The following is a 72089-nucleotide window of genomic DNA, read 5'->3' on the forward strand; positions in this document are numbered from 1 at the left end:
TGCCTGGGATGCAGAGTAAAAACAAACATACAGAAATACACTGGTGACGTTGGGGAAGACTCAGTTTAGGCTGACCGTCAGAACTTCCTAACCCACCGGTGTCGAAGACGAGGACGTTCTTTGCAGTTAATCACCCGTCTTCCCTGCAGGGGATAGGAGCACGGGGCGCTATGGACGGCGTGCTCTGAGGCAGGCGCACTGTCGCATGCGGCGACATTGATCTTGGTAAGAGCGACAGCGGCACCGTGAGCTCGCGAGCTCAGTACGGTCCCCACGCTGTCTCGAAGTGGAGGTCTTTGTTGAAACATATTCCTGGGAAACAATGTTCTTTATTTTCTTCTCACGATGGATCAAAGCAAGTTACAGAAACTTTGGAGGAAATATGGAAAATTATCTGGAATGCAGCAATTTGGCTGACTTCCTCTGGGAAGAGGTTTTTGTTCACAAACCTTTATTGAAAAGGCATCAATATTAATGTGTGTTTTCACAGAGCTAGGAGACGCTCCGAGAGAATTTTGCAGCTTTTTTTTTTCAAGCCCCGTAGTGTCTCTCTCTCCCAGCTTTTGATGTGGAAACAGAAGTTCTCATTTATACTGCAGGATTCTTTCATGAGCTTCACGCGTTTCCCTAATGCAGACTTTGGAACCAGAAGGGGCTGACAATTACACACCAGGTATTTCCCTCCCAGACCTCTGCACTTGCAAGGTCCCGGGACTGGCAGGCTTAGTGCCCCCCACTAAGACTACCGGTCAGTCTTTTCTACGGGTTTGGAGACAACTGTCTGGGTCTCATTTTCAAGATCTCAGCTCTGATTGGATAGCCTCCTCTCTCTCCTGTCTGTCTGTCTCTCTCTGTTCCTCCTTCCGGTGTTCAATCATATGCACTTACGCATGTGTTCTCTTAGGCTTTTTCATGATTATCTCAGGCTAACTCTGCTCCGGAAGATGTGTCTCTGCTCAGCCCAGAGGACACTTCGCCAGCCGCACACATGACGCGTGGTTTGCACAGCAGAGGAAGGCCGCGTAACCAAACCACAAAATCAGAGTGAAGGAGAGAAGGATGCACACGGGTCAGCTCTGAGGGATGTGCGGCCGAGCTTGGACTTTCTGGTTGTCCTGTCTGGGGACCTGTACCGTCCCCAGCGATACACAGAAACTGCTGATGGCAGCTGCCTGGAACCCTGAGATGCCCATTCCCTGGAGGTGACGCGGCCACAGCCATGGGAGTCTCAGCGAGGGGCAACCAAGCCATAAAGGCTCCTTCTCTTTCTTGTCACATCCTTTAACTGCGCCCCCCACCCCATCACGCAGTATCGAATTGCGTTTGGTGAATCTACCAACGCGTACTTCCCTGATCTAGTGGGGATGACATCTGGGACTTTAGTTTTATTTCATCTCTGCTTTTGGATTTTGAACTTTATATCAAGATAGAGCTAGAAATAGATATAGATGTACAGGTGGTGCAGATACGGAACACCTCACTGTAGGTTTGGAGATGAAGCCGGTAAGGGCAGTGGGGAGAAGAGCACACTTAAAACCAGATACTAAAATATGATTTTCTAAAATGCACACAAGATTCACCCAAATACTTATATAAGAATGTTCACACTCGCCCCCAGGTGGAGAACACCCAAATGTCCATCAGTAGTAGAATGGGTAGGTCTATTCATAACACGAAATAGATACTATCCCTTAACAAGAATGAATAAACGGAAACGAGACCATGCCCAGCGATACGGACGAAGCTTCCACAAGTAGTGCTGGGCAGAAGAGCGCCACGCACGAGTGTTTAGTGCCCTTTAGTGCCCGAGTGTTTAGTGCCCTTTAGTGCCCGAGTGTTTAGTGCCCCACTCACGGGCAGTTCAAACACAGACAACACTGATCTCCGGTGTTGGGGTGCAAGGCGGGTGACCCTTGTGGGGAGGAGGACCATGCAGGAAAGGGACACACAGGTGGGGTCTGCAGTGCTGGCCCTGCTGTTGCTTGGACGGGCTTCTGGCTGCATGAATGTGTCCCGTTCGTGACAGTTCATGAAGCCGTGTGCTTATGATTTGTGATTTATGATTTATGTTCACTTTAATAAAAAGCTCAAAAAGTCTCTGTTCCCAGAGTCCAAAGAAAAAGAAAAAACTATTATTTTTCTAGCAGCCCCTTGCTGGGCACCTCTCAAGTCCTTCCCTTGTTTTCCCCGTCGTCTCTGCATCTCAGGCCGGCCCCTGCCCCCCAGCACTAACAAGGGAAGTCCCAGCGGCCCTCGCTGAGACTAAACCCTGGGACACAGTGACCTGACACCCTGGGGACCTCCAGGAGGACAGTCCGTGTTGGGTTTGGCCTTTGGAGTCTGGTTGCTCTGAAGTCTCTCCAGCCGCGCGAGGGCAAGACCCGTCCCCTCGGGCTTCCTTCCCTCTCCCACCTGCACGCAGGTGAGCTGGGAGCGACAGGAGCTGTATCATCTAAAAAAAAAAAAAATGCAAAGTCTTTTATTTTTTCCCTAAAGGCAGCATAATGCGCAACCATTTTCTCTCTCTGCATCTCATCCTCCTGCAATATTCAGAGCGCAGTCTCTGCAGTCAGACCAGTTCTGGAACACTCTGTGTGTATGAGACACTAGACACAGCACTTCACTGCCTGAGGCTCCAGTTCCTATAAAGTGGATGGGAGGCTGGGTCACCCTCGAAGGATGGAAGGAAGGCTGACTGGGGGGATTGAGCAAGGAGCAGAAGGCCTGGCCCTGGGCTCAGCACAACTGTCACCCTAGACCTTGCTCAGCAGAGCCGGTGTGCCCGGGGAGCACAGGGAGCAGCCCGGGAAGACACGCTGAAGGCGGCTGGGAAAAACCTGGAAGCAGCCGAGCAAAGCGTCTGCCTCCGGGTCCCCCGACTCCTCAGCAGTGGGCGTTCAGGAGCCTTTCTTATTTCCCTGTCCACGCAGCAGCTTGGATGATGAGGGAGCCCCGAGGCACCTGTCAGCCGTCTGGAACTTTTTGGGTCTTAGAACCATCGCCTGTTCATAGACTTTGGGAATGCCCCCAAAACTGGGCTCAGGCTGCCAACGTGCCCAGAAATCGGACCCGCCCCCCACGTACCTCCTTCCAAACCCAGATGCAGACACCTGTCCCCCCCAACCCCCTCCCCTGCCCATTGGTTTATGGCTTTGTTGCTACGTGTGCATTTAAGACGTCAGGTCCCTGAAAGCAAGAACCATACACCCCATTTCCTTTTGCTTCCTCTTTCTCTCCGTTGCCCTTTATGAACTGTTATAAATTGTAACCCAGTTGTCCCCCAGAAAAAGCCCTGCCATGTCTACCCCTTATTCTCCTTCCACCTGGGTCCCTTGGGGCTCAGCACAGACTCTCCGTTCTCTTGGAAACAGTCCCTGTCCCCCGACTGAGAGCTGTATTCGCCCAGCCCCCTGAACAGTCTCTGTGGCTGTTTGCAGTGTGCGATGACCTTCCCTTCCAGACTCCCGACCACTCACCCCCGCTGTCTCCCTGCTCATGGGTCCCGTGGGGCAGGGACGGCTCCCACCGTGTTTGCAATGCTCCAGAGACCAGCGTGGCCAGTGCATCAAGTCCTGTAAATGTTTGTCGAGTCACTTAATCCCTTTGTGACTGCTGCTTCATTGCAAAGTTAGGGGAGGGATACGGTAACAGATCAAGTAAGAAAGACCTGGAGAGCCTACCATCACTGAAAAAATAGATGTCCACCAGGAGGCCAGAGATGTGTAGTGAAAGGTGACCCCTTTGCCATTGTATGTACTTTTTTGCTTATGCAACTGTTGGCCTGCGTCCCGAGCCCCATGCCTGGCGGGCTGGCGTGGATGGAGTGGTGGCCAGGACCGGCCTGGCCTGGGGAGGGGCTTGCCTTCCAGGCCTCTCGCCCCAGAGGCTGCACGGGAGCCACTGACCGCCATCTCTGTGCCTTTATTACTCTAGTCGGGAAATTAGGTTCAGATAATTAACTTCTGGTGTTTCTTAAACCTGTCAGACGAGGGGTCATGTGAGCAAATCGAGGTTGCTTTTTCTGGCCTAGCACATTCAGAAAACCTCTCCTCTGGCCAACTTGGCAGGTGCTCTGGAACAGAAGTCTTGGCTGCTAAGTCACAAATAAAACTTCTTTGGGTATGGTACCGCCAACTGGCTCCCGTCCGGGCCGGGCCTCTACGGGAGGATGTCTGTCCTCTGGGGTGAGATCCGGTGAGGGTCCGGGTGGCAGCAACACCCCAAGAGCGTTCTGTCCGCGTCACCTCTCTGTAGCTTGTCCCTGTTCCTCTCGTCACCTTCTCTTCCGTTCACTACTTACCTGGAGTCCTCTTGGGTTAGAGGCTAAGATGGGTGTGTGCAGTCCAGTGGGTCAGGGGAACTGGTTACACTGGGAAGGATGCCCCTACCGTCCCTGCTCACGTGACCTGCTCCGAGCATGCCAGGGGAGACCTAAGCCAGCCGTCCACACTTTTTCACTGCCACCCCTGCTGGCGCCCAGCACAGACCCACAGGGGCCTGCCCCTCCCACTAGAGGGTCATTAGGACTGTAAACACGTGAGTGACCCCCCTGTACCCCAGAATAGTCAAAGGGACTGGTACACTTGAAACTGTCCTTGCACCTGGGGGAGGCAGAACTGTCTGCACCCTAACTCCTGGAACCTGTGAGTATGTCACCTTACCTTGGACAGGGGGTTTTGCATACGTGACTAAAGCCACATGCCTTGAGATGGGACATTCGCCTGCATTCCTGGGGAAAACCCAAGTCTCGGGGGGAGTAGGAGCGTCTGAGGTGCGACCACAGAAGTGGAGGTCAGAGTCACGTGTGTCCTGAGCCGGGGGACGGGCAGAGCCTCTAGAAGCTGCAAAAGGCAGGAAAGCAGATTGTCCCCTAGATCTTCCAGAAGGAACCCGATCTTGCCAACACCTAGATTTTGGACCAGTGAGAACCACGTTGGAATTCTGACGTCCAGAACCGCAGGATGGTTAAGCCCCTGAGTGTGTGGTAACTTGTTATGGCAGCGGTGGGAAACTCTTATAGCCACCTCGGGAAGCAGCGGGAGAGCTGATGAGCACCTGCCCCAGGCTAGGGGCCGTCCCCTTTCTACCTGCTCTCAGGGGCGGACGAACAAGGAAGTGGTGAGTCACACGAAGGGCCTTTCTGTTGCCACCAGTCTTTGAAGAGCCCAAGTCAGAAATTTGCCGCAACCCTCTGCAGCCCAATTCGGCAGATTCTAACCCAAGTCGGTGCCCCCCTCATGCCACCCTGTCCCTTCCTTTATTCTCTGCTCCCACATGCCCCCTGGGAAGGTCTCTGCATTCCAGTGCTTTGCTTAGCTGCATCTGCCCCCCTGGCTTCCGTGGAACTTCGGCTCTGGGCGAGTCCCATGCAGGTCTCGTTCCTGCTCGCTGCTGCAAGAAAGGGGGAAAACTTGCTCTTGCGGGCTCCCCAAGGCCTCATTTGGAACCACCGATCCATTCCTGTTCCCCTTCCTGCCTCTCACGTTCATGTCCACATCTTTGCGGAATCCTGGGCCACGGCCTATTGTCGCTTCTCTTCACTTTGGTACCAGCCCCTGGAACGCAGTCATTCTCGCTCTCAGTCAGGCAATTCTGTAGACCTTCTGCGGGATACTCCCTAGAGCCTGCTTCCTCCGAGGCTGGTTCCCCGGCATCGCATTCCCCCAGCCCTAGTAGAGTCCGAACAACCACCCACCTTCCCCCTCTGCTTTACGACGACGTGCCACCATTCGCTTTCCCTGCCACTTGCTTTGCCTGCACCAGGTTTAGCTATGGAGGGGATGCATCGGGCAAGCCCAATCCAAAGAAAAACCACATCCCTCATTTTAACAGAGAAAATTTACTATGAAGAATTGCTCATTAGTTACCAAAGAACTGAAAAGGCCAAAATAAAATACGCATGTCTTAAGAAGTAGCAACTACCATCCCTAAGGCTAGGGGGACAGAGGAAGGAAGTGTAAATTACCTCTGAGTTAAAGCAGATTTCTGTGAAGGGGGTACTGCCTGGCTGGGGCCAGTGTCTCTGAACTTGGAGGAGGGTCTGCGATGCCGGGACCCAGACTTCGGAGGAGGGGACACTGGCCAGTTGGTGGTGGCATCACTGAGGGTGTGAAATTGGCTGGTTCTACACGCAAGGGTTGGACAAACGGTCCAGCGAATTCAGCGGCTTCTCCTGGAGCACACTGCAGCGGCCGGGGCAAAGAAGAGTCTGAGGAGGAACACGAATTAATGCATCCTTTCCCTGAGGATTGTCAGATTTAGCAAATAAAAATACAGCATGCCCAAACTTAAAATGCAGATCGACGACACATCATTTTTTTAGGATACGTCAGGCAAGATCGGGGACATGCTTATAGTAACAATGACCTGTTATTGCGCTGAAATCAAAATGTATCTGGGTGTCTTGTATCTTACTTGTCAGCCTGCCCGCTCCTCCAGCCCGCCAGCCTCCCTCCAGCCCGCCAGCCTCCCCCCAGTCTCCCTTCAGCCTGCCAGCCTCCCCCCAACCTCCCTCCAGCACCCCTACTGCCAGACCCAGCAGGGAGCAGAAACATGGTCTGCAGAGGTCCCACTCCAGCATCTTGGAGACAAGCAGAACGGGCCAGGTTTGGCGCTGAGACATGAGAGGCCATAACCGGCATGGCAAATTATTATCACCTCAGCTGCTGCCTCCTACAAAGGCTCGTAGATACTTATTTGATTGCTTATACCGATACGAAAATTGTTGCTTGGATCATTAACCCTGGGAAATTCTAAGGATTCCAGAAACCGGAAACTACCAGTCCATGGGGGAGAGTAAACTACACATGACACACAGCCTCCCCCCTCCCAGCCTTCCCCCAAATGTAGCCTCCTTCCTGCGCCTTGGAAGGCGGACGTCCAAGGCCCTCGCTCTCCCGTGACGCTGCCTCCTCAGCTCTTCCTGCCTTGGCCGTGAGTAGCCATGAGCAAGACGAAGTGATGAGAAGTGTAGGAGGCACTGGGAGCACAGAAATGTGAGCAAGCATTAGTGCCCCTCATGCGATGGCACCAATGTCCCTGCTTGTCTTTTCTGTCCAGAACAAAAAAATATATATATATTATATATTTTAAATAATTTAATATAATATATATAATATAATATAAATAAATATATATAATATATTATACAAATAATATATATTATATATATTTATATATTTATTATATAAATATATATATTTTTTCAGGTACTCTGTCCCAGAATCAATAACATTCCGTAAACAAACATGAACAAATAGAACCTTAGCTTATGCGGCTGAGTTCGCAGATCTTGGCAGGTCTCTGGCTTTTCCAATGGCTATGCTCGCTCCCCCAGGACACTGTTGGAGTCGAGTCAAGACGCGTTGGGTCACTTGGCTCAGTGGTTTCATTCAATCCACGTCCCCTTTCCCCTTCAGCGTCCTTGCTTCTGTAGCTCTGTGTTCGAGGGTCTGATCACCTGACATCCACCCACTTTGACAATCTGACATTTCATTTCGGTGCTGGCCCCTCTCGGCCCCCTTCCAAAAGGCAAACACACCCTTGCCCAGACAGATAGGCCTGTTTATTTAGAAACGCAGACTTGGCAGTTCTCGTCTTCCCCCAATAACAGCTGAATGTGAGTAGACAGAAGTAAGCCCTCAAATGACCAGATAATTCTCCCTGAGATGTTATCAATGTACTTTTCATTTTCCAAAATGGAAACAGCTTCAGTGTTTCTGATTATACATGTGTATTGTAGAAAGCTGAAGAAAAAAAAACAACAGATCAAATTACAGCTATGAAAATAGATCACCCAGAGAAAGTCACAATTTAGAGTCTGGAATACAATTTTCCAGATATTTTACCAAGCACCCCGCACATTCCTTTTGTTGTGATTTTATTTAAAAAAATAGCATATTACTCATGTTAGCTAAGTTTTACTGCAGCAATATATTAACTCTGGATTCTCAGTGGCTTAATAAAACAAAGATTTATTCCTCATACTTTTCCAACACAGACTGGCAGGGGCTCCACTCGACTCAGCCACTCTGTGAGCCAAGCTAACAGAGACTCTTGTCTTGTGACCGCACGGTCTGGACCGCATGGCCTTCTCGGTGGCTGCCGGAGGGGAAAAGGGACTGGACATCCAGCATCAGCTTTTTACTGCCTCAGCCCAGAAATGAAACGAGTCACTTCTGCACACATTTTCTTGGCCAGAACGGGTCCTATGATTCCACTTAACTTCAATGAATCTGAAACATATGACGTTCTGCTCACCCCGAAAAGGAGGAAGACCACATATTGGTGAATACAGGCGACGTCCCCCACACAAGGGTTCATACTGTACATATTAATTTATAATCTACCACTTTCAGCCTATGATTTGTCACGGGTGTCTTTCCACGAGTCCTTGTCATTGTTAGTGACGGCATAGCATGTCATGGTAAGGTTACACCGTATTTTATTGACATGACCCCTTATTAATGGTGGATTATTAGGTTGGTTTAATTTCTCTCTGATAAAAACAATGTTTGAAGAACATTCTTCTACATAGCCTCTGTGCCTTTGCTGGATGCTTTTGCTAGTGTGAATTCTCCAGAATGAAAGTTCGTGGTTAAGAAATATGCACATTTTAAAATAATTTGTTACAGATTGACCAAGACTGCTTCAGAAAAGTTGAACTGATTAAGTCCCAAGAATAATGATCAAAGTGCTTATTTCCCCCAAATCGCTCCCAGGACCAAGAGTAAATTTCTCTGCTAATACAATCAACAAAAATAATATCTGATTTTAACTCTTCTGTTTCTTTGTTGCTAATGAGAAAGATATTCTTTCGTGTGTTCATTAGGCTTTTGAAAAACATATTTCGAGAATTAGCCCATTATCCGCTTAATCATGTGATTCTCCTTTTGCTTATTAATTACTGGGAGCTCCTTACATATTAACTATATTAGTAACCTTTTATAAAACATATTACAGGTATTTTCTCTATACTTTATTCTTGTCTTGTAACTTTTTTTGGGATTTAAAAATAATAAATAGTTATTACGTAATCTTTACCTCCATCCCCAATTTGAAATGCTACTTTTATCATTCATTGGATATTTATATATATATTTTGGACCAAATATGTATTTTCTGTTACCAACCTCACCCTGTTGCTTTATATTATTTTTTATAATTTTTACTTATTTATTTGAGAGAGAGAGAGTGGGGGGAGGTACAGAGGGAGAGAGAGAATCCCAAGCAGATTCTCCACTGAGCACAAAGCCCAACATGGGACTTGAGTCCAGGACCCTGAGATCATGACCGGAACCGAAATCAAGAGTTGGTGCTGAACCCAGTGAGCCAGTGAGCCACCCAGGTGCCCCGCTTTATATTATAATGCGGTTTAAAATCGCGAAGGGAAATTCCTCTTTCTCTCTCTTCCTTTCCAAAAATTGGACGATTCTAATGCATTTACTCTTCCAGATCAAAGGTTCTTGAATTTTTTGGTTTCCAGACTCCCTTGCATTTTTGAACATGATTGAGGACTTCAAAGAATTCTTGTTTGATGTCTGTTACACCCATTAATATTCACCTATTAGAAATTAAAACCGAGAACTATTTAAAATATTTATTTGCTAAATCATTTAAAAATAAATGCCAGGTGACCATCACATGTAATGTAAGTAATATAATTTTTATAAAAAGTGGCTACATTTTCCAAAACAAATTATTGGAAAGGAGAGAGGTATTGTGTTACATTTTTGCAAGGCTCTGTGTGTGTGTGTCTCTCTCTCTTTTTCTCTCTTTGGTGGTACAGCCCTGGTTACATAGTGGGGGCGGGGAAGAGGGTGTAGAACTCCTGTGATCCATCTGGGTTCCTCTAAGTGCTGCCTTGGCCAGTTGTGGCTGTGAACAAAACTGCAGCCGTCCAGCGTGAGAAGTGTGATTATCGAGAGCTCAGACTTCTCAGGAGCCGGGGTTTGGGTTGTTCCTCTTGGCAAGCCTTGGGGACCAGCAAAGGTGATATCTGGGGGCAGGGAGAATGGGAGTCTCCCAAGAAGTGAGGGAACAAACACGAATCATGGCTCTAAGGACGATTACTGCAAATCTCTCTAGCGTCCTGCTTGTTAGAACACCGTGTCACCCCTACATCTGACTCAGCATGCCGGCTACAGCCATATGCTGTCTTGGTTAAAGCCTATGAAGAAAACGTGACCCCACACAGGCAAGTACTTGGAAATGGGAGGAGTATTTTCATAGCTTTTTTTGGCAATCGTGGGTATTCCTCTTTGATACTGCACCAAAATTCAACAAGTGGAGTTTTCTCAAAGATCGTTTGCTGTGTGGAGTCTGAAATCACAGCAACAAACTTTTTGTCCTCTTTTATATTAAAACCTGTGGGTTTATCTTATTCTTTGAATGAATTGTTTACTCATGGCTTTGTAATATCATGTATGGTAATTTGGAAGATACTGGTTCATTGAGTTAGACAGCTTTCCCAAATGTGTTGACGTATTTCATTCTACAAAATTCTTAAAAATTGCGTTCTTTAATATCATGACTGATCTTATCAGAAAGTAGCATCACCATGATTTCTTTGGCTGACTTCCTCCAGCAGGCATTCAGCAATGTGGCTTAACGAGGCTTTATTAGTCGTCTCGTTAAGGAGTGCACTTCTCCAGCCCTGAAAGAGACTTCCCTGGCTATATCATTTCTAGTTTGAAAAGCTGTAAAACACATTTTTGGCTTTCAAAGAGCCCATCATGCCTATATTTAGACATTCAATGACTTTAAATACTGAATTATTAGTTTCAAATACTGAATTATTAGTTTCAAAATGACGTAGCAATTTAGCTGCATAATAAATACTATTCCACCATAACACCATTGACAGTATTTTGTGGCATAAAACACAGTAAGGTAAATTATTAACATGTAAGAAACCAAGGAAACAGGAATGCTTGCCATATTTTTGTTTCTTACTACGGTTTTCCCCAGTTTGTTTGACATAGATTCCTTTTTTTCATGAAGTCGATGAATTCTCTGGTAGGTCCACTTAACATTTCTTCAGGATCTAGGCTAGGGTGGTAAACTTGCGGATTAAGAAAGCTTGCCTTCTGATCTTCTCTAAGCCAATAATCTGTCCATAAATACAAGAAAAGTAAGTTATAAGTAAGGTTTCTTTTACTTTTGAGCAAAATATTAAATTCTTTTTTTATTATGATATGTTAGTCACCATACAGTACATCCTTAGTTTTTGGTGTAGTGTTCCATGATTCATTGCGTATAACACCCATGCTCCATGCAATACGTGCCCTCCTTACTACCCTTCACTGGCCTAGCCCATCCCCCACCCCTTCCCCTCTGAAACCCTCAGATTGTTTCCCGGAGTCCATAGTCTCTCATGGTTCATCTACCCCTCTGATTTCCCCCCCTTCATTTTTCCCTTTCTTCTCTTAATGTCCTCCATGCTATTTCTTATGTTCCACATATAAGTGAAACCATATGATAATTATCTTTCTCTGCTTGACTTATTTCACTTAGCATAATCCCCTCCAGTTCCATCCATGTCGATGTAAATGTTGGGTGATCATCCTTTCTGATGGCTGAGTAATATTCCATTGTGTATATGGACCACATCTTCTTTATCCATTCGTCTGTTGAAGGGCATCTCGGCTCCTTCCACAGTTTGGCTATTGTGGAAGCCAAATGCTGCTATGAACCTTGGGGTGCATATGGTCCTTCTCTTCACTACATCTGTGTCTTTGGGGTAAATACCCAGTAGTGCAATTGCTGGATCATAGGGTAGCTCTATTTTTAACTTTTGGGGGAACCTCCACACTGTTTTCCAGAGTGGCTGCACCAACTTGCATTCCCACCAACAATGTAGGAGGGATCCCCTTTCTCCACATCCTCTCCAGCAATTGTTGTTTCCTGCCTTGTTAAGTTTTGCCATTGTAACTTGTGTAAGGTGGTATCTCAAAATATTAAATTCTTAAATAAATTTTACATAAAAATGATCATAGATCAAGTTTTCAAAACATCTTAGTACTTTTGCAAAATCTGACAATAGGATGCACTATTTCTTGTTGGTTTCTGCATAGGTACGAGGAAAAGATTGGGATTTTAAAGTAATGCATTATAGGACCATAAATGGCATTACAAGGATTGTTGCAGGAAAGAGTAGGAGCCCAATGGGACACAGTAAAATCACAGAGAACAAACTGAACTCGATCCCCACGAAGTGTCCCATCACAGATTCTGCACTGTCTGGACGAAGCCAGGTTGCTTGCTGTGGCCCTCGAGGCCCCTTCACCAACCAGCCCCTCTTACCTCCTCTCCCCGACAACCGGAGCCCCAACATGTCAAACAGCTCAGACCCCACCAGTCTGTCCTTCATGGGTGCTCTCCTCAGCTCAACTGTTGCCCAGTCTTCAGATTTTCTTGACAACCCCAGCTCTGTATCTGTCCATTTCTCCAGACTGCAAGCTCTTGGGCCCACGCTCATTACTGTGATCCTCTCGCTGTCCCTAGTACCCGGCACCCAGTGGACCTTAATTGTTGAATGGATCCTTGAATTGAATGAATGAATGAACTAATGAATAAAACATTTGCATGCCGAACCTCCAAACTGAACCTCAAAAGTGTTGGAAAAATATCACACACATTTATGTAAGAAACTGCCCTAGGCATCCAGAGTCATTGCCCTGGAAGTCACTGAATTGCAAATGGTTCACAACCAGTCTTTTTATCCAACATCTCGTGCAGTTTCCTGTGGATGGATTACAACTTTGGAAAACACAGAACCAAGGTAAGTTTTAGAAAAACATGGTCTATAATCGATGCAGCAAAGGACCCTTTTGGGGTGGCTGGGTGGCCTGTGAGCACCCTTGTCCTCGGCCTGGTCATAAAAGTGGCCCGTGAGCACCCTTGTCCTCAGCCATAAAAAGTGCCCACTGATGGCTTTAGCTTTTTCAATCAGATTTTACCAGCCACTTAATCTCCGGATGGTGTTTGCATAGCACCTCGTGTGTTGTGGGAATGAGCTCTGCGCGGGGGAGCGGCCGCTGCAGGCTGGAGGCCTGGACCGACGGCGCGCAAGCTGGTCGGGGGCGCTTGGGTTCGCCCGGCTGGGACCTGCAGGAACACTGTGAGATGCTCTTGCATAACCCGCCGGGCCTTTGCGGAGCGATCTGCGGCCTGCACGTCCTCGCAGCGGGCACACCCCTTCACAGAGCTCCTTGCTGACCTTCCTATGTGATCAGACCTGCTTGTGTGATGTTTCCATTGGAAACCCCGTCTTAAGGAGGCCTTCACCTGGTTCCCCATCCCACGAAAGGCCTTCGCTTTCCCCAGGCCGTGCTCTCCGTCTTCCCGTCCATCGGCCTACGCCGTGAATGTGCAGTCTAGAATTTCTTCCCTTCACCTCCTGCCCCTTGAACCCTTCTGCACGCTGGTGCTGACCTGGCCATCTCTCCTGGAGTCAGATCTTACCAACATCAACCTTGGCACTCCCTTCGTCAGAAGGAATGGGCTTTTCTGTGTCCAAACTCAGGCAGCCAAAGGGCCACAAAGCAGGGATTACATTCTCGGGGCTGGGCGGTGGCTTCAGTGGGCCGGCCCCCTGGAGCCTACATGTAAGTGAGTGCCCAGAGCAGGCACAGGTAAATGACCGGGGCCCTGTGGGGGCAGGAGGGTGCGTCTAGTGCCCAGGGACCAGGAAATCGTGGCGTCACGGCGAGCGCACTGGGGCTTCGTTTAGAGACGGAATTTGGAAAGGGACACAAGAAATTCAGGTTTTGGAGCGAACGTTCAGGGGCTGAGCTCAGGAACCAAGCAAATAGAAATTAAATTGAATCTGGACAAGACCTGCGGAATCATTTTAGGTGGGAAACGGTCCACAGGGTCCCTGAGATTTTAGAGCCCGAATTCCTGAGGTACAACCCTTTGCTGTCTCCCTCCCATGTCCCTCTCTCCATGTTGGACAGTGACTGATGCCCACTCTGTGCAGGACACAGGTCTGTGCCAGACGGGCCGTCCAGCTCAGCACTGGGCACACCCCCCGGGCCTGCCAAAGCGCCTGCAGTGGGAAGGCCCAGCACCAAAGCAGGGTGTGGGTTCTGCCGAAAGTCTGCAAAGTTGCCAGGCTCTTTGAGGCTGACCCTTTTCTGTGCCTTGAGAGAGGGAAATTTAAAGCTCAGCAGCTTTTTCACGCGGTATCTGTGCAGAGCCGGAAGGGCCTGGGCTGTCACAGGCAATATGGCAGCCATGGGGATGGCCCCCCGTGATCAGCGTCCTGTGGGTGCTACCGCAAATTAATACAATCTCAGCGGCTTTAAACTACACGCACTTTTTATGTTACAGTTCTGGATATCAGAAGTCTACAAAGGGTATGCAGGGATGGGTTCTTTGTGGAGGCTTTGCAAGTGGACAGAATCCATGTCCTTGTCTTTCCCAGTTTCTAGAAGCTCCCGGCTTTCTTTGGCTCGTGGTCCCTTCTTCCATCTTCAAAGGCACCAAAACGCCGCAGCATCCTTCTCTCTCTCTTTCTGTCTCTCTCTTTCTGACCTCTGCTTCCACCATCACACCTTCTTTGCCTCCGACCCTCCAGTCTCCCTCGTATAAGGAGTCTTGTGACTACATGCGGCCACTGAGTCATCCAAGATAAGGTCCCTATCTCAAGTTCCTTCACTTAGCTTTGCAAAGTCCCGTTCTGCATGTAAAGGAGCACATTCACTGGGGATTAGGACGTGCCCTTCTTTCAGGGTGCGAGGGGGAGCATTATTCCCCCTCCAGGAAAGGAGCTGGTGTGGGCGGGGATTGTGTCAGACCCCAACACGCCTCAGATTTTCCTGGCCCAGCCCCACTTCTCTCATAGGGCAACCCCTAGCCAGAAGTCATGCCACCTCCCCAAAATGTCTGCTTTCTGGAGGACCCAAAATGTCACAGCTGACACTAGCTCAGATGGCCCTGCGGTGTGAATAAGCCATTGCAAGCCCACATAGTAAGCTCGCATTCCACTAATTTACCTCTAACGTTGGGCCATGGAGGTGGAGCGTGTCCCACGTAGCTTCCCCTCTGCGTCGCCTTGGGGACCAGCGGGGAGCCTCTCCAAAGTCTCTCAATGGGGGAGAAGAGAATGGCATAGGGCAAGCAACGCCTTTAGTATGCGAGAAAAGCTATCCCAGGAGAACCGAGGGTCTCCGTCCTTTCCTTTGTCGTTGGTTTTGATTTGTCGCGTTCCCGGCAGGGGACACATCTATTACGTAGACACAGCGACCTCGGGTTTGCCAACCATGTCCGCACCCATGCCTCCCCGATTGCCCCGCTCAACCCTTTTCTGTCATCCACACTTGACTGACAAGGAAACTGAGGCTCGCCCAGGTGTGTCACTTGTGAAAATGCCCGAGTTAGTGAGTGTGGAGGCAGAGCTGGGACATCACGGCCTCACGCGGGTTCCTAGAGCCTGGAGGGCGGTGAGGAGGGGTTCGGCCCCCCGCGTTTCATAGCAGAGAAGCACAAGGCTCAGATGCTGAGGGACCTTCCCCAGGTGGCACAGCTGAGATCCCACCCCAAGGCTCCTGTCCTTTCTGACATACGGTGCTGTCACTTAGACAGGGCTGCTGCTGATTTTGCACGAATAACTGGTGATTAATTGGCAATCATCAGAGTGAGGGCCTAAGAGTTTGGAGAGAAAGAGAAGTCAGGAAAGAGTAGACTGCACAGTCCCTGACTTCATTTCATAATGTTTATTTTCCATTCATATGCCACTCAGCATGTCTCATATATTTTTAATGAGAACATTCTATTAATGTCAATGGGATTGATTTTTAAGGCCACATTAGGAGCAGCAAAACACAACGGCCGTGCAGAACTGACCGAGATCCATTATCCAGCCACACTCACTCTGACCTTAACCCTGGCCGACAGAGAGGAAGGGGGCGTTATCGGGTTTCGAGGAACCTGTCTCCCAGAATGGGAGAAGGCCTGAGCCCATTGTGGTCTTGAACGTGTGTTCCTTCTGAACGGCCTTGGACGAGGAGCTGACCACAGAGCCAGCCCAGGAGTGGACAGAGAGAAAAGTCGGAGGGGGTTCGTGGCCCCACGCACCCCACCCCTCCACCCCCTGGGCTCGGCGTCCTGCAAGGCTCGCGCGACACACAGAGTCTAGGAATGGACTCCAGCTCTGGGTGACCTTTGTGCCTCAGTCCCCTCACCTGTGCACTGGGCGTAATTCTCATATTTAATCCATACGCTTCCAGTGGCGGTTAATTGAGTTAATAAATGGGGAGCCCTTAGCGCCGTCCCCGGCCTGGCCGATGAGCTGTGGAACAGCGAGCTAGCGTTACGGTCATTGCTGCGGCTTCTACGGCTCGGAGAAGGAAAACACGGTCACATCTCGCAGAAGCCTGGTTCCGCTCCGCCAGGTGTGACGAAGACCTACCCCGCTCAGATAATCTTCCGTGATGGAAGCTCAGGATGCGATACAGACAATTCTCCCCATCAGAATTCCTTGTGCAGCCCCCTATTTGTCCAGACGTGTCAGCAGTGACTTCATTGCGAAGGGGGTAAGCCTGCGGTGCTGAGCCGGAGCCTAACACGTGGTCACTCACTGCCTTCTGGGTCTGCTGGTTCTTCTGCGTTTAGGGTGTTCGCACCTGTATGGGTTTGACCAACGCTGAGTTGTTCTGGGGGATCAAAGCATGAGGGGTTTAGGTGCCACGAGTAGAGAAAGACAACAGTAAGGAGCTATTGCACGGGGGCTGAGGTGAGAGAAGGAGCAACACGGCAACCGCAAAGCCTGCGGATACGGTGAGCCTGAGGCAGGCTTTGGACAGGACACGTGTACACTCAACGCGGGATGTTGAGTGGTTGGTAGTAAAACTTAGGACATAAACCCCCTCCTCCGTCCCTTCCACGAACTCTCTGATGGAACTATAAAATTCATACAGGCAAAATGTTTGCCTTTTGTCATCAAGGAGATGCTGGCGAGAACAACGATAAATGATCTGTTACCATTTAAAAAAGTACAGATAGTGGCATGGATGTGGTAAGATAATTACTCCGACACTGCTCACGCCAAGGTCACTGGGACAACCCTTTGGGCAATCAGCAAACTATACCAAAGTCATATAAACATGCATATCCTTGAACTCAATTCTATTTCTGGGGATTTGTCCCAAGGAAATAATTTAGAAGAAAAAAGTTCTGAATTCTGGAAGGTATTGAATGTTAATTGCAGAATTAACTTTAACAGGGAAAAAAGAAAAAGACTAGATCTCAGAAAAACAGTTAAGTAAGGAATTTTATAACCACTCTATGGAAGCTTAGGTGGTCATTAAAATGGTAATTTTTAAAGCAAAGTGGAAAATGCTTATGATATGATATTAACTATGGAAAAGCAGGACACATCATTATATTTATACCTTAATAAGCGTGCAAGCTATGTTTGGGCCTAAACAAGGACTAGACAGGAATACAGAAAAAAGAAGCTAACTGATGTGTTGAGGGGTGGAACTGTGTGTCCGGGTGCTTGAATTTTTCAAAGCCTTTATTCCTTTTTTTTTTTTTAAGATTTATTTATTTATTTGAGGGAGAGAGTGAGCGGGGGAGGGGTAAGACAGAGGGAGAGGGAGAGAGAGAGTCTCAAGCAGACCCCCCCCACTGAACATGGAGCCCAATATAGGGCTCGATCTCACGACCCTGAGATCACGACCTGAGCTGAAACCAAGAGTTGGACGTTAACTGACCGTGGCACCCAGGGGCCCCTCAAATCCTTTATTCTTACTGAAGTGTTGCAGAGCCCCTGTCTCCCCTCCCTGGCAAGGGGCTAGAACGGCATACAGGGCTCGGCCTCTGGCGGGGCTCCAGAGCCAGCGTGAGGAGTGAGATCAGGGAAACATCCCTGAGGCTGGAACAGGGGGAACCTGGTCTCTGCAGCTGGGCCAGCGTGGTTCAGGGAGCAGGGGAAACTCAGCAACATCAGCTCTAGGAATCCAGACAAGATGGAACACACTGACGACACTCTCAGAGTCAAAGAGATGGTTGGGGTCTTTGAGCAGGCGCCCATCTCATGGGAGAGGACCAAGCAGGACACAAATCAGGGAGGACCCCATGATGCTCGGGGCTGAGTTTCCCCACGTGGCTTTGGGGAAGGGCGGGTGGCATTACACAAAATGTGGGTTCCCCTGGCTACTCTCTGAGTTGTGTCCTTCCCAGGTGAATGGACCCATGACATTGCCACAAGCCAGGCGTCCCTCTACAGTATCCTCAGATTCCTCATTCCGGGTAATTGGGAAGATCAGCAGAGTTAAAGCAGTTGGTGTACTCTCCACGCAAAGGGCAGGGGAATTGATGCAAACAAAGGTGGGCTTTCTGAGACAGACACCTGGAGGCAAACACTACTAGGCGGCTGACTTCTAATTCAGAGGAAGAATATTTGGGAAAAGGATCAAAAGAATACTCCAGAAGCAATGGGATGTAGGTGTGGATATCTCTTTGGAGTCCTATTCAAATGTTCAGAGAATGGTAGTTGCCATACTGCCCAAAGAGCTTTGCTCTTTCCTCTCTCCTTTCATCTCACGGGAAGACAGGTCTTGCCCCTTAGGTCACTGGTTGCCGATCAGGGGTGATTTTACCCCTAAGGGATATTTGGAAATGTCTGCAGACATTTTGGTTATCACAACTGGAAGGCAATCCTACAAGCATCTGAGCCAGTTTGGTGCTCAACAGCTTACAGTGCACAGGACCGGACCCACCACAGCCCAGAGCGTCAGTCGTACCCAGGTTGAGACACTCTGCTGTAGACCCATCCCTCTTACTGGGATGCCCACCACCATGGCCAGGAATAAATGATGATGATGATGATGGTAGTGGTGGTGATGATGGTGGTGATGGTGATGACGGTGGTGGCGATGGCGATGGTGATGATAGTGGTGGTGGCAATGGTGATGACGGTGCTGGTGGTGGCGATGGTGTCATCCGTACTTAAAATGCACATGTAGTTTGCATATATTAATTCATCAGCTCCTTCCAACCCAACAAGATGGGAGAGGTTATTATTCCTGTTTTGAAGGTGAGGCGATCTAGGGCAGTAATTTGTCTGAGGTCACACAGAGAGTGTAAGCATAAGGCAGAACCAGTTTAAAAGCCTTGGTGTCTCACGCCCTTCTACTTGTAAGCTTTTTCCACCACACTGGTTGAATTCTGTGACTATAAAAAGAAAGAAAGGCTAAATGAGGCTCCCAAATTCTGAATTTGTCCTGAGCTTTACCCATTAGCGGTGGAACCAGGATTCCTCACTCCTTGAGTGTTCTTAACACACACACCTGTGAGACGCAAAGAGACTTACAAAGACTGACAGGCTGTGTGTTCCTATGACTGACACCGCTGTGAAGTCGGGGATTTGGTTGCTTATCTAATTCTTCTGTGTATCTTATATCAATTAGAAAGTCATATGCAAACAGGAACACCCACTAACTTCTCTTTTCCTTGTAGTCCATGCTCCATAGTAACTATGGAGAACTCAGTTTTATAGACATTTCCCCTAGAGCTAAGTATGAATTAGGAGTAAATCTGCTTGGAATTTTCTTTATTTGCCAAAATAAAAGACTCGATTGTGTCCCGAGCATTTGCATGGAATTGATAGCCACTAGTTTTCATGAAGCCTCACATCCCCGACCTTGTTTTTCCTGAAAAACACCAAGCATGGTGCCATCAGTCCTCACCCAGGCGTGTTGCCCTTCCTTCCTTTAAGAGTGTCACCGACAAAGGTTGGAAACCCAACTGCTTTATAACTGGCTGGAATATAAAGTTGGCATTATAAAATTGGCAGAGATAAAATCATCAAGAATCGCATCCAAACGCCTGGCCCAGATGGCCAAGTTAAGCCGTCCAGCATTATAGGGCTAGAGCATGGAGGAGTCTGAGTGAGAGATGGTGGTGGGAACTGGGAAAGGTTGGCTCAGTGATTCTGTTGAAGGATGAGCTGTGGCTCTGGATATGTAACAGGCTTTGAGCATTGGGTTGTAGTGTCTTGTTTTAAAAAATCGACATATAATCGACATATAATTGACATATAACATTATGTAAGCTCCAGACACAGACCGCGACGACGTGATACATTTATACATTACAATGTGATCGCACGACGTTCCTGCCAGCACTTGTTACCGTTTGTCGTCTTGATGACAGTCATTGTAACAGGTGGGAGACGATGTCTCGTGGTGGTTTTGGTTGGCATTTCCTTCACGCTCATGAGACCGACCATCTTTTCATGAACCTGTTGGCCATTTGTGTGTCTTCTTTGGAGAAATGTCTATTCAATTTCTTTGTCCACTTTTTAATTAGATTGTTTGTGTTTTTGTTATTAAATTGTCTGAGTTCTTTATATATTTGGGGTATTTGCCCCTTAAGCGCAAGTGACAAAAGCAAAAATCAACAAAGTGGAACTCCATCAGACTAAAAGTAACAAGCAACAAAACGAAAAGGCAACATACAGGATGAGAGGAAGTATTTGCAAACATCTATCTGTGTTACAGTGTCTTGAGTCAGGGTTTGGTTATTCTGTGAGTAACAGCTATTGTAATACGGCCGTTCCTCACCCTGAAGACATTAAATGCTACTTTTTTATTACCACTATTGGGTACTAGAATTTTAGGAGATGGGGTGGGGTCTGAGAGGGGATGAAGCCCTGGGGTACTACTGGACGTCAGGAACACCTAGTAGAGACTCGAAGGCTGCTGGGGATGCTCATCTTGAGATTTTTTCCTCTTCTTGGCTTTGCTCTGTTGGCAGCGCTCAGCCCACCTTGCAAGAAGCCCCTGAACCTCACATCTCAAACTGTTGCCCCCTCCACCCCTAGTGGGACTGATTCTCCTAACCCGGGTCCAATGAGAAAAACCCAAGAGGTAGACCCGAATTAGCCGCATGAGTGGCGTGCCCACCCTCTAGGTGTCAGCTGTCACCAAGGGGGTGGGTGCCATGATAGGCTGCCCCCTCCACAGTCAAAGCAGCCAGACAGCAGTGCCTCCATGGCTGTTACTATTCCAAACATTTACTCATGGGAGCTTTTACTCCTTATCACAGCACGAGGAGGTGATCCATGATGGAGGTAACCCTAAGATCATCTCTTCTGGGGATGTGGAACTAAGCACAGAGAGGTTGGAGACTTGCCAAGGTAAGCTGCAAAGTTGGGATTAGAATCCAGGCAATTCTGACCCGAAGCCATGCTTTGTACCACTAGTCCAAAGCAGGGCTTACCACATGTTGGAGAGGAGAGGGAGAGAGGCTGCCCCGAAGAGGGTAGCTATTCTGAGAAGACCGGAAGGGTGGTGGGCAGCCGGTACTTAACATCTCTCATTCTTACCACATGTCACACGAGGATGACATCCGCTCTGTATGGCAGCCAGGACAGCCTTGTAAGTGATAGAGGTAGTTGCTTTCTGCATTAGCTGTACTTGTTCTAATTCCGTTCTCTCTTGGTGTTTGAATAGCCCCTGTAAAACCTGCAGTCATTTGTTCTGAGGAGAAGCAAGAGAGCTGGCCGTGTCCAGGCTGAAACGGGGGAAACCATGTTTAAAGGTGGGGTGGCGGCAAGATGCGGGTGCAGAGCCCCACAAGGAGGAGATAACACACAAGGAGGAGCATCTGAGCTCCTTGGCGAGGCCACGGCTCCCCAGGGGAAGATTGACTTCAGAGTGCGCCAACCTTGGGGACCCTGTGTCTTGTCTTTTGAGGGGGCTGAGACCCCTCAGGAGGTCACAGTAGGGCTTTTCATGGTCTCACAGCTTAATACCAGTGGGGTACCTGCCCCAGACCGAGGCAGGTCCCAGAGGTAGATGTGGATGTATTTGTTTAAATGGGAAAAAGTGAAAGTGGGAAAGGGAAAGCCTGGGGGTAGAGCACACCCCACTCCCAAGGAGCAGGGAAGTTTGAAACAGCCTGGAGTCAGCAAGGCATCCAGAAGGGGGTTCCTGCGGCTTCCTGAGACCTGACCCAGTAGCAGGACTCCTGCTTTTCCAGGCACAGAGGTGTTTGAAGTGCTCCTGGACAGGGAAAGCCTTTCTGTCTGCCCAGCCAGCTGTTCCACGTGCGACTGGTGAGAACAGGAAACGTGGCTGGCCGTGGGTGGCAGGGGGCGGACAGGGGCTGGGGGCATCTGAACTGGGGTTAGGTCCCTGATTCTCTTCCCACTCCTTTCTCTTCCTGACCTGAGAGTCACCAGCTTTGTCCGCTGGGCTTCTCACCCGCAGTGCATTTGTACTTGGGAGGAAGGTCTTGAAAGAGAGTGACCCAGTTATGACTGCTTCCTCTGAGCTAGGCGGGGATGATGCGGATTTATAGACTGCTTCCCCAGCGCACACATTCACCGTCCTGCAGCTCCTCGCCACCTTGCCCAGCACGACATTCGTTCCTGAGCAGACTTCACCCACACAGACCCTCTGGGCTCTGCAGACCAGAGGGAGGAAAGGCAGTTTTGATTCCAGGTGTGGAAAGGAATGGGGAGAGAAGTTTAATATTCCTGCCAGAGTGCTCTGTAAGATCAAATTTCTGCTTTTTCTTTTCTTTTCTTTTTTTTTTTTTAAGAGAGAGAGTTGGGCTCACTCCACCGAAACAAGTCAAGAAATGGCCAGGCTCGTTGCCGTCGAAAAGGAGGAGCTGTGGTTCACTTCGATGTGAGGTTATAGAACTTACTCCTGTTTATCATGCCTTTCTAGAGACCAAAACTGCAAGCCTTACCCTTTGCTGGCATTTGCATGTTTCAAGCATTGTGCTTTTCGTAGAATCAGAAATCCGTTCCCTCAGGCTACTCCAGGTAGGAACTAAAGAGATATTAGGGGAACTAGCTCTTTTTATTTTTAAATGCATCTTGAGTGATTGAAGAAAACCACTTCCTTTGTTCCCATGTTCTGAACTGCCAGTTGAGGGCTCACGATTACTGGGGACAGGACCGGGGAGATGTTGGTAGGTCATCTACCCCTTGGTTTTGTCAAACTCCACCACCCTTCTCTCCTTACAAGCGTTAAGTACACCGTCTTCCACTGCCAGGCTCAGGTGAGACATCGCGAGTTTCTGCCCACCGAAAAGCAAGGCTTTGATCTGTGATAGGCTTTCCTTGATCTAACTGGGTGGCTTATAAACATTGATTAAGCAACGACTGTGTGCCAGGAACTGCCTTTAGCACAGGGAAAGTGGAGATGAATCAGATTCAGTCCCAGCCCTCCCAGAAGCCACATTCTTGGGGACAAGCAGCTAGCCGATTAATTACAGAGCAGCGTTATAAACACCTCATCTCACTTGTGCAACGTCGCCTAGCAGCACTAATTCTAACCTGGAGATCAGAGTAATTATGTCTTCAAGGATGAGTAGAAGTTCTAAGATCAAGGGAATGGGGAAGGGATTTGTGAGGGGCAGAGAGAGCGTAAGGAGAGGAGGGGTGCGAGGGACCCTTGGGGGACACAGGGTGGCTGCGTGTGGCGGGCTGACGGGCATGGCGGAGAATGTGGAGAGACAGCGATGAGCTCACGACATCAGAAAGGGGAGCGGGAGATGAGTCCTGGGGGTCTTGCAAATCATGCCAAGGAGTTAGGTTCCATTTTATAAGAACAGAGGCCCATCAAAGCATTTTAAGCAGGGAGGTGCAGGACCATCCGCGGGAAAGCACTGAAGGCTGCGAGACTTCTCAGAGCCTACGGTCTGGATGATGAGCCCAGAGGACTTGAGAATGGCAGCAGAACCGAGAACAGAAATGAAGGTCAGATGCTACAAATATTTGAAGATATTATGGGGAAAACAGATTAAAAAGAAATCTGAGTTTAATAATTATGTTTACCACTTCCTGGCTGATCGGTATTGGCCAAGACTCTCTCTAGGATTCAATTTTCTTGAGCTCTACACTACGGATAGTAATCATAATATCAAATATCGACTACAGCCAAGGGCCGCAGCCGCCGGGTTCTGAAGTCACTGCTGGTATGTGCCCAGCCTTCCCGGGCTGGGGCTGCTCCCCGAGTCCATGTTCATGGGGGACACAAGTCCTGGACATCTGACTTTGGCTCGCAGACTCTCTGATGGCCTTGCTGAGTCTCCCTTGGACTGGCTGGGGCCGAGGACTTTGCTACCTCCGCCCCCCGCCTCTCCTCCCGAGGGTCAGAGGCTTACATGGTGCCCCCTGCCCCCCAGCCTTCCCCACTTTCCCTCACAGGTGACTCAGCTAATGAAATCCTTGCGTATTTAATCCTATTCCGGCATCTGCCTTTCAGAGAATCTGGACTGAGATGGTGATTGGTAAATTTTAAAAAACTATGTAGAGCAACCTAATTCCCCCCAAACTGATGAATGCACAGAGTGTCGTGTGTCCACAAAATGGGGTATCATTCATTCATAAAAAAGAAAAGAAGTACTCACACATGCGACATGGATTGACATGAAGATACCGAAAGTTCTCATGCTATGTGAGAGACATCAACCATACTATCACATTGGTATGAAATACTCAGAATAGGCAAATTCATTGAAACAGGAAGAAGACTGGTGATTGCCAGGGGCTGGGAAGAAGGGGGAAATGAGTCTATTTTGGGGACTGGACATTTACTGGGAAGTTTATGTTAGCTCTGGAATTAATGTTGGTGATTGTGCCACATGGTAAGTGTCCTAAATACCACTGATTGTGTACCTTAAGATGGTTAAAATGGTGACTTTTATGTTATGTGTATGTTTCCGCAATTAAGCCCTCTATGCAGGTGTTAGGCACAATAGTGTTATAAAAGTGGTTCCTCTCCGTTGGCATTCCCACCTCCCAGCTCCCGATCCTTTCTCTCCTAGCTTCTCCACCCCACCGAACCCTTGGAACTTCTTCACTAAAATTCCCAGCCCCGTGGTTATGCCTCATGCTGATCTTCCAGCAGGGGTCTCCTCTCCTGCCCTGACAGCAATGCCTCCTCCCTTCACCTCGTGTTGTCTTGTGACGCCCTGGGCTCCTGCGTTGCTCATCCCCTACTCCCTTTAAACCTTGGTGGTCCAGGGTTGTCTCAATCCCTTCTCGAGAAATGGTGACGGCCTCCAAAAGTTCAGCTCAGCCTCATGTGCTCCCTCGAGTTCCAGCCCCAAGGAGTTCCAGCCTCCTTTCTGGAACAGAGCTCGCTGGGATGCTTCCCGGGCTCCCTGGCCATCCTAGCGTCACCACCAGACACACACTGGGTTTCGCTTTGGACTCGTCCCACTCTCCCAATCCCCAAATCAACTTAGATGTCTAAAGTCCGGTCAAAGCTACCATGTGTGTGCAGTTTAAGTCCACACGGCTATGACCCCTCGGCACTGCTCCTGTGGTGGTCCTCCCCGCCACTCGCCTGGACCACACCGTAGCCTCTCACTGGTCTCTGCGTCTTCCTTACCTGCTCTTTCCAACAAGTCCTCTTTGTCGCTGCTAACATAATATTCAACAATGGCAATGTGACTACGTCACTGCCCAGCATGGAATGCTTCCGGGTACCCGTGTGACTCCTTCTGTAACGCCAAGTCCTGCAGGAGTCCCGTGGGGGTCCTCACCCTCCCACACGCCTTGGCTGGTGGGCTGTCCTGCTCTTCCTTCTGGCCCAGAAGGTCTCAACCCCGGCTGCGTAGGAGATCACCTGGGGGATGATGGCCGAGCACCCCTGACCAGAGATTCTGGGCTGGGGCCCCAGACACTGGTGTTTTGTTGGTTGAAGCTCCCCCACGTGGCTTATGCGCGTCCGACTTAAACCAGCCCTACTTGTGAGCGGTGTAGAGACCCGGGTCCCAGGTGCAGAGTAGAAGGAACCAAGGTGGGCAGCCTTCCATCCCGCATCCTGGCATGGTGTTTTAAAGGAGTTTACCACCAGCCGGGTAGCAAAAATTCCTGGAAACCTTCCCCGGGGCCTGCTGAAATGAAAACTAGCCTCCTTCCTACCTGCTGGAGAGGGGAGGGGGTGGAAACTCGAGGGTCCGTAGGAGCAGCTGGCTGGGGCAGGGAGGGGCGGAGGATGACTCCGGCAAGAAGCACCTGTCCCTTGCCACTGCCTCGACTCCCCCCTGCCTCGCTGTGCTGGTTTGTGGGGGCTGCGGTAACAGCATCACAACCTGTGATAGAGCCCGGCTCACAGTTTGGAGACTAGAAGCTGGTGAGTGGTCTGGGTGGAGGCACGGTTGGTTTTTTCCGAGGACGTGAGGAAGACTCAGCCCCCTGCCTCTCTCTCTCTCTCTCTCTCTCTCTCTCAGCCTCTGGCTGTTTGCTGGCCATCTCTGGCAATCTTCTCTGGAGGTTTTGCTGGCGTTCCTCAGATAGTGGACTCATCACCCCAATCTCTGCTTTCGTTGTCACGTGGCGTCCTCCCTGTGTGCGTGCCTGTGTCCAGCCCCGTCATTGGATTAGGAGTCCAACCAACTCCAGTAAGACCTCATCTTAACTAGCTGCACCTGTCATGACCTTATTTCCAAAGAAGGTCAGGTTCTGAACTATTCCAGGTCAGGACCTTGACAGGAATTTGGGGGTGACACAATCTAGCTTATCACCGCAGAGACGCAGGCAGCCCAAAGGTTCACGTGACGGAGGCCTAAAAGGGGGCAGGAACAGCTCTAAACCTGGGAGTGGGTCACCCCTCCTCTCCAGTCCACCCAAAGCAACTCAAACCCAAGCCAAGAAATGAAAAAGAGACCACGTCTGCACCACATCCCCAATCCCCCAATCCACCTGAATTTCCTTTTAACCCCTCCAGCCCTGTTGGATCTGTCCCAGATCCCCATTGCCAATTTTAAACCTTGCTCTTATTCAACTGATGGGCTGGTTATGGGACAGATGCACCTTCTCGTCTGAGATCGAGAAACAGAACTAAAGGCCCTTTTATGGATGTGCCGTTTCATTATTCAAATCCGATGCCCAAGAATAGCTGGAAGAGACTGGGCGAACTAGCCGTTTAGTGAAGGGTTAAAAATAGCAAATAGCATTTGGAACAGCCACACTGAAAGTAAGTCAGCTGAAGACACAGAGAACAAATTGTCTTTTGTGCCCTGCTTGCCTCTTTGTCTCTTTCCCCATTTCCAGGGTGCAGGAGAGACGCCCGCCATCCTAATGCAGGCTTTCTCAGCCTGGGCACTGTGACGTTCTTTGATGAGGGGCTGTCCTCTGTGTCGTGGGACACTTCGCAGCACCCCAGGTCTCTTCCCATGAGATGCCAGTGGTGTCCCCAGACAGCTGAATATCCTCTGAAGGGAGAAATTATCCCCAGTTAAGAACCACTGTCTTAAAATATGCAAAAGCACTTTGTAACTCTGAAATGCTATGCAGTGTGTGGAAATATTTCATTTATTACTTCCAACAGCTGAGTGGCTCGTTATTCTTCCCAATTTCTAGATGGGGAAATAGGGCCAGTTGTTTGATGACCTGCTTCGGGTCGCGCTGCAGATGTGTCACGGCCCGGCGTGCTCTAGGTGACACTGTAATCACCCAAGCTTCTCTTCTAAGAGGTTTCAGTCATTCTCTCCTATGGGAAAGGGTGTTGTCCGCAAGTCAGCACCAGAGGATGTCTCTGGGGGTTCCCCATGTTCATCCCTGGGCTTGCTGGGACCTGGAGCCCCCGCTGGCTGCCTTGCAGATGCTGCTAGCATGGGTCTCACACGGCTCCTGGACAATCAGGCCGGCTCACGAGCTCGTGAAGGATGCATGCACCCCCTTTATTTCGGGTCCCGCAGGGGCACGCACAGCTACTGAGGACAGACGCCCTCATTTAAATGGCGTTCCATGCAGGGTGTGAATGAGATACCCCTCCCTCCCGTCTCTGCTGTGGTCACAGGGGCCGAGCTTACTCAGCCTGCTGATTGTGGGAAGCTTAGTTCATCTCATTAAATGAAGCCAGTCCTCTCCTTTCTCCATCAAGGAATGGTTTTAATGGCCCAACAAAGGGTTCAGCCCAGTGCACCACGGATTTGAGAGAATGTCCCACGTTGGGTTAACCGACCTCTCCCGCTAGGAGAGCGGGTGCCATCTGCCCATTTATTGACAGCCTTGTCAGCGAAAATCTGGAGTCTGAGGGTTGGCAGGCAGCCAACTTGCCTTCCACTGTCTCTCCAGCGTCTCGGTAACAGATGTTGTGCCTCATGCCTGGAGCTGCTGTTGGCAAATTGCTGCACGCTCGTGTTATTTATCGGGGCTGGAGGGAGGGCAGGAAGGGAGACATGTTTTCCAGGAAGGAATTTGTATCCCTTTCCAGGTTCTCTTTTTGCAGACTCCCCTCCCCCCCCAAAAAAATCACTTGAAACTGACTTTTTAAAGGTGAAACAATCAGCTTCTTGTGCAATTAAAAAAAAAATTTATTCCAAACCCTGTAACTATTGGAGGTGCCAAATCCCGAGTCCTGTAAGTTACCCACGCGGGACCCCACTCCGGCCCCCTAACAATGCCCCTGCCCTTAGAACATGCATTTCAGTTACAGCGTTGCAAAAAAAGGGACGGAGTCGGGAGGATCTTTCCCGAATAATACCGGACTCATCAAGCATTCTTATCTCTCTCATCAGGGGAAATCGATCAGGGTGATGTTTACTGAATGAGTCGAGAGTCAAGCGTGACTCCTTGAGGAGCGGCTTGGGGCGTCCTTGATAGAACACATTTTCCTGGCAGCACCTTTCCTTTTCAAGGAGGAAACAGGAGGAACGGGATTAAGAAATGGATTGCCGCGTCTCTGTGGCGCTTTGTTCCCGGGTCCTGAGCGGGCGTTCCAAGTTGGACACTCCCAGGTGGAGAGTCTTTTTCCCCTGAAGTGTGATTCTCTCAACCACGGGTTCAGGTGGGCTCTGTGTGTTCATCCAGCCATAACAAAGGGAGTCTTGAATCAGGAGAGAAAAATAGTGCAGTGGGATTTATACCCCACTGGCATCCCTGTGGGATGAGGGAGAGAGGGTCACTGACCTGGGGAGGTGGAGGGGGGGCGGGGAAGCAGGTGGCCTGGCGGGGGCTTCTGCAGCTCCCTGAGCCACATCGAAGGTGTTTCTCTGCCGATTACTCCTCACTGCTGTGCACACTGAAAAGGCAGAGCTCCTGACGAGGAGGAATTGGGGAAATTGCCAGGAAAAAGCCCAGGGACTGAGAACAGGTTGGCCCCTGGGAGACCCAGAGGCTCATGGCACTCCTGGATGTCTGTAGCAAGCCGCAAAACCGTGGGAGCTGCTCTCTTGTGTCTGGCGGCCCCTCTGCTTCTCTAAGACAAATTTCACTGTCTTCCAATGAGCAGGTCTCAAGCATCAATAAGAAAGGGAAAGCCTGATGCGAGTGAATGGGAAAGCACATGGGACGGTAAGCCCAGACCCACAGGGAGAACACATGATTTACGTGTTTGGCCCCAACACGGAGGCAGGAGCATTCAGATTGTGCTTTGCTGCAGAAACATGGGTTTCAGATGCATTTTCTTACCCACTGGAAGGCTTTCTTCCTTGCTGATGTCCAGGCCGGCCTGTGCCTTCAGGAACTTGCTGCGGGTTAGGACAATGGCTTGGTTACCTGGGACAGTGACGGGAGACCAGACGCTCGGCAGCACAGGTGACCTGGAGAAGGCCAGGTTCAGAGAGGCGACCTTCAGATCAGAGATGGCTCACATCACAGCTGGGGCACCCCTTTACTTGACAGATAAGACCTGGTTTCTGGGCCAAAAGGACTCCAAGACAACGTTGCCCTGTGCACACCCCCAACGTGGGGCGTCTGGGGCACCACTGAGGGCGAGGCCACAGGGAGATGAACCAAGGCTGTCATTGATGCTCAGGGCTCTGGTGGCACGGGATGGGGGGCCGTCTCCGTAGAGCAGGGATGGGCATCTTTGCCGCAAAGGAGTCAGCCTCCCCTATTGCACCGTTTTAAGCTGCCTGTCAAATACCCCTGTTCCGAGTTCACGGTGAAGCATCACGGGACGCATTTGCCATTTGCGGGAAATAGCGGCTGGCTGGGCTGAGAACCGGGCTCGCGTGGCCTTGCCTGTCCTTCCTCCGTGAGTTTGGGGGAAGGGCTTTCGGGACAGCAGGTGAACTGGGGACCAGGCCTGGATCTCGCCCTTCGCTGGGCCTCCCAGGAGGCTGAGCTTTGTGGTTTCCCTCCCTGACTGCGGCCTCTGCCTCCACTCCCTCGGCCCCCTGCAGCAGGTGGGCACCCGGCCCTCTCCTCCTGGGCCCTGGCTGCTGCTGGGCGTGGGGCCCCAGGCGCGACTCACCAGCAGCTCATTCTTTACTCAGCCCCCCAGCGCTCGTCTTTCTGCACCTTCATACCTGCTCTGAGAAGCCGGAGTTGCCCAGCAGGCAGCCAGTGCCCCCCAACCCCCCCCCTCCCATTTCTTGCTCCACCAGCCAGGGCAGGAAGGACTGGGGACCCTCCCTGCAGGGACACATCCCACACATGCGCACATCCCACACATGCGCCAAACCAACAACCTCCCAGGGCCCAACACTGAAAGTTAATGAGGGAAAGACTCCAGGTGCTGGTTGACATGGAGCCAGGGGACGGTGAGGATCGCCCCACTTGGAAAGGGCGCCACTGCTCAGGCCCCGTGTGCCAATGTCACATCTTCCAAGTTTTCAAGAAATGCCACACATTCTAATTTTTGTACAAAATCTTTGGAATTTCCATATACTGGTAACAAAGCCCAAGTTTCTTAAGCACTAATCGAGCCACCTCTGCGGGGCATGTGAGGCCCAGGGACTGTCCGTGTGTGATTTCCGCCCCAACGTGTGAGGATAAAGCTATAAACGAACCCCCTTTGGGGCCGTTTGGGGTCGGGGGGCTGTGTGCAGTGGTTCTGCTTGGCGAACTTCTTCTCGAGGGTTCTGAGCTCCTCTGGGGGCCCCGTTTTGGTTTGTGCTCTTGGGGGATAGCTGACGTCTTTCAGTGCAGCACCACCAGAAGGAAACCAAACTGGGAATGAAGAGACTGTTCTAGGCCCCACCTTGCCTGGGGTTTAATATCGGATCTAAGTGTATTTGTTTTCTCTGCTGTGTAACGAATTACCATCAACTTCGAGGCTTAAAGCAAAGCAGATTTGTTGTAGGACAGCCTGGGGTCAGCAGCTGGCACGGGTTACGTGGGTCCACAGCTCAGGGTCTCCACAGCACTTGGCTGGGGCTGCACATGCTCATTCAAGGCTCGGGGTCCTCTTCCAAGCTCACGCAGATGGTTGGCAAGGTTCATCTCCTGGTGGTTGTAGGACGGAGGTCCTCAGCTCCTTTGAGAAAGTTCTCTGGCATGTGGCCCTGTCTGTGACATGGCAGTGTTTCTTCAAGGCCGATTAGAGAACCTCTCTTGCTTTGAAACTCCAATTTCATTTAGGACTCATCTGATTAGGTCAGGCCCACACAGAGACATCTCCCTTTTATTTAACTCAAAATCGACTGATTAGAGACCTTCATGACATCTAAGAAATTCCTTTCCCTTTGTCCCCACATAACACAGCCTAACCAGAAAGGTGAAATCCGTCACGTGAGCAGTCCCACCCACACTCAGAGGAGAGGATTAAACAGTCATACACACCAGGGGACAGGAATCTGGGGGACTGTGTCAGAATTCTGCCTACCACAGTCAGAAAAACTCCTTTTCTCTGAGATATTTAATTATTCATTAAACTAAAAGTAGGCTGGATGACTTTTTACATCAGCTTTTTAGATCTAAGATGTGACAATGTGACCTCAAGAGCACATTGGACTATGGTAATTCTCCTATGTTCCATCAGAAGAACCACAGAGACCGACTGGGGTTCGCCAGGTGACTCTGAAACAAAGCTGACGTTTCACTCGACAACTGATTTGCTCGGTTCTTGGACAGAGGAGATTTAAGGCACGTAAAGGTTCACGAATACCCAGGCATTAGAGCATTCTCCTCGGTCGTATTGATCAGATCATTAAGGTTTGATTTCGCATGAACAGAGATCTAGCTGGATCATAAGCTTGATTGCTTCTGGGTCAGTACTGGTGTAACGGCAGTGAAAGCCTCCCATGAGAAAGTTGGGTCACCATCCTGAAAACTCAGGTCCCTTCTTGGGCCTCTCACCCTCCTGGAGGAAGGGGTGAAGCCCGCAGCACCAGGAGAATCACCTTTCCTAGCCCTGCGTTTTCCTGTGCGGTCTCCCTGCCCTTCCCATCTCTCCGGTTACTCAGGGGGGAGATGCGCACCTCCACTCTGGCGAGAGCTGTTTGCAAGATCTGCAGACCACGGGAACACCCAGACAGGGGGCTGGCAATCAGTGCTGTCTGCCTCTAGAGAAAAGAGAACGCACCAATGTTGGCATCCTCAGAATGATGGGCTCACGTGAGCTGACGAACGATTGATTTACCAGCAGCCACATTTCTCCATGCCAACCCCAGAAGCTCATCTCTCAAGAATCAAGCAAATCTGGGGCTGCTGTTCTCTGCTGTTCAACAGCAAAGGAGGGCAAAGCCTTTGCTGAAATCCTCAGCCAGTTGGGGGGTGGTGGGGTGGGCATGGACCTCTCCATACTTCTATTTCTAAAAGAAAGGCCTAGAGATTCAGGGAAAGCCCTTCTCTCTAAAATCTGCAGGCTGGTATGAAGACCTTTCGTGCCAAAAAGAAAAGTTTGGGAATCTTCTAGAAGGGCTTGCTAACTACATAAGGAAAAACACCCTTTTGGGAGTTTAAGAAAATATAGGGTTGTTATTGTATCTTTCCCTCCACTCTATTTGCTGTGGCCCCTCCTGACTCTGTTGGGAATTACATGTGGTCTGTACAGGTCAAGTTACCCGATGGGCTCTTTCATGTTGATCAGGAAAATATTCCAGATTAAAACAAACAAAGCTGAAAAAAAACAAAAAATCAACAAGTACAGTAACAAAACCCTGTCTCTCCTCCCAAACTCTCATCCCATCTTCTGTCCGGAGGGGCCCTCAGACCCAGCCCCGTGATTGGGGCTGGCAGCAAATCTTTGCCAAGATGTTTTTGACATCGACGAAATCAGAGGGTATGAATTAGGGGCCTGAATCTTCTCCAGCCACAAGTTAATTAACAGTCTCGCTACGTTCTCTATAATTATAAAATTTGCCTAAGTCTCAAAAGTTTAAGTTTATAAAGGTACCTTTAATCAGTTTGGTGCATTAGCCTGTAGCAGAGAGCAGCTCTCCTCCGATGGACGGAGCACTGGACAAGCTGGCGGAATGCTCTGCTTCCCTCCCGGTTTCCTCGGAAGCTGATGCTGTGTGCAGGGTGATGCTGGAGGCTCCGGCCAGAATGATTCCTGACCTCATTTCCAGTATGTTAAAGAAAGGGAGTTGGATTTGACTGTCCCTTTTCCAGCTCTGCTCCCTAGGATCTTAGGCTTCGACAGAGATGATCGGAGGCCCCCAGGTGGGGAGAGGAGGAAATGGCCAGGTCTTCGTCCATGCGGTCTGCCGTAACAACACACCACACGCTGGCTGGCTTGTAAGCCACAGAAATTTCCTCCTCACAGTCCTGGAAACCAGATGTCCAGGATCAGGGTGCCGGACCCTTGGGCAAGAGCCCTCTCCTGGCTCACAGACGTCTAGTAGTAGCCTCACACGGTGGGAGGGGCAAGGGAGCTCTTTTATAAGGACATAATCCCATCACGAGGGCTCCATCCTCCTGATCTAAGCACCCCCAAGGGCCCTCCCCCTAACACCATCACTTTGGGGGTTAGGTTTCAACATATGAATTTTAGGAGACCACATACATTCAGACCACAGCAGGCAGATAGTCAAGTTTAGCCAATGCTCTGCACTTCTTTCCATAGGAAGAGTTGCATTGACGTTGGGTGTGGCTCTATGATTCGCTTTGTCCAGTGGGATTTGTGTGGCAGCGACTGTGCCAATTGCCAGTCATGGGCAGAGCCTTTGAGAGGTATCTCATGTTTCTCTTTGGGCCTCTCATGCCCCCGCTCTCTGCCACGAAGACAGTACGTCCCAGGTAGGAGATGCTCCTTCACTCTGGTCCGACGGTGAGAACGTGGAGAGCAACATTCTAAACCTATCCTCTGACCCGAAACGGAGCCATGCCAGCCACGCCAGCCATGCCACAGACCTGTGAGCAAGAACTAAACCCCTGTGATTGTTACACAGAATTACGACTCTTAGGGACCCGTGTCCCCAGCTCTACGTTCAAGCATGAAACTCGGCCTTCACTGTTGTGCTGTCAGCTTCGCCCTAAGAACTCATGTGAAGCAAGAAGTCTGCTGCTAAACACCCCAAACACCAGCTGTGTGACGGTACTTTGTTTTGTTTTTTGAAGCTTTTGTTGACTCATGATTTGAATATTTTGTCGTTTTAAAAATATACATTTCTGATCATGGTTAATTTTTATTTGTACTGTTGCAAAATAAACAATAAAATAAAACCCAGGCCTCAGCACGTTGGAGAGATTAGGATGTTGAAGCCTATCTCTAATATTTGATGTCCTGATTTTTATCACGAATTTCCAGAAATTAAATTGGCAAAACCATGTAGGGATCAGTGAAGCCAGGTGATTCGTGATAGACTTGCTTTTTTAAAAACGCTTCTTGCAGCCCTCGGGTAGTTTAGAAGCCCATATACTATCATCTGGTCCAGGAGGGGTTTTCTATGGACTTGGAGAACAGGACGAGAGCTTGGAGACAGTTCAAGGCCGGTCACGGGCACAGTGTGCAGTGAGGCCCGCAGCCGTGGTCGGGTCCCAGCCCGGCCACCACGGGACGTGGCCAGGTCCTGGCGTTGACGCCCTGCTCCTACTTCCGGCCCCACTGGCAGTCAGTCTTGCCAGCAGACCTTGTGCCGAGTGGACTCTTCTGACCCATTATTCCCTCCCCACAACTTAACCTTTCTGTGTCCTATTTACTCAAGGCCCCGAAAGCTGAGCTGCAAACATATCTAATAAATAAATGGGGCCAAGCTTCTAAAGGCAAAGCCAGGGAGAGCTGTTCACTTCCCCAGATGAGTCTCCTAGGATTTTTCAGCGTTTTAGTCCAAAGAAATGAATGATGGTGTGGGTTCCAGACACCACGGGAAGCCTGTGTTTAGATTTCTGTACCAATGCAAGGACTGGTCCTGGCGGGTTACCTGCCCCCCCCCATGCCGCCCTCCTCCTCCCCCAGCCCCTGCCAGGCCAATCACTTGCCAGGACCTGCTCCATGGACAGCTTACTCCGCGAGTTCCTGCCTAAAAATACCCCGGCTCTGTGGCCCGTAATTTCCTCTCAAATGACCCCAGTTACCTCATCGGTGGAAAGAGTGGATTGGATGAGACGAGTGTTTTTCTTCCTTCCTTACTTCCTTCCCTGTCTCACGTTAGCCCATTCTTTTTCTAAGCCTGTTCTTAAATTATTATAATTCTAAGACATTCTGAATATATGAATATGCACAAAGAATTATTTAACAGATCCTTCCCATCCACCAGTTAGATTGAACAGATGAGAATTTATGTCTTATATCTGCTCTGGGTCTTCTTTATTGAAGTCACGAAAGAATTCTGAAAACATTAAAAAAAATGAGAAACTGGGTGGGGGTGGGGGCGGTTTGAAGGGAATGCGGAGGTGTTTAATGGGAACAGGGTTTCAGTTTTGCAAGATGAGAAGAGTTCTGGAGAAGGGCAGCAGAACCATGCGGATGGGCTTAATGCTACTGAACCATACACATCAACATAGTTACGATGATAAATTTTTATGTTTTGTGTATTTTACTACAATTACAAAAACTGAGGATAGATCAAAATGTCCGTTTTTACGGAAACTCACAAAAAAAGCATATACCATCAACTTCCGGCCCCGATCTACATGTAATTAATCAGCTTGTCCTAAAAATCCCCAAAACAAGTGCTATGAAAAGAGTGGTTCTATTTACATCTGTTGGATTCCCAGAAATCAGGAAAAAAGGGGGTGAAACTAATTTATAGAATTTTTCAATTTGCAAATGATAGAGTTATTTTTTGTCTGATATTTTTAACTAACAGCATCTATCTATTACGTTTTGTCAAAGAATGTGGTATCGATTATTTCTGCTTCTCACGTGTGTTAAATTTATTTTGTGATCGGAATGAATCTTTAAGCATCCCTAGACCCTGTATTCGAATGTGTGTTGTTGGCTTTAAAAATGTGGATTTTCATCTATGTTCTATTAATTCTTCTCTAGCCATTGTAGAGTGTAGATTTTTCTCACCTCTTTTTTTATTTGTTTCTTTGCTTTTATAGACTTGCTCTCATAAACTGAGATTAGTGCATTTAAGTAAATCACTATAGTTACATTTTTTTTCTTCTTCTCCTAGCAGTTTTTGTTTTTAAGCCAATTACTGTTGTAAAAATGTTCAACACTCTTATTTCTTCAGTATGCATCATGCATTCACCAACCTCGAGGGACTCTCTCTGTAGGTTGGCAGAGATGGGACCAGGAGCAGGGCATCCTTGGGGGTCACTGAGTAGCCCTGTTCAGTGCTGTGGCCTGGGGAGCCACCAGCCCATGGAACTGGGCATCTGGCCTCCGTGGGTTGCGGGGACACTCACTCAGCTTGGCGGGGAGCAGCACTGGGAAGAAGACTCGGTATGACCCCACCATACCCCTGGTGTGCAGGTGAGGGTAAGCGGGCATAACCCCCACACGATGAAGTGAGAGGCTTGGAGACAAAGGTCCTCCCTCAGCCGGAGCCCATCCATGTGCCTTGGGCTGTGGTTTTATCAGGCATGCGAAAAGTAAGCCAGTGAAGCATGAGATCACTCCGTCAGTGTTTTCTACACGATTTCTGAACAAAGAGTTGTTTTCCTCCTTCAAGAAAAACAAGCAGTTAAAAACAGGGTTTCAGCGTGAAAGGAATCTGCAGCATCCCGTTGAAGATAGCGATTGAACTCATCTTTAATTCCCTATACTCTCATTTTTTCCAATATAACCAAAATACAAAGCAGTGAAACATCTGTGTCGAAGTTGGGAAATAGGAAGGAGTGCCACCGTCAATGTAGAGAGACACTGAGGAATTCTGGATGGTACGTCTTTCCATCCGTCAAGAAATTCCAATCAGACACTGGTTCAAAGGATGTGAGGTGGACAAAGTTCTGTCAGAGCTACGAAAAAAAATCTCTCTCCTTGAGATTGGGAGAGGCAAGGGCTCGCGGTGCTCGCCATGGGGCCGTCCCTTGAGGCCAGGCCAACACCATGAGTGGTCTGAGGAAGTGGACTGCTTTGGGCAAACGGCTACTGACCATGGCACTCCCTCCTGGAATCCAAGGGGAGAGGATGGGGTGTAAAAGAAGGGAGGACAAGGTCCCAGTGAGAGACGGGGCCATGCCACCCCCATTTTAGGCTGCCACTCCCAAGAGGTGAGGAAATGCCCCAGCGGGGAGACCTCTCTGAACCCCTGCTGATCATAGGCTCCCTAGGAGCTCCCCTGCTGAGCCTTTGCCTGCTTTGGATAAGTAAGATTTGTTCCTGAAGGTGTCGTGTTTCTCTTTCTGAGGGTATTTGTGATTTGGGGAATAGATTTATTCTTCTTTGACCCCAGATATCCTTTCCATGTTTATTCATTTTGTTTTCTTCAATTTCAATCTCCTGATCTTTGTTGAGAGCCAAGTGGCTTTTTATTTCTATGGAAAGAAATGATCTTTTTACTCGTGGAAACATGAGTCATCACGCCTCCTCATTTGAAAACTTTCTTTTCTTGAGAAGGTGCCAATATCAAGGGTGCACACTCATTCTTGTCTCCAGGGGTCACTATCAGGATTGTTTGCTGCGGCCATTATTTCTTTAAATTGAAGCACGATACTTTGCAGCCTGTGACTTTAAGTGAAAGTGAGGCCTGATGGATGGCTACCATATCGTGCTGCATTTCCAGAGAGTCCTCTTACGATGGGATCAGGCGCACGGAGGTGAATGGGTTTCATCCTTCAATGGAAACTGGGAAAAGCAGAGCCACGTTGACTTTTAGATAAATATTAATAGCAATTGCTCAAAAACAAAGGTCAGGAAACAATGCTCAAATACTTGTCTTTACTAAAACATTACGTAGCACTTGAAAATCCATTCTCATTTTTAAGTGAACACGTTAATCTTCTAAGGAATGAAAGAAGTGTCATGAATTTAGGGAGTGAAAATAATTTAGATCTGACTTCATCATCCAGACTAAGGAGTAGACCAGTCAATGGATTCATAGGACCCTGGTCTATTAAACGGCGCCAAGCCTCTCCATGATAGAGCCTAGCACGGCCCTCGTTACTGATGGGTTTACGTTCACATCTGTAATAATCTCCCCTTGAGGGCGGGGGGGGGGGGGCATGACTTGCCTCAGACCAATAGATTATGATAAAAGTAACAAGACATCGCACCCGTCATGCAGTCGTGTGTGTGTGTGAGCACGCATATAGACAAGAGTGACTCTCTTTTGCAATTTTGGAACAAGTAAGCCACCGTGCTGTGAGAAGGACTATGGAGCAGGTCACTTGGCTCAAAACTACAAGCAGCCTCCAGGACGTGAGAGAGTCCGACAAGCAAACAGGGACCTCAGTCCTACAGCCAGGGATGACTTCTCCCAACAACCCGAGGGATCTCCCAAGTGGCTCTTTCCTCAGTCCGGCCTCTGATGGGACCCCAGTCCCAGCTGACTCTGGGCCTACCACCTGGAGTCGAGTTCGATGAAGCTGTGCCTGGATCTCTAAGCGACAGAAGACTGTGACATAACAAATGCACATGGCTTTCCGCTTCTGGGCTGGTGGTATCTTGCTGTGCAGCCGCGGAAAACCACACAACCCTGGAACGTGGGACACAGGTACAGAAAGTCGTATTTACCCGGAGCCCACGTACAGGAGAGTACCACGTGTGGTTCGAAGAAATAACGTCACGAGTTGCTCAGGTTTGGGGTTAGACTCTTCAGGAGCAAGATGATTTATCGTCTTCCAAGGTGGACGGGCCTGAAGTCAGAACTAAATTATTGAGAACAATCAAGAGCTCGCTTATTGCCTGCTATCCAGAGGCTTCTCTACCCTTCTCCTACAGTCCTTGGACCCTAAATAAATGGATGTGAGGCAAAGATTTAAAGAACTGTATTTTTCCAGGGTGACAAAAAGTTAATTTCCCCAGGCCACGCACATGTTTTGGTCTGACTAAATCTATTTTTATGGTTGCAAGATACACTCAAAGACACACTTGCACTTGGCAACCAAAGACTCAAGAGAGTCCATGCAGGTCACACTGAGATCCCATTTCCCAAAGGGCTGGGGTAGCTGGAGGAAAGCTTGTGTCTCCATAGGAAGTTTCCATGGGTTTTCTAAGGTTACATGCCTAGGAATCTCCTGTCTTGTGCTGTTTCTTAAACAGGAGGCTTTCCCTATGCATTACCTTTTTCTAGTGGGCATCGGAGAAGGAGCTGCACTATGTTTTTTTGTTGCCTACCTCAAATAGAAGAGGTTTAGCTGTAAGGTACTGAGGCTGGTTGGTTCTCCTGAGGACACGGGTCTCTTGCCCCATGTAGCCCTGAGTCACGTGCTTCCAACAACCACCTTCTCTTAGCCTGTCCAGAACCGTTCCTTCTCACCCCCTGAAATTCTGTTTACTACCATCTGTAGTGTTGGTTTGACATTGCAATGTGAACTATTGTACTTCGGGCAACACAACTCAACCAGCTCAGATATAAAATGTAAACGTTTCCGTTTATATCCTACACTCTCAATGAATCCCACCGCTCTATCCAGCCGTAAGCATTATTAAGTGTGCGTGTGTGTGTGTGCACTCAAGGAGAGGTTTTATTTATAAAATTGGGACCATTATTTATATATACTACTCTGCAACTTCTTAATCAATCTATGAAATGTCCCAGATGTCCCATTGCCAGCTCATATAAATCCACCTCGTTCTATTCAGTAACCACAGAGTACTCTGTTTTACGAATACCTCAATATTTATATCACGATTTCTTTATTGTTGGACATACAGCTTTCCCCAATACAGAAGTAGGGAATCTTTATATATCTTTACACACATAAGCAAATATTTTTAAATTTCTTAAATTTAAGTTCAATTAATTAACATACAGTGTATTATTAGTTTCAGAGGTAGAGATCACTGATTCATCAGTCGTGTGTAACACCCAGTGCTCATTCCATCTCCTGCCCTCCTTAATGCCCCCAGTTACCCCATCCCCCACCCACCTCCCCTTCAGCAACCCTCGGTTTGTTTCCTATGATTAAGTCTCTTCACAAAAGCAAATATTTTTGAGGATAGTTTCCTTAGTCGAATTGTTGGGTCAGTAGGGTACATATATTTTACCTTTTCAGAGACAGCTGCTAAATTGCCTTCCACGAAGACTGTACCAACACTCACCCATGAGCATGTGAAGGTACCCATTCCCCACATGCACGACTACACTGGATGTTACTAATCTTCTAAAATTTTGCCAGCATGGATGACAAATGAAATCAGTAACTTGGCTTCTTTGTCCTTGGCCTGTCCTTCTTAAGTTTCCCAGCTGGACGATGAACTTTCTGTTCCTCTTCTCTCCTGCCCCAAGGAGAAGAGGTTGGATGTAATTTACATTTAAATTACATTACTGGATTTCCTAATTTTGAATCATGCTTGTACTCTGGGGGGAGGCACTTTGCAATATTTTTAATTTGCTACTGGATTTGGTTCGATAGCATTTTATTTGGAATATTTATAGTCGTAAGTGAAGCAGTTTACAATCTTCCTCGTCTAGTTATTCTTGTCTGGTTTTGTTATAAGGGTTTTGCTAGACCAGTAAACTAAATTGGGGGAATTTTCCATTCTTTTCTGTGCTGTGGAACGACTTATTTGCATAGGAATTTTCTGTACCCTAGAAAGTTTTATTGAACTTGATGGTCAAACTTTCCAATCAGTGTGCCTTTAGGGTGGAGAATTTAAAATGGGGACAAAGCCTTTATCCCATAATTATGGATAAAAGCAGTTAGAAATATCAAATTAAATTGAACTCCCACACACACCACAGACACATACATGGAACTGTCATCTACCAATAAGACAACATATATAAAATCTTTCCAGTTTGTATCAGTGGAAGGAATTGGAGAAGAAACTTCATAAAATTCACGTGGAGGGAAAAAACAGAAAGGCTTGAGGAGAAGTAGCTGACCTGGGCTGGCCACGAAGCTCATTGGACGGTGTTGACCTCTTTCAATCACAAAGATAATACAGAAGTTCTGTTCAGCTGAGTTGTTGTGCAATTCAGCTTCTCGGCTTGACTTAGAATTTTAAAGCATGGCTCACTTTGTCATGAAATGTTCTCCTCCCAGAGCACTCACAAACTAAGGTATCATTTTACTTTGCAAATATGCAGAGTTTTTAGCACTGGGTCTGGTTCATGGTAGGTATTCAATAAAAGTTGGCTTTCTTCTCCCAGACCCATTAAAAATGTTGCTTCATTGCAATGTATATACGCTTCTGTTCTCTTAGAAGGAAAGGTAGCAGGTAGTGGTGTTATTTAACTTAGTAGCTGGAAATGAGAGCCGGTTCCATGAACGTCAGGTGCAATCGGAATTTCAGGATCGCAACTAAATCTGGATGTTAAATAAATAAATAAATAAATAAATAAATAAAAAAAAATTTTGTAGAGGCACAGCAAATTCAGGCAGCCAAACCTCGCCCTTGGAAAATCTTGGATTTTCAATCAGCTTCCATATGTACCTGAAACCTTTCCTTAACGATTTGGCGATTTACAAACCCAAGATGCGTAGAGTTAACAAGCATGACGAGCCCTAGGGTTTCAAAAATAATTAATGGCTCAATCTTCCACTTGCGAAAATTTCAGCTTTGGCACCTAGATCAGAACAATTCTTACTATATCACACATAAAACAAAATCATTCTTTCTACTTTCATAGATCATTCCATACATTCTTTCCATGTTCTGGCACAATTCACTGGTTCTAATATAAGACAAGCCATGTACCTCATTTTAATTCAATAACCCAGAGACCGTTGTTTGAAGGATGGCTGGGTTAAAATCAGCACCCGCAGAGTGGGGTTCCAACCTGCCAAACATCTGTTGGTTGTGAACCTACTTCAGATGGTTTTAATACAGCTCGATGTTTGATATCACACGGAAACAGACGCTCTGTGATCAGAATCCTTACGTAATAGCTGCAGAAAGCTGTAGATAAACAAGCTGTCTCCGAGCTCCCCATTGGAAATTATACATATATGGCAGACCCTCTGCTTGTCTACCCAATTTCCACCCTCCCGTTCTTCCTTATTAATAGGAGGCCAATTCTGTGATACATCTGGCTAAAACACTAATTTTTCCAATTTACACTGAAGAGAGGGATGGCTGCATGATAGACTTTTGGATAAGATAGAAACAAAAGTCAGCTTACACATTTCTGGCAAATGTAGTTTTCTTCTTTTTCTTTTCATTTTTCCCCCCTTCCTCCATTGCATTTGACTTTTTTGCCTGGAACTTGGTACTGAGGCTGGAGTTGGAGCAGCCCTCTTTTGACCATGAGGCAACACACATTAAACAAAAAGCACATCCTAAAGATGGTGGGAGTAGACAGAGAGATGGTGCCTGGTACAGATCCAGATAGGATTTATTTGGTTAAGCCACCATCATCATTATTATTTACAGTTGCACACAATCCAGGTTGACATCACACATTTTTTCCCCTTTCTTTTTCTAAATTTTAGCGATTAATTCCTCATTTTACCTCTCTTTTATGGAAGGGGTGGATTCATCTGAAGAGTGTAGATAAGAAACCTCAACTGCTCATATTTTCCTTACACTGAGCTTATAGTTTCTTTCAGAGCAGATGCTCTCTCTCCATCGGTGTATGTATGATTATTTGGACAAAGGAACACAGCGTAGATTTTTATAACCAGTGGAAAGGCAGGATCTAGGTAACTCCCAGGTCTTCCATTGTAGATTTTTTAAAAAGACCTTATTTATTTATTTATTTATTTATTTATTTATTTATTTATTTAAGAGAGAGAAAGAGAACATGCAGGGGGAGGGAGAGGGACAAGCAGACTCTGCACTGAGCATGGAGCCCAACATAGGGCTCAGCCTCACCACGTTGAGATCATGATCTGAGCTGAAATCAAGAGTGGGATTCTTAACTGACTGAGCCACCCAGGCGTCCTTCACTGCGGATTTTTGCATAAAAGTTATACCGTATGCACAGACATGTGTGTCTCCAGGGACTGAAAGTTCCCAGAGACATCAGAACATCACCTCTCATGGTTCAACAGCTTTCTTCTCCCAGAAGAGGATCCCACAGGCTCAGGAACGCTCAGAATGACTGATGGTATGTCTGGCACTTTCAGAATCGAGCACACAGCAGACCGGTCAGCAGAGCAGTTTTGCCGTAGAGTTTGCATGTGCTCCATGCACAGAGGGGAAGTTCATGTAGTCTGGCGGTCATTGCGCCATACGTCACGCCACGCGATCATACATCACGTTCGTGTAATCACGCCATACCCTTGACTTTCCTGAAGTTTCAGCTTCCTGCTGCCTCTTTGTGAGAGGGGAACGTCCTGCCCAATCCACTGCTGAGTACTGGTCCTAACACTGAGATCCAAACAAGTTCATCTTTCACCGATATAACTGGGACTAGAATTACTGGTGGTCAAATGGCCAGATGAGGTCTCTATAATTTAGGGCCATATTTCTGTTTGCATTGGTCTCTGGGAGAGTTAGAATAATAATTTTTTTCTTATTATTTAAATGATTGTTTTAATTGCAGAAGTAATAGAGAGGATTGCAACTCAGCAAGCCTTCTTGAGGATAGCAACCCGCCACCTCAAACACCGGAGACTCAGTTTACTTCCTGGATCATCACCAGGGTCTCTCACTCCTATTCCTTCTTCACCTGCCATTGTACTTGAGTCCTTCATGGTCTGTCAATACCTCCATTGATACTGAGGAGTAGGGACAAGGAGAAAAGGATCTAATCCACCGAGTCCAACTCGCTGCTCAGTCCTGGAGTGGAGTAGGGAATTGTGGGAAGCGCTGTCACTAGGTGGCTCTGATTCATGGTCCTCCACACCCTCCCATCTCATCCATTTCCATGGAAAATTAAAAATTGTTTACAAAAACAAATTTGAGGGACAGGAGGAATGTTGACAACATTAGTCATAGATGTGTCTCCACCATGTGGCTTTAATGGAACTACTGTGACAAAATCTCCCAAATAGTTTACCATAGAAAAAACCCGGACCCACTAAAAAACAGTTTTGTTTTCATCAGCTGTGTTAAAATATTTAGAGAAAAGAAAAGATGTTTGGAAGCCGAAGACTTTCTGGCTGAAGCTGAGTTTCAGGTGGAAGGCCAAGCAGAAGGGAGTTAAGGTCACACTGTCGAGGGGCGCGGCCAGGTGTCTCCATTACAGGCGAGGCCTCTGGAGGATGAGAAAAGAGGACATGGGAGCCAAGGGTCGCTGGGATCAAGCCTACAAAACCCTTTGCAGGAAACACTGTGGAAAGACTCTTCGAAAGAGCTCTAGAAGGGAGAAAATGCACCAGAGAGAAAATGATTGAGATTAGACTCAGGAAGAGTCACCAAGACAGGAAAAGCCTACAGGCTGGCAGGTGCGGCGGGGGGCGGACCGGGGACGCCGAGGCTCCGCGTGCGAGTAAGGGTAGCCAGAAGCTCAGGTTCGATGCCCAGGGAGGCAGAAAAAGTGCTGAATAAACAGATTTGGTGGTGAGATAAGGGACACAGACTTGGCTAGAGGCAAAGACGAAGCCAGCGTGTCAGACCGAGTACAAGGTAAGATCAAACCAGGAGTTGCCCGAGTTTTCTGTGACGTCCACAGCTGGGGCTGTGGGAGCCCTGATGCCTGTCTCACAACGACTCAGCTCAGCCGTCCTGTGGCAAAAGCAGCCAATAAATAAAGTTTTATTAGAACACAGCTACACCCTCCTGTTGAATATTGTCTGGGGCGTCCCAGTCTAACTTTCACATTGTTGTCACAGGTCACAAGCTAATCTTCTTTCCTCCCCTCACCCCCTACCCCCCAACCATTTAAAAGCGTAAAAACTACTCTTAGCTTCCAGGCTGTGGGAAAGCAGGCAGGGGGCAGGGCCCTGTGTTGCCAATTCCTGTGCTAAACAAATAAAGGCCCCGGCGTGGGGGTGGGGGGCGGTTGGGAGAACAGAGTGGGGGGCAGTGCAAAGGGCACAAGTGAACGTATCAGGTAAGAACATCCGATTTGAGGCGCAATGATCTCAAGGGCTAGGACACTCCCGGCGTTTTCACCCTTTAGCACAGAGTAGAATGCAAATAACTTCTTTCTATTTTAAAAGAAGGAACTATATTAAACAAAAATCAATCGATGTATTGTTGCTGTTCCTTCCTCTCTTGGTTTTTCGGTGTCTGGAATAAGACACAGGGACCAAGTCACACCAGCCCTGTAGCTGCCACTGGTTTCTGGGCCGCGATTTAGTAGCACGGTTCCTTAGAAAAACATTCTTTTTTTTAAAGTTTTAGAATATTATCTCTGAAGTCCATACCTTCCTTAGGTGACTTGAGATCTAGGGGGAGCATGACTTTACCTGGAATCGGTGTTCTTGGCTTTGGAGCCAGCATGTGTTAAAGAGTGGCTTCCCCGAGCAATCAGGCACGCTGCCCTTCCATGACCTTCCATGACCTTCCTCTAGAAGGTCCCGCCACAGGAATTTCTACCTCTTAGTCGCATTAGGCACTGAGATCATTTAATTTAATAGAAAATGATTCTAGTCGGGGCTCCTGGGTGACTCAGTCAGTTCAAGTGCCCGACTCTTGATTTCAGCTCAGGCCATGATCTCAGGGCTGTGGGATTGAGCCCCACGTCCGGCTCCGAGCTCAGGGCAAAGTCTGCTTGTCCCTCTCCCTCTGCATCCTCCTGCTGCTCGTGCTTTCTTTCTCTCTCTCTCTCTCTCTCAAATAAATAATAAATAAATAAAATCTTAAAAAAAAAAAAGGAAAAGGAAATGATTCCAATTGCCAAGTAACTCATTTGGGAGCTTTCTTGAAGCCAGACGGCACATCAGGCCGCCTCTGTCTCCTTCCCGTCTGAGTATCTGCACTTCTTCCGACAGTGCTGTGTCCTGGGCTCAGCAAATGTGTGCTGATTGAAGGAGTGGTTGCTGTGTAGTCAGTGGGAGATAAATAGACTTTGGGGAACAGAAGATGTTCAAGGAAGCAGTCCTACAGGTGCCCATGTTTCTAGAATTATAAGAAATAACCTGCCAGGGAAAGTCACCGGAGAGGGTATCTCCTGGTCAGCGTGCCTGATTTTTTCCTTCAAAGCCGAGATTCTGAATGTTGTCAGTTTGGAGAGGGTATCATTTGCCTATGACTACACAGCTGTGGTTATTATTGGAGCCTGTTCTTGGCCATGATCTGCTTTGTTAAGTGTTCTCTCTGAAATGTGGCTGGACGGGGACCAGAATCCAAGACGTTTCAGTGGTGAGAGGACATGCTTGAGGGTGCCGGGGAGTCCTAGGGCCATTTGGGGATGGGTAAGGTCATGAAGAGGGAAGAGTTATGATCACTGAGGAATTATGGTGCCTTACTCATCTTCTAATCCAAGATTAGACAAAGAGAAAAACAAGAGAGCTGCCTTTTAGCCAGGCTTGGTGAGCAAGAGTAACCGTCACCCCTTTCATTTGGCCCCTGTTTTGTGCTGTTACATAAACCCCTTCACTCGTAGGAAACTGAGGTGACTCTTCCTTCTGGTTCTTGCCTTAAAACAAAACACAACCCAGCAAAGCAAAGAGATGAAGGTAGTGTGTAAATCTGTCACAGATGAACGGGGGCACGGGTTATAGGGGAAGCAGGATTAGATGAGGCCAGATAAAAGCCAAGGGTATCAGGGGACAGGGGCATAGGGGGAAGTGAGCTAAAATAACACTGTCCGAGGAAATGGCCACATGTCTCCGTTTGGATGACGCACGTCTGGGAGACGTAGTGCTTACCTTGTGATCCTGGCTGAGGCCTCCTGATGGTGCTCCTCCCCTTCTTGGGGGGAGTCCTGGAGTTCTGGGTCAGGTGGGTCAAGCTTCTGCACAGGAGTGAAGTGGCATCAGCCTGCCCTGGCTCCAGCACCCCGGGATCTGGACAAGCCAACACACTTGTCTATTCCATCCTCATGGGGCTGATCGTAATTGCACATATGGTCACCAAAATCTGTTTCCCTTTCAAAGTGCTCACTGCCTGGCTGGCGCTATGGTGGGATTTTGCAGATCAGCACTCGGGCAACTGCTTTCTCCTGCCGAAGTGTCAGAGCATTGAAGACCAGCTCCTAATCCTTCCTTGGCCCGTGACTTCCAGAGTCATTACAAACCGTAACTGTGGAAGGGAGCCGTGGGCTGCTCATGTGGCTGCAGCGTTTTCTTTACAAGCTTGTGCAGAATGTCAGGAGGGAAACTTGATTTTGCAATTTTATGGGCAACATAAAGAATGGTTTGTAAATATCTTAAAACTGAAAAAAAAAAAAAAAACCCAAAAAACAAAACACTAAGCCCAGCTGAAAACACACACATACACAGCAACTCTAAGAAGCTTATTTTTGCTGATCACGAACATCAGGGATCCAGCGATCAAGCAATTTCCTGGCAAGAAATACTGTTGGGCACGTCTGGCAGGGCTTTACAAACGCTGACTGGCTCACGAGCCTCCGCCCACACCAAACTTTTACGGAACGTTAGGTGCAGAGCAATTTCGCCTGCTCTTCGGGGCTGCCTCGTGCTACAGTAAAACCTGGGAGCACCACGGCCACAGCAGAATTGGAGTCCACATGGGAAAGGGAACCATATGTGGGAAATGTTGCTGGAAAGAAACTGAACATTTGATAAACGTTAATAATGATTCAAAGGATAGTTAGCTTCTCCAGTGAGATGACCCCTGTGCTTGGCACACAACCAAAGACAACAGAAGAGACTGGGTTTGGTAGCCCCAGGAATTAGGGGGTGTCTCCGGTGCGTTGTAGCCACCCCGCATTCACTACTGCGCGCTGGGCGGCCAGTCCCAGGACGGGTTTCCCTGCCTCAGCGTCGGAGATCCACGAGGCACCGCCTCAACTACCGAGTTACAGTAACAGGGCACCGCGTCTCCTAGAATCGCTGAGTCAGCACCGGCGCAGTCCCGAGAGGTCACCTGGCCTCAGTTCCCTCCAGAGAAGAGTTCCTCTTCAAAGGGGAGCCTCACTTTTGACTCTCGGCATTTGGTTAAGTATTTCCAGGGGCAGGAGCCTCATTACCAACAAAGCTCTTCTGTTGGATACTTCTCGTTAAAATAACTTCTTTTTTTGAGCCTCCCTATAATTTCTACCATTTCCCTTGTCTACCTTCTGAAGCCTCGAAAACCCAGTCTGATTTCTGATCCCCGTGACAGCTCCTTAGGTCCTTGAAGACAGCTCTTAGGCCAGCGCTGGGTCTTCCAACTGGTAAAAAGAAAACAGAGTGACAGGGCTCAGGAAAGTAATCACGATGACCGAGACCCATGACCTTGCAGCCTTGGGCAGGCTCTCGGGCAACAGCTGTGTCACCAGTGCTAGTGACAATGTGTCTCTTCCCTTCCAGTATTCCCACCTCTTATTTCATTGTAGGATTGCATTGGATGGCCCATCAGTACATCTGATTCTGTATCCAAACAGTGTATAAATTTGCCTTGGCTCTCCCGTATTCTTGCTTCCCCTGTCTCGGTCTAGGCCGCTGTTCTAGTTTCCCGGATGCCATGACAAAATACCACAGACTGGCGGGGGCGGGGGGTGGCTCCAACAACAGAAATTACTCTCACAATCTAGAGGCTGGAAGTCCAAGATCAAGGTGTCGCAGGGCTGGTTCCCTCTGCGGGCCGTGCGGGAAGGATCTGCTCCAGGCATCTCCCTGGCTCTTGCCGGGCCGTCTTCTCCCTGAGCCTTGTCTTCCCTCTTTGCGTGTGTGTTTCCAAACTTCCTCTTCTTCTCGAGACATTGAATGAGGGCCCACCTAAATGACCTCATTTTGAATCCATGGCCTTTCTAGGACTGTATCTCCAAATACTGCCTGAAACTTGAATCCCCGTGTCTACTTTGTGTTCCTCAATCTTATTTCCAAAGAATAGTGGAAGTGGTTTTCCTGAACTGGGCATTGTATCCCATCATTCCCCAACTTAGCCCTTCAATAGCTGTCAATGCAATTAGAATCCAAACTCCTAGAAGATAGACAGGCCATCAATGATCCGGTGCCTCCCTGACTTGGCCAAGTTCACTAAGTATCTCCTTGTCCGCCATGTTTCCACTGCATCAATCCTTGAGCACCGGTACTGCAACCCTCTCTGTCCTCTGGGCATTTTCCTCCACCCGGAACATTTGCTCCCCCCTTCCACAGCCAGATCCTTCTAATTCTTAGCTCTCAGCTTAGCTATCTCTCAGGGAAGACTTTCTGGATCCACATATCTGGAGAAAGTGCCCTTTTTCTCTAGCTCATAACCTTTAGAATAACGTGCAGTTATTTTGCATTTACTGTTTTTTTCTACTAGAGGGCAGAATCTGAGACTCACTTATAATTGTGTTTTTTTGGTTTTTGTGTGTGTGTGTTTTTTGGTTTTGGTACCTAATACGGTACCAGATGCCTAGTAGATACTCAAATAATATTGAATACATTGTTGGGATCTCCAACACAATGGTAACGACTACCGATATTGGCAGCCCCATCTTGTTCCTGACTTCAAGAGGTCTGCCTCTAATTTTCCAGCATTTATTTATATATTAAACATGCTGTTTATTTCAGGTTTTTGATAGAGCTCTCTCACAGACACTGCTGGTTCCCTAACTAGCACACTTACTGATTTTTAGTGAAACTATGATTTTTGTTTGGGTGACCCATACAGCCCCACGTCGCCGTATTTGCTTCGGAACTCCACTCCCATTGCCAGCGATTGGCCTAAGAATGAGCTTGAGAAGCAATTCTGGCTAATGAAACGAAAGTCTTCTAGAAAATGTTCCTTGTTCTACACAGAGCCAGAGAACATAGTCCTTCCTCTAGGGCACATTGCTATTTTTACAGAGTAACGTAATGACTGTCAGGTGAGCCGGTGAGGAGGATGCCAAGACGGTGAGGATGTCCGAGTGAAAATATGAGAGAAACTGCATCTTCCATGATCCTGAGCTACTTCCGTCACTGTCCTGGGCGGCATCGCACCTCAAGGCTTCTTCCTCATGGTTTAGGCTGTAGACCCAGAGATTGCACATACGCATAGCCGAGACTTTTTTCTGCAATATTGCTTATTAGCTTATTGGCATTTTCTTCTTTTTAGAAAAAGATTTATTTATTTTAGAAAGACAGAGAGCACGTGCAAGGAGGAGGGCAGAGGCAGACAGAAAATCTTGAGGCATGCGCTCTGCTGAGCATGGAACCTGACGCAGGGCTCGATCTCATGACCCTGAGATCCTGACCGGAGCTGAAACTAAGAGTCAGACGCTTACCAACTGAGCCTCCCAGGTACCCTGACATTTTCTTCTATGTGTAGTTTACTAAGATGGTCTTCTGTTAGTGCTTTTTATTTTTTCATCAGGAATAGCTTCAGATATGTTTTTTCATCATCTTTTGGGACGGAGGTATGATTTTTCTTCTTTAATCTGTTAATGTTTTCTTCTTTAATTTGTTAATTTCCTAAGGTTGGAACACCTTTGCCTTCCTGGGATACGCTGGGCTTGGTTGTAGGCAGTATTCACTTTCATACTGGACTGGACTCAAATAGTCAGTACATACTTTTTTTGCAATATGCGCATCTGTTTTCAAAAGTGACATATCTGTAGTTCTATCTTTGTTTGTTTTGCCTAGTTGGTTATGCTGATTTCACATGATAAACTGGGAAGCGTTTTGTATTTCCGTATGCCCTGGAACAGTTTCTTAAAAATGTAATTTTCTTTTTTCTAAAGACTCAATAAATGTTTTTCTGTAAAACAGTCTGAGCAGGTCTTTTTGTACCTTTTCGGAAGTCGATATTTTACTAACTCCTCCGTGTTTTGGTATGACTTGGAGTCTATTTAAGTTTTCCTCTTCTTCCTGAGTTGATTTTGATAATCGATTCCTGGGAGTTAATTCAATTTGTCTATATTTTCAGATGTATTTTGTAAGTGTGAGCATAACACCCTCATATATGTAGATATCCTTTGTACCTGTGGATATATAATCATCTTTGTTCTTAAGGTTGCATATTTGTGCTTTCTCTAGCTTTAAAAAGTGAGATTTATCAGAATTTGCCCATTTTTATCACCTTTAAAAACTTTGATTTTGATCAAGTCTACTGGGGTTTTTGTTTGTTTATATTACATTAATATCCATTATTTTCCTTCCTTCCTTCCTTCCTTCCTTCCTTCCTTCCTTCCTTCCTTCCTTCCTTCCTTCCTCCCTCCCTCCCTCTCTCCCTCTCCCCCTCCCTCCCCCCCCCCCACCTCTCTGCTTCAGTGAGGGACCGCAATGAAGGTGGACTCAGGAGTTGCCTGGGAAGCACTCAGAGTTGGGGCTTCGAGGTGGCCTGGGCCTTCTTTGTGTCACAATTCTTCCCTAACACATCAGTTTCACTTAATTTCTGATTTTCTTTCTACTCAACAGACAATCCGTTTCAGCCTCCATCGCTGGTCCCTCCACCTTGTCCCGACTCTGACGGTTGCCATGTCCCAGGGTTCCATCTGTAGACCTCTTTCCTTTATCTCCGTGAACTCCTGGGGCAATCTCACCCAGAGAGGCTGAGTGAACAACGGTTCTGGCTGTGGGAGCTGGATCTCGTGCTCAGAACCTCCCCACTCTGCCGCCCCATAGCCTTGACCCATGAGAAACTTAAATTTCTCTGTGCCTCAAAATTTCTGAAGAAATTGTGACCACACCTGCTTCAGAGAACTGTTGTGAACATGAATTGAGTTCAAACATTAAAAAAAAAAACAAACCCCATAGAACAATGGGATACAGTTAAGCGCTCTATAAATATTCTCTATTATTATTGGCGCTCAGCTTGATGCTTTCAACATCATGAATAAGCTGAGGAGCTTCCCCTGGACCCCCTCCCGTGACTGACACCACCGCTCAGTCAGCTGGAAACAGCCTGGATGGGTCTTTGACTTCTCTTGTCCACTGAAGTCTCTCCAGCACCTCAGAAGTCTCTGGAACATGGTAGACGCGCAATACGTAACAAGCATGTGACTACCTATAAATACGATTCTGTCTATAACCCACTATGACGGTGTCATGATCTCCAAAAAGTGTAATACTTCAGTTTTGACAATAGAGTCATAGACATAGGACATAGGATATCGGAAAGAAAAGGTGGCCAATACTGTAATAGAAAATACAGTCCATATTCAGATTCAAAAGGTAAAAATAATAGAAAGAATGCTCTTTTGATCACACTCACAAATACACGTAAAAGAAAAAACGCGCTTAGGCGAAATGAGTAAGAAACATCAGGAAAGATGGAAGGAATACAACGGACTAGCTCAGTAATTGCAATAAAGTTGAGCAGTTCATTAAAATAAATATAGACTGATTTTTTTTAAATGCAGCTATATGTTGTTTTTAAGAAATTCATTAAACACAGAATTATAAAGAAAGCTTGAAAATAAAGGGATGGAAAAGAGATACGAGGGCCAACGTAAACAAAAAGAGAGTGTAGGTTGAAATGGAAATACCAAATGAGATGGCGCAAAGGCACGAAGCATGATAATGTATGTACGAAGTGAGGATGAGGCATAATTTATGAAGTGACTCGTCTTAATCCCCCTCCCCAAAGAAAGCCGATACACATTGTAGCACCCAATAATACAGCAGGTAAAAACTCTTTCAAATATAAAGAAAGCTTCATCCGAATATAATTATAGTTGAACGTTTTGAGATTTCTCAGGTTTGGATAGATCCGTTAAGACAAAAAGAAGTGATAATATTTGGTAATCACTGGTGCTGTTGGCTCGCAAGCTCCGAACTTCCCTGGGTGACGTATTATCCTCGACCCAGACAAGGAGGGCAAGGAGACACCCGGGAAAGAGGCAGACCACTCCAGACGGGTAGGTGGCAGTTTGAGTAAGCAAAGGAATTCACAAACAAGCACACAGAGAAGTTAAATAAACAATTAAAACAGTAAAAATATTTCAAGGAAATATTTGGGACTCGATACGCAATCTGAGGGCGGGAGAGGTCCTCACCAAGACAGGGCAGCCAAAGGTTCAAAATTCACGTGGATGTCTGACGTGAAGCACTTCCGTATGGGCAAATGATACCTTATGTCCGTCATCGAATGAATAATAGGTCTGGGTAAGTAGTTGTACTCCATATGACAGACGTAAATTACTACTTATAATATAAAAAGTACTCCAATAAATTGAGGAAGTGTGGAATAATCCGAAAGGAAGTGAGCAAAGTGTATACAGTGATAATTCACAGTTACAGCAACTCCAAAAGGCTCAAAAAATAGGAAAAGTTGCTCAAATCCATCAGTAGTCGGGGAAATGGAAATTGAATTAATAACAATGAAATAGCACTAAGTATTTATAGACTAGTAAAAATGAATTAAAAGATTTACAACGGTTGCTGGCAAGAACCAATGGGAAAAGTACTCTTACACGTGGCTGGTGGCAAGGTAAACTGTTCGTCTTTTTTGGAAAGCAATCTGACAACATCTATTAAAATAATGTATAGCTTTTGACCCAGAAATTCATTCCTGGGAAAACTTTCTCTAGAAACAAAAGCCGCAGTATGTAAGAATCTATACACATAGATATTTATTACAACATTTTTAGTTGTGGCAAAAATGCGAAAGAAATGTAATGCCTATCGAAAGAATGAATTAGATGCCCATCAGTTGATTTGGAAAACTATCCATGAAGTACTTTTAGGAAAGAAAAGGAAGCGGGAAAATATATGATTCAATTATTGCAAGACAAACATAACTCCCTCCAAACAAAAAATTGTGTGTTTGTGTATATAAGTAGAATTATGTGTATGTACAGAAATATACATATTCAGACAAATAGATAAGCTTAAGTATTATTATAGTAAATTAAGTATATATAGAGCTAAATATATCTCTCTATATATGTATTGGTATTCAGGTATATGTAAACATATCATTAAATATACATTTGTTTATGTACATAGAGGACTAGGTATATGTCTGGGTATGTATAGAGGAATAGGAAGATATTAATTTATAAAGGAGTAATAATACATGATCGGGTTATGGGTATAATTGGGTGTGTTTGTACGTGTGTGTGAAATTGAGTTCAGATTGGGACAGCATACAAAATTGGGGAGGAGCTGAGGTTACGGGTGTGGTTTTGGTTGTTGGTGGGAATTGAGTTACAGGTGTGCACCTGTATGAAGTTGGGGACTAGGTTATGGACAGGATTAAGGGCATAAACCTGGACCCAAATGTGGATCTGGGTGAGGTTATGATCTATTTTTTTACACAATTATAAATGATTTTGTAGCTGTAACTTCATTGGGATTATGAATATAGATTTTTTGACTATATAGGATTATTAATTGCATTTCTATCTGTATCGGAACAGGATTTTATTCCACATCTGTTTAAGATCATGCTTAAGTATATACGTAACGGTGTAAATATATATATATATATGCACAGGAATATATGTTTACATACATGCACATACATATATAAATATGTAAATAAATACATATATAAAGATACACATATCTTTTGCATCATTATATGATGGAAATGTATCTCTAGATATTTTTAATATCTAGTAGTTTATAAATGTATCTGTGTCGAAATTCCTGCATGGACGTGTGTAAGTATCCATCTATCTCTACAGGAATATATAGACATGTATATGAAAGTCTACTTCTGTAATGGATTATGTAAATATGTCTGTATCTTCATAAAGGAATACTCAAATGTCTTATTTCTAGATTGATTATGTGAAACGGGCATTTCGTTAAGATTATGCAAATATATCCATACCTTTAGATGATGTTCTAAATCTTTCTCTGATTCTGTTTCAGATTATATAATGTTTCAGATTATATATATGTTTCAGCTTGATTTATGGAACACTAATATATCTAGTGTTCTGTAAATATGTGGGTGTCTGTTTAGTATTACAAAAATGTTATTATATCAATAATTGGAGTATATAATTAAATATATCGTTACAAGATTATGTATGTCCATGCCTCTCCATAACTTTGTGTGTTTACTGTATCGTGTCTCAGTAGATATCAGTACAACCTACCTCTCAGTATGGTATTATTTAATGTATTAGCTTCTGTCCCTTTATGGAATCATGAAACTATCTGTGTCACTGTTGATATAGGACTATGTAGCTCCCGTATATATTTGTGTGTATCTCTATGTATCTCATATATCTACAAGATTATATGTAAATACATGCATTTGACACTATATGGGATTATATACATGTGTCTGCATATACGGCTTGTTTAAAATTATGCAAAGGTACCTGTATCTCTACCTGTGTGGGATCATGTAAATTTGTGTAGACATTTGTAAATACATTCGTATTTGCATATGCATAGTACTGTTATCTGAAAGAATGCGCAAACACCAGTATCTCTGTAGGATTACCCAAGTGTCCTACGTCAATATCTTTTTCTTTCTTTTTTTTTTTTTTAGATTTTATTTATTTATTCGACAGAGATAGAGACAGCCAGCGAGAGAGGGAGCACAAGCAGGGGGAGTGGGAGAGGAAGAAGCAGGCTCATAGCGGAGGAGCCTGATGTGGGGCTCGATCCCATAACGCCGGGATCACGCCCTGAGCCGAAGGCAGACGCTTAACCGCCGTGCCACCCAGGCGCCCCTCAATATCTTTTTCTATTTCCAACTCTTTGAGGATCAAGTATAGGTTTCTGCACTAAATGTTTATGAAAATAAATCTATTTTTTATTTATTTATCAAGTATTATTTAAATATATCTTCCTAGGAGTATGTAAAAGAGTTTTAATTGAAATCTCTATAAAACTAAGTAAACGGTTCTTGGGGCGCCTGGGTGGCACAGCGGTTAAAGCGTCTGCCTTCAGCTCAGGGCGTGATCCCGGCGTTCTGGGATCGAGTCCCACATCAGGCTCCTCCGCCATGAGCCTGCTTCTTCCTCTCCCACTCCCCCTGCTTGTGTTCCCTCTCTCGCTGGCTGTCTCTATCTCTGTCAAATAAATAAATAAAAAAAATCTAAAAAAAAAAAAAAAAAAAACAAAACTAAGTAAACGGTTCTTGAAGTGTTTTTACATTAAATAATTTTATTTATTGCTGAAGTATAATTAACATACAGTATAATATTAATTTCAGGTGAACATCATATAAGAGTTCTATACATTACTCAGCACTCACCATGATAAATGGAGTCCCCATCCGGCACCAAACAACATTATCACAATATTATTGTCTGTATTCCCCGTGCCCTACTTTTCATCTCCGTGACTTATTTACTTTATAACTGGGAGTTTGTACCTCTTAACCCCCAACTTTAAATAATTTTAAATAGTTTAGCTCAAGATGGGGACACACACCAATACACACCAACGTAAATATATCTGTATCTACATAGAAACACAAATACACTTTATAATAGTATTTAAATTTTTGTTATTGTAAACATAGGATACATACAAAAATTATATAAATAACAGACATATATTATGAAATGTAGTAATTACAGGAATATCTGTGAAATCACAACACAACAAATGCAATTGGAATATTACTAGAACTGTGTGCACCTTCTCGCCTGTTCCTCTCCTTGTCTGTGCCTCTCCTCCAGAGCTGACCATAATTCTAACAATTTCTTTGCTTTTAAAATAGTATCTTGTATATACACATCCCCAAGCAATGTATTATTTATTTTTATTTTTTCAAGTTACCTCACTGCATGGTTTTCTGTGATTTGTTTTATTTTTTTCACCAAAAATTATAATTTAAAATGTACCCAGGTGGTTATGATATGTACCTGTAATTCATTCATTTCAGTGCCATATAATATTTTATTACATAAGTAAATGACAATATATTAGTTCTATAAACAAAGTGCCTTCACTAAACAAACACAAACTTCCACTATCTGTGTATGAGTTTGTGTTAATTCACACTCCTGGCAACCTTTGGAATTGTCAGAATTTTCTTTTTTTTTTTTAAAGATTTTATTTATTTATTTGACAGAGATAGAGACAGACAGTGAGAGAGGGAACACAAGCAGGGGGAGTGGGAGAGGAAGAAGCAGGCTCATAGCGGAGGAGCCCGATGCGGGGCTCGATCCCAGAATGCCGGGACCACGCCCTGAGCCGAAGGCAGATGCTTAACCACTGTGCCACCCAGGTGCCCCAGAATTGTCAGAATTTTCTAATTTTGCCACATTAGTCTCTTGATTACTAATGAAATTGGGCGTCATTTCATTTTTGTTTAATTGACCGCTTGTGGTTCATTTTTCACGAAATTCTCGTTTAGATCTGCGATTTTCCTGTTGCCTTGCCGTCTAACGTGCTGACTGCAGACGTGTGTTTCAGCATCACCTGAGAGCGTGTTAGAAATTCAGAATCTCACTCGCCATCCCAGAGCCAGCTTCCATGAAAACCCCATTCCCAGGGGATTTACTTCCCCTAAAGTCGGAGAAGCACCCTGCTTATTTTTGGGGTGTTCACTTACAGGATCTTTGTTCGGGTTAGTCATTCAAGTATTATATTTGGCAAATATCGTTTTCCCCTTTGTTACTTATTTTTTAGTCGAATTATGGTGATATCGTAATATCAATGCCGTTGAATTGATGAACTATTTTAAAGGTTAATGCTTTAGTTTCTTATTTAAATAGATCTTTTGTATCCTAAGATCGTAAGAATATTTTACTTCTGTTTTGTTTAAAGAGTGTTTTACATTTTAGACTTTAATGGAAATTGATTTTTGTGCATGAGATTGGAATTCAATTTCATTTTTTTTTTCACAAGAATAATCAATTGTTCCAGAACCATTGACTATTTTATCATTTCCTTGGTCCTCTGCTTTGTACCTCAGATATGTTTGTGTGGCTTAGTTTCCGGTTTCACTATTATGTTCGACGGTCAGTCTCTCTACACTTGTGCCCACATCACCTGAGGGTAACTTTAGAGGTGTTTTATCTGATACAGCAATTTCCCCACTTTATTCTCCTTATCAGGAGCTATTCCTGAGAATCTTTTGTGAAGAGAAGGGCCGTATGCACCCCAATGTTCATAGCAGCAATGTCCACAATAGCTAAATTGTGGAAGGAGCCGAGATGACCTTCAACAGATGACTGGATTAAGAAGTTGTGGTCCATATATACAATGGAATATTACTCAGCTATCAGAAAGAACGAGTTCTCAACATTTGCTGCAACATGGACGGCACTGGAGGAGATAATGCTAAGTGAAATAAGTCAAGCAGAGAAAGACGATTATCATATGATTTCTCTCATCTATGGAACATAAGAACTAGGAAGATCGGTAGGGGAAGAAAGGGATAAAGAAAGGGGGGGTAATCAGAGGGGGGAATGAAGCATGAGAGACTATGGACTCTGAGAAACAAACTGAGGCCTTCAGAGGGGAGGGGGGTGGGCGGATTGGGATAGACCGGTGATGGGTAGTAAGGAGGGCACGTATTGCATGGTGCACTGGGTGTCATACGCAACAATGAATCATGGAACTTTACGTCAGAAACCAGGGATGCACTGTATGGTGACTAACATAATATAATAAAAAAACATTATTATAATAAAAAAAAATAAAGCCAGCTTGACAAGTTTCTGAAAGAATGCTATTGATATTCTGATTGTAATTGTATTAAATCTATAGATTAATTTGGGAAGAACGGACATTTTTCTTGATATTGAAACTTCGTATCCATGACGATGGGATAGGAACACGGTCAACTTTAACATCTTCCGGTAGAATTTAACCACTGTCTTCAAACAAGTCTTACACACCTCCTGTTAGATTTATTCCTAGGGATATACACGCATACATTGCTATTACAAATTACGTTTGAAGATTGCATTTTTAAATCGTTGTTGTCTCGTCGTCCATAGACGCTGTAATGAACTTTGGTATATTGATCTCGCTCTGTATATTCATCTTATCAGTGTTCTTTTTATCAGTTCTAACAATTTATCTGCCAATTATTTGGGATTTTATAGATAGTCATAATTTCTAAATAATGAGTTTTATTTCTTTCTTTTCAAATCCTTACTTACACCTTAATTTATAAACTATTTATCTGTCTGTATGTTTGTCCATGCATAGGAACGTGAACCATATATGTGTGTGTATATTTTTTTGTCCTAATTAGTACATACAATAAACCTTTGAATAGAAGTGGTGATAATGGGTATTGTTATCTTGCTCTTTTTTGAAGGAGATTACTGACATTTCAGCAGTAAGTATGATATTTTGATATAGTTTTTTAAAAAATAGAAAGTCTTTAACAGATATAAAAATATCCTTTCCGTTTCTAGTGTACTAAGGATTTTTTGGATCATGCTTGGATGTTGACTTTTAGTAAAGGTTTTTGGTGTTTATCAAGGTAATCATATTTATCCCCTTATTTAATCTGATTCTCTGAGTAATGACATTTAATGTTTTTTTTTTTACTTTTTATCATAAAAATTTCCAAATATGTATGGGAGTGGTGTGGTACAAATGAACTTCTGTGTGTCCATCACCTAGTGACAAACACTATTAGCATTTTATTAACCTTCTTTCAATTACTCCCTCATTATACCCATTGTTTGATTATGATAAGACAGAAGTCATGCTGTTTCACCCATAAATATTTCAGAATGCCCCAGAAGGACATTTTTGTTTTGTTTTGTTGCTTTTTTTATTGTACAAAAATATTTCTTTTCTTTATGCCACTGACTTGCGGAAGCTAGGTCAGGGATCTGGCGGACTGGTCCTCTGGGTCATCATCTGGCTTGATCGTTAAGGTACAAGCTTCTAGATTCAGGTCAGTTTTGTTAAGAAGACTTCCCAGGTGGTGCTGTGTACCTCTCATGGGGTCCCGTTGTTGCTCTAAAGTCAAGGGAAGGTTGATCCCTGGGAGTCCGATGGCATCAGCCTCATCTTCCTCTGACAAACGTCCACCAATCTTTCACCTGGTGGTTTTAGGATCATTGATGATTGTTGCTAAGATACATCACTTCATCAGAAGCTGCACGATGGTGATTTTTCTAATCATGTCATTCCTTCTGCATTTACATATATAGATTTTTTCCAACGTGAAACCACTTAATTGTCTGGAATAACCCCAAGGCTTTCATTGTATCTTTTTATATGTTGCTGACTTCAGTTTACTGGTATTTTGTTCAGAATTTTTGTGTTTACACTTAATGTATAAACTTGGCCTATAATATGTCTTTCTAATGATATTCTTTCCTGTGGGGTATCGATACTAACTAGCTTCATAGATTGAATTGGAAGTCGTCTCTCCATGCCGACTCTATAGAATAGTTTGTATACAGTTGGAATAATCTTTCCTAAAAACAGTTGGGACTTGCTTGGGAAACATCTGGCTCTGGTACTCTCTGGGCGGAAAGTGAACTACCAGTTCTGTCTCTGTAGTCCATTAGAAATTATCAGTCTTTCCATTTCTTCTTGGTTTCAGTTTCTGTTAATTTTTAAAAATCTGTGTATTTTATCCAAGTTTCAAACGTATTGGCATGAATTTTTCTTTATCTTTTGAATATAACTTTTTAAAATTCCTAACACTGTTTATTTATGCCTTCTTTCTGTTTTCTTGGCCATTATCACTAGAATTTTGCCCATTTCATTAGATTACTCAATGAAGTAACTTCTGACTTTGATGACCCTTTTTATTTTATTTACTTGATTTTCACTTATTCAGTTGTTTTTTTTTTCCTAGTTTCGTTATTTTATGTTTTGTTGACTTTCATTCTTTCTTCTTTTCAAAAATTAACATTTTAGGTCATACATTTGCCTGAAAACACAGCTGTTACTCTATTCCATGTATTTGATATGTAGGTTTTTAAAAAAGATTTTAATTATTTACTTATTTATTTATTTAAAGAGAGCAAGTGGGGGGGGGGACAAAGGGAAGGGATAGAGAGACTCCCAAGCCGACTCCTCATTGAACACAGGGCCCAGGACCCTGAGATCATGACCTGAGCCGAAATCAAAAGTCAAACATTTAACCGACTGAGCCACTCAGGTGCCCCTAGATATGTAGTATTTTAATTGTCATTCAGTCTTGGCATTTTCAAGTTTTCATTTTTAGTTCTTCTTTGACCTCAGAGTACTTAGGAAATGTATCTTAAATTTCCAAACATAGGAAGATTTATCTCTTTATTTGACAGCGACTTCTAAAATGCATTGTATCAGTGGGCGTGATCTGTATGACACCAATTCTTTGTAGTTCTTTGAAACATGCTTTACAACCCAACCTGTGGTCAATTTTTGTAAATGTCCTCTTTGCTTGACGAAAATGTATCTTTTCTACTTCTTCCATACTTTCTCTAAGTTTATATTTCTACTGAATCTATGAGTAACTGAGAGAGGTGTGTCTAAATATATCACTCAAATGAAGAGTTTATCAAATTCTCCCAGTAGTTTTGCTAATCTTTGCGTTCAATTTTTGATGGCATGTTACGAGGTGCATAGATGTTAAGCACTGTTGTGTTTTCTTGCAAATTAATACTTTTATTACCATGTATGTATTCTGTCTATCCCCAACAATGCCTTTTTCTTAAAGTCTATTTTGTCTTATTAACACCTCTTGTAAGTGCAATGGACACAACTTTCTTTTGGTTTATCATTGTCTGATATGCTGTTTTTAATCCTTTTACTTTCAGATTTTCTCTGTCTTTATTTTTTAGGTGTGTTATTTATAAACACCTTATGGCTGAATTTTGTTTAATTTAATGCAGTCTGACGGTCTTTGTCTTTTACATTTAAGGTGAGCTTTGTCTATTACAGTTATCATTATCACTGCTTTATTGACATATTTGTCCATTTTCTACCACCCTGTTCTTTCTATTTCTCATATTTTCATTTTATGGTTTTTTTCCCTTTTTCTTTGTTTTTAATGTGATTGAGACTTTATTTCTTATTCTTCTTACTGGAATAGATGTTATATATTTTATTTCTATTTTTAATAGCTATCTTTAAGAACATACTATGAATAATTGATAGAGTCTAAGATTAATTTATTTTTAAAAATCACAATTTGAGGATATTAGGACACTTCAATTGTTATCATTCCTGTATCAGCTTAGGCTAAGTTATTCTATGATAACAAGAAATCTCAAAATCTCTGTTTTATAATGTCCATCGCTTGTTTTTTCTCAAATTACCTATCTGTGATGATTTGTCTGGGGACTGTCCATTGTCTTGTTTACATACTTCAACTCAGACTGATGGAGCGACTTCTACGTGGGCTCCTGGATTCATCAGATTGTGCGGTCACGGTACAATCAGTTCATGCATTTTTACAGGAATGCTGTATACACGACGTTGGGTTTTCCTTAGTGCCCTAGGGTGCTAAGTGTGCTCATTGCCACTGGACAAGGCTGAATATTAGTTGGTCTTTATTGTTCAAAGAACTGGAGATGAGGAATGGTTGTATGTTCCATTTTTCAATCCAGGAATCTCTAGACATCTGTCCCTTTAATCTCTTTGAACTGACAATCCTTGCAGGGGTTCATCTCTTTATTTTGGTACCTTGTCAAATGCAGCCAGTAACACCCAAGCCTTGCTGCTAGTATTCTGTTTCCCAAGCTCTTTGCCTAAAGTCATCAGCTCATTTGGTATATTATCTGCTTCCCAAGTTATCAGAGAAACAATTTGACCAGATGTTTCACCACTGTGTAATGTGGGTTACCAGCTCTTCAGCCTCCATATATCACTCAGCACTGTCTGGCCCCGAAGCCAAAGCTGTATCTCTTATGTTCACTTATACTGGTAGCAATCTGCCTCTGCAACCAGGATCTGTCTAAGTCACCTCAGGCTACGTGTGCTGTCGTGTGAAATCGGACAATTGTATGTGCTACTTATGGGTTTGCAGATTAGTATGACATAGAGACCGTACAAACAAGAGGAGGACACGAAGATAGACTCTATAAAAAGTTACGTTTCCATATCATTCTAAAAAGCAATTCTGCTACTGGGAATCTATCCTGTAAGAAATATTTGAACACATGCACAAAGATGCATACACAAAAATTTTTATTTCAGCATAGTTTACAATGGTGAAAAACCGGAAACCGCTTAAATGGCTATCCATAGGGGAATGTTAATAAATTATTGTGCGATTGTACTATGGAATACTTTTGCAGCCATTAAATAGAATGAGGTATCTTTATAAATTCTGCTATAGCAACATCTTTAGAACAAGAGTTTAATGGAAACACATAAATAAGTGGAAACATATGAAACTGTAATATAATTCCATTTATATAAAAACAAGAGAAAACCAAAACATTCTGTGTTTGGATATGCACGTATAGAATGGAATAGAATCTTGAAGGATATGCATCAAACTGTTACAAAAAATGTTTACCTCTGAAGAAAAACATGGGGACGACAGGTGGAGGGTAATAAAAGGGGATTTTAGCATTTTATCTTACATATGGCTCTACTGTTTAAAGTTTTATAAAAGTAGATTATTGCATTACTTTTACAAGTTAATCATTGAATAGATAATATAATTTTAGCCCAAGGCACGGTAGACATCTAAAGGCAATGAGGAGCGGAGGCACATGGTCATCAAATACGGAGGTGTGTATCGAGGTGAAAGGTTCTACATTTATTTTGCACCCCCCAGAGAGCAGGAGGATGGCAAAAATAAACATCAGTTCATCAGAGCTACCCACCGATGCGACGGACTACTTGTGGGGTATACTGAAAGTCCTGGCCTCAGGGATTTTGAGGAGTAAATCTAAGCCCTAATGAGTTTAGACTAAAAAACGGTTAAGTTAGATGGTTTTTGATCTAGAATTTTTTTGGACAGCCCTAATTTCAATTTTGATTGATTGCCCCTAGATGCCATCCCATGGATCGAGAAGTGCATCGTTCTTGCAGGCGAGCGTTGGCTCCTACAGCGGATCACGGGACTGCGTGCGTTCTGACACCTGATGCACTCCGCTGCCGAATGTTCTCAGGGCACCAAATTCCCTAAGCGCTCCTCTAACAGGAAAACCCGAGCCACACCTGCAGCACTCCACCTTCTGCACAGGAAATGTCACCCCTCAGCCTCTCCAACTGAGTTTCCACCCAGATACTTACTACTCCGATTCCCAGGAAAATCATGGAGCAATGAGTTTCAAATGTTCTCATGCCCTCTTTCTCAAAGCAAACACACATAATCTGTCCCCCTTCCACTCACATCTCACTGGCCAAAGGAAGTCACAGAGATATTTCCTGATGGCAGGTACTTGACCAAGAAGATGAGAGAACTGTCAGAATTTTTAAGTCGAAGAAGACCTTCAAGAGTATCTAACATCATCTCCTCTTTTTCCCAATTGGTGACAGTCGATGCAGAGTATTTCCCTGCAGTGTGGGATGCTCACATCTCAAGCTGGCCTTGCCGGGAAGTCAGATGCTTAGGAACCGAGGGTCAGTGAGGGACCAGAATGCAGAGGTCCTCACCGCGCAGTGGCCCATGAATCAGAGCATCCACTTATGTGGTGTTTCCTGAGACCTGGGGAAACGGGCACGCACATCCGTGCTCACAGTGCACTTGCCTGGCGGTCCCAGCATGGGAGTGAGCTCACGAGCCACCACGCGAGCTTCTTTTCGGGGGCTGGTATACAGGCATAGGCGTAGATACAGCTCTGGATCCCCTTTCTCATGAGAATGTCTCACCTTGAGACAATCATCTTTTCTTTGTGTGTTTGAGGTTCTCCGCAGGCTTTAAAATTGAGGTCAGCCCGTGGCTGAGTCCTCTTTTTGATTAACATCTTTTCAGTGTGATGGTCGGTTCAGGGACGCAGCTTCTCAACACTCGACTATATTTTTATAGAGACGGCCAACTCCTCCCTGTGTAAGTCATAATCCTTCTCAGAAGTCGGGGTGAAGCCTGTCCAAGAGCGCCGATCATCTATCATAATAGATATAAACACTTGTCTCACACTATCCCATTTCGAGAGACAAGTTTATGTTCTTACAAATATCTAGTGTCTCACTTGTCACAGAGGATCAAATGCCCTTTATTATACTGCAAAGAAAATTAACATTATTGAAAGACACTACATCACTATTACGTTTGGTAATAGTGCCTTACTCTAGAATCACCCCCTTGCCGAATGCTCTTCGCTTTTGTTTTGGAAACAGAGACCTAATTTCTCCACCGCGCAGTAAGAAAAATTTGCGGCGTTAAAAACATATACTTATTTGCTTTAATAAAATATATAAATTGATCCAAATGTATGCCACGCAATAATGATAAATTCAAAGAGCCAATAATTTGGAGGTCCTAAAAATAAAGTTATCATAAAAGGAAACTGCTCGTGAACGTACTTATTTGATCGCTAGGCGGCCTTCGAACTTCCTTGTGTCTTCTAGATGGCTTGAATTCTCACTTCAGTTCAAAAGAAGTTTTACTTTGTAGGAATTGTGTTTTCCTTATAAAGCAGTTGGTGATTTTTTTAAATCAATATTTCATTTATGATTCATGCTTTGCTGAAGTAGATAATGTGATGGCTTAATGGATGGAAACGGATCACGGCAAGGAGGTCCGAGAGCAATTGCTACCATTAGTAATACGCGTTCGCAAGGTATTCGACAGACAGCAGGCAGGCGAGTCTCAGAATATTCCTGCAGGGGCTTGGTGTATGATGTGTAACAAAGATAGCAGCGGACTCGAAGAACGGAGAACGGCATATGTCAGAGAGCCCACAGTTTTGTGTGGCTGTTACCAAGTCTTTGCCTTCAGCAAATAGTCTTTCTACTCATTCAAGAACAGTAGCCAGTTCATTACAGAATAACCGCATATGATTAGAGAAATCAAGAAAAAGAAAGCGTGCTAGCAGCCCTAATTGCGGGAGGCCCTGGGCATCACAGTCCTTTGCTAGATGATTCATCCTTTATATTTTCCTCGTTTCCAACTCACAATTCATGCATCTGCCTTTTTGACAAGGCCCTTGAGTTCAACTCTGAGAAACGTTTGCCTGACAGGCAGGAGGAAGTAGGAGAAGGTCACTGTGTACACGGGACCGCGTTCAGTCCTCATGACAGCCTGGAAGCTGGACGGGAGAGCTGGTGTCTTGCTCGTGTCACGGAAGAGGCAACTGAGGCCCAGCATGATACTGTGATCGGCACAGGACCTCAGGACTAGGTGGTTGACTTGGGGCACAGTTTTCTGACTCCTAACCCTCTAACCATGGGTTGGGGGAGGGGAGGGAAAAGGAAAGAGATTCTGTCGCCCACATGGTGACTTTGATCTTAAAGCTGCACTTGCGTTAATGATTTTGTCCGGCAGTGTGCCTGGAGACAGCTCGTCCTGTGTCCAGAGCTGGTTGTGCGGAGCTCTTGCAACGGCATTCACGGGTGTTGTGCTGGGAGTGAAACTGGCCGCGATGGACGCAGTCACACCACGCAAATTGGCAAATGCAACACGTCAGGGCTTTTGTCTCCAGAGAGGCGCTGGAAAATGTTTCCCTGCACTGCACTATCTTAAATGTATTCTTAATTTTCTTTTCTTTTCTTTTTATTTTTAAAGATTTTATTTATTTATTTGACAGAGAGAGAGACAGCCAGCGAGAGAGGGAACACAAGCAGGGGAGTGGGAGAGGAAGAAGCAGGAAGAGCCTGATGCGGGGCTCGATTCCAGAACACTGGGATCACACCCTGAGCCAAAGGCAGACGCTTAACGACTGCGCCACCCAGGCGCCCCTAAATGTATTCTTAATTTTCATTTCAGTTATCACTGTACTCTTCAAGTCTGCATCTTTGCTGAAATTGAGGCTGACAGTGAAGTCACTATTTGGATTCATCAAGGCGTGGAGAAAGTGAGAGGAAGAGCTGAGAGTTTGGCCTTCCCTTTACTTTTCCCTGATACACCAGGAACAGCCTTCATGATGTCTCTCAACGGTAAAGCAGTGCGTGAAAGCCCGTAACTGAGCTGTGTGTGGAGCGAGTTACCCACATGCTCCCAGGAAAGCATTTGTTCTTTCTGACCTGCTCTACTGAAAGGAGCAATTTCCAAACACACTCTTGATCTTCTCCGTTAAGCATTAAAAACATTTAAGTATGTAACACACACATGTGTGTACATATACATATGTATACATGTACACATACACACATGTATATTATTACATATATACACACTGAGATCGTGTGTGCATATAATTTTATATGTGAGTACGTGTTTATAAATGTTTATAGATTACATGCCTTACATTACTAATATATGTCAATTATACGTGAAAGAAATATTTACAGATTGAGGAAGAGATGAATGAACAAGTTCTTAAAATTATATTTCAATTGTACAACTTATTTTGCCCTCCGTAAATATGACCAATCCCATTACTAAGTATCAATAATGTTTTGTAAGAAGATGCACCGTTCTGGGAGCATTGGTTACCATTTGTAATACCATCGTTCAAAGATGCTTCTAAATTCAGTTTATCTTCAGTACTTTGTTTTAATGCTTCGCAGCACTGAGGAGCTCTTTCCCAAGGACCCAAATATCTGAAAGCTATCAGTGTATCCGTGGCTAACATGGGCTGGATCAGTTCACCAAGTATGCACAGTACTTTGTTGAATTTGGCTACTATGTTTCCCTCGCTCTTTGCGGGAATCAGGTGCTCTTGCAAACTCCTCACGAGACCGTGTGGTGTTTGCACATTTTTAATGGGTTCAAAGCCCACTGAAGATATTTAGTATTGAACCAGAAAATTCCACTTCTATGTTTTTAGAGCCTGCAGACCTGAATATTGTTGTGGGTAACATCTTATGCTTAGGAACAAAACCGCATAACAATGAAAATGATTCCAAACGTCATATTTGTATCAAAGTGCTCTCTCCATTACACGATTTTCTTCCAAAAAGTAGCTCCCTTCTTGGTCACTGTTAAAACTTTATTTTGACTTCGAAGGAGCACATTCTGCATTTATAATACTTACTGAGTGAGGTCCTTGGTGTCATTTATCATCACGGAAAGTATTAGCGAATTTGGAATATCCAGCTACTTAAAACTAAAAATTCACAGACATCTTCAATTTTGAAAACGTTCCAAGTGTATTGCTGCAGGGCAGCCAAAGAACCTTTGTGGTTACAGAATCTATGGGATAGACACAGACGCGCATATATAATTTGCATATATGCATAATTATATCCATAAACATTTTCTTATAAAATATTCTTTCATCACATTATATGTATATGCAAAATAATATACATACATATGCATTGGCACATGTGATACTTCACATGGACACAAAGATTATGCGTATTTCTATAAACACATGCTTATAAAATCATCTATGTATTCACTAAACACAACTCTATACATATGTATAACCCCATCACCGTCAGGATTATGTAAGTACTTGCATCATATACAAAATTTTGAACATGATTTTATACGTCTAAGTATTAGTCACACTCTATATATTCCTACGGATACATATAATCCTTTATATCATGTCTATATAATTTATATATAATCATATGCACATTTATATAATTGTGTATAAAATATACTCCTACAGGACCCTTACACTGACTCTGTGTCTATACATGTCCGTACACGCCCCACTTGAGATTATGATCTGTGAACTTGCTTGGCAGGGACACATGTGAAATGCATGTTCAAAGGCGACAGATGTATGAGCACGAGCTCAGCCCGTCCCCCTGGTGCAGCTTCCCGTCTTACATCGCGGGTCTTCACGTCCGTGGCTGGGTAGCACGCGGCCAACTGAGAACACCAGGATCTGTGCTTGAATAGTAGTCTAGCTTAGTTGGGTTTTTCTTAATTTTCTTAAATTAAAAAGTCAATATAAATTCAAGTCCTAATATTTTCTTCCTATCCCCCGCGGGTTCCTCCTGTGCCCCCCCTCACTGAACCCCGTGCACGGTGCGGCCCCTTGGCTGTGAGTCAGGCCGCCCCCGCTCTTCTGGGAAGGACTGGCTTCTGCCTCCGATGCTCGCAGCCATACACCTTCCAGGACCAGCTGCCTGGGGCCTCAGCACCCTCACCTCCCGACCTCCCTGCTCTGATCGGCGAAGGCCCACAGAGGCAATGCTCCCGACATTTTAAAGGAGAATTCGGCACTTTCAGCTCAAAGAACCCACGGTCGAGGGGAAATGGTCATGCTCAGAAGCTCAAGTCAGGGGGACGTGGCTGGCTACTCAAATGATGGAAGTTGGAAGGTTTACTGAACGCTCAGTGCCTCTTCTTCCCTCTGTTAGCTCTCAATTTCACAGAAGGCCCACCAAGCAGGGGTCATATTCCGACTGTCGCTGGCCAGGAAACCGAGGCCTGGGGTCAGGTAGATGGTTTACCTACAGACCCCACACCAGGCGAGTTCCAGTAACTTCACATCTGGGTCTCCGGCTCCAAAGCAACACTCTTCATACCCCACCAAGCTGCTTTCTCCTGTAAAATACCATTTTGAACAATCACAGTGACAGAATTGATGAATTTGGCGAGTTTCCATACTGACAAACACGCATCAAACAGGTGAAACAAAAAAATGCTTGCGTGTGTGTAAGAGTGCAAATAAACCTCGCTTTCCTGGGAGCTGTTTTGATGATGCCGTCATTGAATGGGTTAGTCAATGACGCCGGGTTTTTGCCTTAGAATAAAATGCAATCACGAAAAAGATGTTTTCAGCAAACGTTAAATACTCATGTTATCACGTTAAGTGAAATAAAGCCGAACAAAACGTTGTACATTTGGTATAATCACAACTTTGGAAATGTCTACATCAATATTCATACCTCTAGATCTAATCTATGACAAGAAAACATACTATGTTGTTAACAGAGTGATCGCTTTGTCTTAATTTTAACTTACTGTATAATGAACATATAATCTGAGAAAACAAAATAAATTTCACTGAAGAAAACAAGATTGTGGGTTTAGAGTCAGAAAGCTCCGACTTGCAGCACTGAAGTGCTGATTAAGACATACCAAGCGCCCATCTCTTCCTCTGTCACACGAGGGTCACCATCCTTCCATAGAGACTTGGGCTTCTGGTCCAGAGTTGGTATCTCGTCGGTGTTTCCTTTGCAGGACCCTTAGGAGGGTAGGTAGCTTCTCAGGGCTCTCTGATGACCCACAGATGTCCCCGTACAGGGTGGAAAAAAACCATTACTCTTTTGTTTGTTTAAAACAATAAACTAAGGGGAGAAGAATCAAAATGCCCAAACCCAGAAAACTGAGCTCATTGACCACCTTTCTACCCAGGTGTAAATAAAACAAGGCCGTGGGCCAGGTCGCCTGGTGCAGCTTATCGCTCTTAATCTTTGGGGAGTCCTGAATATACTTAAGAATTTGTCAGCAATGATCCCTTTCCATACACACTCACAGGTGCCACATTTCTTGTATGATGTCTGAGGATTCACAGGGGCTCTGAAGCTTCCCCAAGCCCCAGGTTGCAAAGTCGGGAGAGGATGTGTGCGATGGGAGGGGCTGCAGGGACAGAGACACACCTTCGTTCCCCTGTCCCTCATGTGTGCATTACTCAGAGGAACAAGGGACCTGAGCGGTGACCGAGGATCGCACATGCTGTGGTCGTCAAGGCGTCACCCTCTCCGGCCTCAGCATCTGGGCTCAGGGCTCAGTCCTTCTGAGACACGCATGATGCATATTAAACCATCCATCTGTACTCCACTTAGAACAAAACCTGCAGATAATTCGGGGGGGGGGGCGATGCTATCTGAAATTCAAAGGGGCCCACGTATTCCTAGAAGACCCCAGCAGATGAGCTCAGTTCATCGAATCTAAGATCCAACGAAGTAAAAGAACTTGTGGAACGAAATCAATGACCTGAACCTGAGTCTCTTGTCTCACGGGGATTTTCCCCTGCCACCACCGTCACTGTCAAACATGCTTCTGGGATGAGCTCCCGAGGCAGGTCATTGAAGCTGGCCCGGTGCTCATTCGCTGTCCCGGCAGCGGAGCCGTCAGGGCAGGGCCTGGCAGCTGTTTTCTGCGAAGGGCCAGACGCTAAGTACTTCAGGCTGTGTGGGCCGTACACAGCCTCTATCACGTGCTATTCTTTGCTTTTGTTTGTTTTCACAAGCCCTGAAAAATTCCAAAAACACTCTTAGCTTGTAGATTGTGCAAAACCAGCCATGGTTTGCCTCCTTGCGGTTGAGAAGAAAACTCTGGAGCTCTAGTGGCTGGGTTCCAATCCTGACCCTCCCAGCTCCCCGTTGTGACCTTGGCGTGCTTGCCTCACCTGCTCTGTGCCGGGAGTGGGGGCGGGGCTCCATAAGAGCACTTCCCCCGAGGGCCTGGTGGGGAGTCGTGACTTCATACAGAGGAAACCCTTGGGGGAGCAAGGATGCCAGGGGCACAGCGTAGCCCCCGCTCTCGGCAAGAGGTTCTGGAGGGAGGGTCGTCGGGTCTGGTGGGTTTTCCCTGAGTTACTCAGGCCCCCCCCGTGGAGGCCGGCCCCTGCAAAATGTCACCAACGGGGATGTTCTTGCGACATATTATGCAGCAGGAAGGATAACTACTGTGTGCTTGGAGTATTAAAATAGTTCCTATATGCAAAGTGGGATAAAAATAGCTTTTACCTTACAGGGCCGTTTTGCAGATGAATGTGAATTTGTTCATTATAACGTATAGCTCTTGTTATTATCGTGGAAGAGGCCTGATTATAATGACTAATTTAGACGAGACTTTTTGGCAGGATTCTCTGGGGGATACCCCTGACGGAATGTATTTTAAGCCAGCTCCACAGACACCTGTGTCTTCCAGTCCTTCCTGAACTTCCAGTCCTTCCTGAAGCTCTGCACTGGCAGCGGGAGAGCTGCGTCTGTCTCACCGCCCCCGCCCCAGCGCCGAGGCCGCGGTCAAGGGCGGCGTGGTAGCTGGATGGATATCTTTTTAGGTGACATGGCTTCACTTTTCAGGAATAGTGTAAAGATTTAGGGTTTGGGTGTTGGCTTGCGCTTTCCTTCAGCAACGTGTTACAGATCACCAGACTTCCGGTTCGAGCGACTGTGAGAACAAACACGGACGGACCATGCGGAATAAATCCAGGCAAATAAAGAAAAGCGT

General features: G+C 45.7%; 2 long non-coding RNA genes across 4 annotated transcripts; both read right to left on the reverse strand.

Annotated features, from left to right (window-relative positions):
* Positions 1-14307: 14307 nt before the first annotated feature.
* LOC130541971 (uncharacterized) lies at positions 14308-17195 on the reverse strand. Its single transcript, XR_008956137.1, has 2 exons — positions 16415-17195; positions 14308-15648 (listed from the first exon to the last, which is right to left on the reverse strand). It is a non-coding gene; the product is annotated as an uncharacterized LOC130541971 (long non-coding RNA).
* Positions 17196-19990: 2795 nt separating this feature from the next.
* LOC130541970 (uncharacterized) lies at positions 19991-33506 on the reverse strand. Of its 3 annotated transcripts, XR_008956136.1 has the most exons (3): positions 33045-33486; positions 27945-32767; positions 19991-27470 (listed from the first exon to the last, which is right to left on the reverse strand). It is a non-coding gene; the product is annotated as an uncharacterized LOC130541970 (long non-coding RNA). The 3 variants fall into 3 exon arrangements; XR_008956134.1 differs by having other exon boundaries at positions 27265-32211; positions 33045-33506; XR_008956135.1 differs by having other exon boundaries at positions 27265-32767; positions 33045-33504.
* Between the last annotated feature and the right edge of the window lie 38583 nt (positions 33507-72089).

Source organism: Ursus arctos, unplaced genomic scaffold, assembly GCF_023065955.2.
Source record: "Ursus arctos isolate Adak ecotype North America unplaced genomic scaffold, UrsArc2.0 scaffold_28, whole genome shotgun sequence".
NCBI classification, from domain to species: Eukaryota; Metazoa; Chordata; class Mammalia; order Carnivora; family Ursidae; genus Ursus; species Ursus arctos.